The sequence below is a fragment of the Saimiri boliviensis genome, chromosome 10 (assembly GCF_048565385.1).
Source record: "Saimiri boliviensis isolate mSaiBol1 chromosome 10, mSaiBol1.pri, whole genome shotgun sequence".
Taxonomy (NCBI): Eukaryota; Metazoa; Chordata; class Mammalia; order Primates; family Cebidae; genus Saimiri; species Saimiri boliviensis.
Window position 1 is genome coordinate 93,698,425 of NC_133458.1, and position 71,292 is coordinate 93,769,716.

Genomic DNA, 71,292 nt, shown 5'->3' on the forward strand with positions numbered 1-71,292 from the left:
CCAGTCGGGTCCCCCTCCCGCCTCTGCAATAGCCAAGGCGTGCGCCAGGGCTATCCGGGAACCTTGTAAGGCCTCATGCTGGCACCTAACCCCACCCGCGACACACGAACCTCGGCCACCTCCTATGCAGTCTGCGGCCCCGCCTGCCAAATGAGTGACCAGTGCAGGGACAGAGGGCCGGCTGGTGGCCGACCGCCTGCGGGACAAAGGGGAGCGTTCATAAGCCAACGGCAGCCCCCACCCCCCATATTTCCATTTCGCTCAGGCTTTTAGGACAAAATCAGCAAGGCCGCGGAGTGGTGAGGGCACTCAGCCCGGGTGACAGTCTGAGGAGCCACTTGTTTCGCGATCCTGGGCACGAAACTCCTCAAGGACGGCCCTCGAGAGGCAGGGGAGAGGCTGCTCCCGGCGCTTGCCCCAGGGCTTCCCGCCGGGAGGCCGGCAGGCTCCCCACCAGAGTCACTGCCTGGCCCTCAGCGCAACGCAGGCCTCTTTTTTCTTTCTCTTTAGAAAAAGATGGGATTTTAAAACTCGTTTTAGGTCGCTGATTTGAAACAAAACAAAACCAAACTACTGGGCGCTCGTTGCCTGGTGTGGGACACATTAAAAATATATATATATGTGGGATCCAGGGCGCTTTTTCTGGGGCCTGGCAGCGCTGCTCCAGCCCCAGGGCATGGAGAACAGGCGGGTGTGGAGGGATCTGGGAGGATGATGAAACCCCAGGGAGGGAAACGCTCACATAGAGAAGAAAAACAAAACCCACTAGTGATTTGTTCCTGCTCCATATGACTCATCTAAAGAGAATCCCTTTGGGCTACAGTTACTGGGGCTTAGGGTCTGGGGACCTCAGCTCCACCAATGGTGGGGGTAGTTCCCTGAAATCTGCACTCCCAATCTCCCCTGTGAGGGTGTAGCTGCAAAGGAAATGGGAGAGGAAAAGGCTAGTGGGATTCCTGGGTGGCTGCAGCCCCCAAGTAAACCCCATGCTTTGAGTGCCTCTGCATAACAAAGTTTCTGAGGCCTGCCAGACTTGGAGGGGGATGGTTAGTTATGCAGCAGCTAGACATTTGGGAATAGCAAGACCCTGGCAGGAGGTGCAGACCCAAGATTTCAGGCTCTTTTGCCCCTGGTTCTTTCCTACCCCCGTGTCTGCCTTTCTCTCTCCCACCTTTCCAGAGAGTCGGGCCTCCAGGGGCAAGTGGCTTTGATCTGATGCCCTACCTGCATGGACCAAAGAGACGGGGAAGTTTGAGGACGAGTCTTACTCTTGGTTCAGAATTTCAGACACTTCGGAGGTAGCTACAACTTAAAGCCTGAAAAAATAAACTTTAATCACATTCGGTTGTCCCCCAAGCCTATAGCCTTGAAGACCTAAAATATGCGATCTTTTAACCCAGAGGTTGCTGGTTGTCTGAGAGGCTAAGCAGAGTTTCTCAAGTAAGAGGGGACAGGGACAGGCCATTGTTTCTGTAGACTTCCAGGTTCAGTTCAAAATCAGGGCTCACGGAAGACGGGATGTGTCTGACTGCTCTCTTGAATATAATCTCTCTCTCTCTCTCTCTCTCTCGCTCGCTCGCTCGCTCGCTCGCTCCCATAGAACCTTGCCCTCATGGTAATCCAATATTTGATTCTCCCTATGGAAAGTGAATCTGATCAGGGCCTTCTTTATTCTCCTTCTCTTTTGTTCTGCAGCTTATTATAAAGAGCCTATAGGAACACAGAGAGACCCATGAGGAGTCTCTTGCCACTAGGAATGAGTCTGCCTGGGACCCAGAGACCAGAAATGGTAAGTGGTTTTTCTTCAAAGGCTGCTTGGGTCCTGGGGCTGGGATTGCCTGTGCATTGAGATGGCCTCCCTTGCAGCTGCACCCAATCAGGGAAAGAGGTGGAAAGAGTTTTGGAAGGACTCTAGAAGATGGTTAGCAGGGCCACCTGGAAGACCTAGATTTCTCAACTCGACATCTCCTGGAGAAGGGATTCTCTGCTTGGAGTGATCGGTGCCAATTCCAGTTTCCAGATTTTGTTTGCCTGCCTAGGAAAATTGGAGCCTCATTTAAATCTTTTCCTAGAAGTCATATGCTCATTCTTTGGCTTTCTGTTTTCTATTAGCCAGAGACTCATGTAAGATAATCTGGGTTTCTCCCTGTGACCTCTGAAACATGTAATTTGGGGGAGATACTGTATTTAAAATGCCAGTCCCAGTAATGAGCCCAGCTTAGCAGTGTGAGCTCCCACCCTCCCCTTAATGAACAGAGCTGTTGAGAAATAATTTCACTTTGATCTAGTTTGTGACCTAAGTTTTTGGCTTAAAGAAGACTGGGCAGCTAATTGGATTCTTCAGTTGCCTTTAATCTCCACCTCAACACTTGGAACCTGACCAAGCTGAATTAAAACAAGTCTGATAAACAAGATGTAGCTGGCTCCCAGGTTAACAACAACAAGAAAATCCCCACCACCACTGTGGGGTTTAATGATCACAGCGTGGTTGGCACCTCACAAAAAACATGAGGCTGTAGGCCCGCAGAACCTGCAGCACGGAAGTCTTCAGAATCCTTTCCTCTCCCTCCCAGCCCCCTGGATGTAGCTTAATTAGAAAGAGAAGGAGGGGTAGAGGAAGATGGGGAAGAAAAACTTACAGTTGGTGAAAGAGTCAGGGTTGGGGGTTCATCTCAAAGGGAGGCAGGACGTTGAGGAGACTTTGTCCCTGGGAGAGGAAGCAGGCTGAGCCTTTGAGGGCTGGACAGTAAAGATTTGCAATTTGAATTTCCAACTGCGTTTCAAGAATGAGGGGGTGCAGGAGGGAAATAGGATATGAGGGGCAGGGTTATGCAGCCTGCTGGGCTGGGAATCATGGATTATATTTAATCTTTTCAGATGCCAGGGTTTTGTGATCTAGAAGCAAAGCAGAAGGAGGAAGGAGTCTGCTAGACCTCCCCATTCTTAGTTTGGGGCCTGAGAAGGGATTCTCTTCTACTCCCCTCCGGATGCTCTGCTGCCTGCCTACGTGGCTGGAGGAGTTCTGAGGGAATGCTTCCTCTAAGGCAGCAGGAGTTTTCTCTAGGCCAGGATTTCTCAAACCTCCACAATATTGATGTTCTGGGCTGGATGATTAATTCCTTGCCGTGAAGGCTGTCCTGTGTGTTGTAAAATGTTTACCAGTATCTTTGGCCTCTACTTATAGATGCCAGTAGTGCCTACTCCAGGTGTGACAATCAGAAAAGTCTCCAGAAATTGCCAAATATCCCCTGGGGGTCAAAAATTGCCCCAACTTAAGAACCACCAGTATAGACCTCTGTGAGGCAGGCATTTCTGGGAAAAAAGGGTAGAGCTTTGATTGAAATGATTTTTTTTTTTTTGAGACGGAGTTTCGCTCTTGTTAACCAGGCTGGAGTGCAATGGCGCGATCTCGGCTCACCGCAACCTCCACCTCCTGGGTTCAGGCAATTCTCCTGCCTCAGCCTCCTGAGTAGCTTGGATTACAGGCATATGCCACCATGCCCAGCTACTTTTTTGTATTTTTAGTAGAGACGGGGTTTCACCATGTTGACCAGGATGGTCTCGATCTCTTGACCTTGTGATCCACCAGCCTCGGCCTCCCAAAGTGCTGGGATTACAGGCTTGAGCCACCGCGCCCGGCTGAAATGATTTTCGTATAGTTTCACAGGGCTACGGGAGCAGGGTGGGGAACTCTCGCTCCTTCTTTGAACCTCTCCTGCAGGGCAGATCATTAATTCCTTCTCAGGGCTGTCTTGATCTCCTTAATGAAGGTTGTAGCACCTTCAAGCAAGGACGTAATTTTCATGTCATATAATCCAAATCTTTAGACACACTAAATCCAGAATAGATGTGTGTGTGTGTGTGTGTGTCTGTGTAGTGGGGAGTGGTGAGTGGGTACGTGTGTATATGGGTCTGCCTGGCTAAGATAAATGCCAGGGAAAAGAGATCCAGCCATCACCACTTCCTGCAGCTTTGAAAGCTCTTTCCTTGGTATTCTTGGCCTTGAAGTGGGAAATGGCTGGGTTTTTGTAAAATGGTTGTTGAGGTTATTAGGGAATAGAAAGCTTATTACACATATTGTGGTGAAAAATAGTGGCTAGGATGCTGTTAGGCAGATTCTTTTTTTGTTTTTTCATTTTTTTGAGACAAAGTCTCACTCTGTTGCCCAGGCTGGAGTGTAGTGGTGCCATCTTGGCTCACTGCAACCTCTGCCTCCTGGGTGCCAGTGATTCTCCTGCCTCTGTCTCTTGAGTAGCTGGGACTACAGGCGGGTGCCACCACACCTGGCTAATTTTTGGTGTTTTTAGTAGAGATGGGGTTTCTCCGTGTTAGCTAGGATGGTCTGGATCTCCTGACTTCGTGATCTGCTCACCTTGGCCTCCCAAAGTGCTGGGATTACAGGCCTGAGCCACCGGCGCCGGGCCTGTGAAGCAGATTCTTATGCAGTAGGTGGTCTTACAGCTGCTACCCATCTCTTCCCTCTAGCTCTGACTCTCAGCAACCTCTGCTCACATAGGCTTTCTGGAAATTGTTAAGATCCTGGAAAGTAGGAGTTTGACGTAATTTATTGAACACTTGGTAATACTGTTATAATGCCGATCGAAAATATTTTAAAAATAAGGATTTTATCACAATCCAGGCATCTCAACCAGATCCATCCATTCTTTCTTCTTTCTTTTTCTTTCTTTTTTCTCTCCCTCTTTCCTTCCCTCCCTCCCTTTCTTTCATCCTTTCATTTTTTTTCCAGAATGTGTTCACACAGAACACAAATGAAGAATGGTAAAGAGGAAGAGAAAGTGATTAATTGACAAGGACAGTTCTATCAAGTTTGAATTACAATAATAGCAATGACAATAAGGTTAAGTTATATGACCCTTATATATATTTTTCACCTCTAGAGTGGGTTACAGCCATTTAGGGCTAGGCACATTTAGCTGTCAGCATCTCCAGATGAATTGAGGTTTAGGTATTTGACTAAAATCACTGGTTGAGTGCATGCAGTGTTCATCACTTTACAAATATTAACTCATTTAATCTGTTGAACACCTTTAGGAACTATTATAATCATCTTCATCTCACAGATGGCGAAACAAAGGCCTGGAAAGGTTCAGTAGCTTGCCCAAGGGCATCCAGCTACGAAGGGACAACACTAGGATTTGGAACGGTGTTGGATTTAGGGTCCATATTTTCAATGATTAATTTCTGCTGCCACTTATTAATGTGCTGGGTAGGGACAGTGGCCCAGGGGGACAGCTATTGGGGAGGTGGCATCTCTAAGGATGTAGCCACTGCTTTAGAAGCCTTGCTCTCAGCTTTGGGGTCAGATTCCTTTTCCACAGTGTGTCTATTAATATAAGCTTTTCTGATCATTGAAAATAAGTTATGGGAAATGTAACATATATCCACAGTATTTACTACCCTGGGAATATGGGAGACATAATGAAGGAGGGAAGGTTGTAATTGTAGAAAAACCTCAGTTCTAGGAACAGAAATCAGTGGCAGCCAGAGGCGTTCTCCCCAGGTTTCCGGCCCTGCTGGTGGCCCCTCTACCAGGCTCCACACAGGCAGGAACCCCTCGAAGAGGAAAGGGGCCTGTTACAGGAGTCATCAACCTGTCACCACGGCTAGGGTGAATATGGCCTCTGAGTTGGGGGGAAGGGGGGAGGTTTACTCTTTAGCACCACCAGCTGCAGGATGAGGAGGAGCTGTGGAGGGTGGGGTGGGGAGGGGAGGGTGGAGGAGGAGCTGGCCTTCTCTATCCACAGCCCACAGCCTCCTCGGAGCAGACATTGAGCCAGGAACATGCAGTGCTGTGGTGCTAGGCCCTGGCCCCACTTGGCACTAAGATGAGCATGGTGGTCCTTACCCTCAGGCAGCCTTCACATCTTTGAGTGTGCATGCATGTGTGGGTTTACTTGTGAGGGAAACATGGAGGGTGACGCAGCTACATAAATGCTTGCATCAAAGGCTGAGATAAGAACCTAGGGATGGAGCAGAAAGAACCAGGTGCCAAGAGGTGTGGGGTGTCTGGGTCTGGTTGAGGGTGGGCAGCAAGGAGGCAGCGATAATGGCCTGGGCAGGGGGAGCGAGGGACCATCGTAGGCGGAGACGCAAGGAAGAAGCTGGGAACACGCTCTGGCTATTGGACTAGAGGGCAAGGGAGGGCAAAGGAGGACTGGCTGGCACCTACCAGGTGCTCTGCTTTGCAGGGATAATTTCATCGAACCCTCACAATAGCCCCATGTGGTGGGTACTGGTGTTATGCTAATTTTACAGATGAGGAAACAGGCAGAGAGGGTCAGTGACTTGGGCAAGGCCATGGCTGGGTGGCATAGGGCCCCTGTGAGCTGCTCTGAACCTGTCCATAGGAGGAAGCCCAGCATCTGCAGTGAAGCCCCGGTAAAGGGAACATTTAGTGGGCGGCTTTGATTTTGATTTGTGGCCTTGCTTGCCTTAAGAAGGTTCTCGTAAGAAAAAGCTGCACGAGTCTTTTATTTCTGTATTCACCCCCACCCCTCCGTGCCAGTGCCAGCCCCATCTTAGAAAATATCCGTGAGTAATGAGAAGTCCCCCTCCTCCCCGGGGTGAGTGAGAGGGCATCATTGCTCGAGCAAGGGCCCCCAGGCGCAGAATGCGCGGACCAAGGGACGCACCGCCGGACCGACCTAGCGGGGCGGCGGGGACTGGCCGCGACCGCGAGAAACCGCAGCCCGTCAAAGGAGGCCGGGCCGCGGGGCTGGCGGGGACCCAGCGGGCCTGGCCAAGGTGCAGCGAGTCCTCCTCCCGACCTGGCTGCGTCCTCGGAGATGGAATTCTCTCGCGGTTTCGGGTTTGCAGAGCCCTTCGGCCCGGCCCTCTTGCCCCGGGATGCGGCGGGACCCGCGCAGAGCAAAGCCGTGATCCACCCTCTTCCGCTCAGACTCAGTGGGAGGAACCCGGGGATTTGCGCCCCTAACCAGCAGCAAGACCCTCGCGGTCAGGGAACTTCTCATCTGTGGAGAAAACTTAAGAATGACACCAGCCTGGGTAACAAGAGCGAAACTCTGTCTCAAAAAAAAAAAAAAAAAGAATGACACCACTGATAGGAGCCTACGTGCTTGCCTGCCCAAAGGATAGGAACAAACGAGATCATGTTCTCCATGAACATGCATTTAATGCCCACCTACTATACGACAGGCGCTGTGCCAGACACTTCTCTTTTCATTCTAAAATATTGATTTTGCATCGTGTCCTTTTGGATACACTTTATTGAAATACTGTGTACAGAACTGCAAAAGTCATAAGATCATCTAATACCAACAAATATTTGTTTTCATTCAACACATAAATGATTCTGTAAAACTTACTGGCAGTGTGTGACAGTACTGTTGTCACTAACAGGCCTGTTCTCTACACTACCTGCTGCTGAGCTGGGATGCATTTATCTGAGTGCTTGCTTCTCCTGGCACTGGAGATGAGTTTTCTGCTCCACTCTGTCACTGAACACCCAGGCTACCTCCTGTGATCTCTCTAGAACTCCTCCGTGGAATCAGGGGGCTGGCCTTCACACTAAAGATTCTTCTTCCTGTGATTGATGAGAGTGGCTTGGGTGTATTTCAGAAATAATAGGACACAATTTGAGTGTGGCTTCTTGTATTTATGATTACTAACACAAATGTTAACACACATTCATGACAATATATGTTTGAAGGTGAATTGTCTTTGGCAGACATGCTGGAAGAAATGTGAGGTCTGTGACTTATCATGAAACCCCAAGAAGGTTTCACTACTTTACCAACTGAAAAGTTCTGATAGGTGGCTTTAGAGAAGAGCGTTTCTTCTTGTGTAAATAGAATCTTACTGAACAGTCTTCTAAAATACCACTGGGTAGCAGGTTGGAAAGTCCAGCCTAATTGTTATAATGTGTTGCCATGAATTCCAACGTAAAAATTAACAGTAGGAGGCGTAGATCTCTAAGGAGTTTTCTCCCTACGCATTCATCCCCTGTGAAGACAGATGATTGGGTAAAGGTTCAACCTTCCTTCCTGGGCTCCCTGACCTGGAGCTGCACCAGGGCAGTCCCTAGGGCAACCTCTTCAGAAATCAGAATCCTCATCAGCAGACCTGAGTCCTTCAGTCCTTCAGAAGACCAGCGCCTTCCCAAGAGTTTTTTTTTTGTTGTTGTTGTTTTTGTTTTTTTGAGACAGAGTTTTTTTGCTCTTGTTGGCCAGGCAGGCTGGAGTGCAATTGGTGAGATCTCGGCTCACTGCAACCTCTGCCTCCTGGATTCAAGCAATTCTTCTGCCTCAGCGTCCTGAGTAGCTGGGACTACAGGCATGTGCCACCACGCCAGGCTAATTTTTTATTTTTAGCAGAAATGGGGTTTCTCCATGTTGGTCAGGCTGGTCTCAAACTCCTGACCTCAGGTGATCTGCCTGCCTTGGCCTCCCAAAGTGCTGAGATAACAGGCATGAGCCAGGATCCCCGGCCCCAAGGGGGTTAAATGTTCTCAGAACAAAGGCAGTGTTAGGTAGAGAAAATGATGGAGTAAGAATTCCTTCCGTATGAGTTCCTAATCAGTTTTTGAAGAAATAGTGTGGCAAGTTAATGCCCCATATGCCCGCATCATCCCAAAGTAACAGTCAATTTACTGTTGACAAAGCACTGGCCAATTTCTCCATGTTCAGTGGGGTTGATAAGGAGACCTCCCTGGGTTTTGTGTGTTTGTTTTTGTAATCATGGAAGGGTATTGAATGCAAAGACCCTTTGGTATTTTGAATGGAAGGTGACTCTGTCTTTGGCTCTGGAGTTACACACATCTAGATTGAGTCCCCACTCTGCCACCTATTTGTTTTGTGACCTTGGGCAAGTCTATTTATATATTTCTTTTTTTTTTTTTTCCGAGACGGAGTTTCGCTCTTGTTACCCAGGCTGGAGTGCAATGGCGCGATCTCGGCTCACCGCAACCTCCGCCTCCCGGGTTCAGGCAATTCTCCTGCCTCAGCCTCCTGAGTAGCTGGGATTACAGGCACGCGCCACCATGTCCAGCTAATTTTTTGTATTTTTAGTAGAGACGGGGTTTCACCATGTTGACCAGAATGGTCTCGATCTCTTGACCTTGTGATCCACCCGCCTCGGCCTCCCAAAGTGCTGGGATTACAGGCTTGAGCCACCGCGCCCAGCTATTTATATATTTCTAAACTTTAACTTCCTTAACTTGAAAATGGATGTAACAACATCACCTAGTTAGCCCACAAGGCTGTTGTGCAGTTTAATTTCTATGATGCAAATAAAGCACTTAGCGTAAAGTAACGCAGATGCAACGCTAGTAAGCTTTCATATATATTATCAATATTGTTATATAGACATGGCAGAAAAAAAAATTATTCTGATAAAACTGTATGGAACTACTGGTATTTACTACAGGCACAGATGAACCTCAAAAATATTATGCCAAGTGAAAGAAGCCAGACCCACTGACTACTGTTGTGTGATTATATCTATTGAAAATGTCCAGAAAAGGTAAATTTATGGAGATAGAACATTAGTGGTTGCCTCAAGCTGGAGATGGGAAGGGGAATTTAAAAAAAATAAGAGATCTTATGGGTTGGGAAAATGAAAATATTCTAAAATGGATTTACTGGGATGGTTGCACCACTTGGTAAAGCTACTAAAAATCATTGTTTTGTACACCGGAAGAGGGTAACTGTTACGATGTATATAACATATACATCAATGAAGTTGTTTTAAAAACCCAGAATATCACAGGAGAAGAGGGGGAATAGAATGTAGGTTTCCTATTAGGTGTTCTTTAGACTCTGGTACCTCTCATTCGGTAGGAGAGAGGAGGCAAACAGCAGGGGAGGAGCTGTGGTTAGAATCTCCGTGAAATAAGAGATAGAACTAAGACAATTAGGAGAATGTGGAGGTGGTAGTTTCTTAAAGAGGGAAGAATGGAGATGAATAAGCTTTTGGGGAAGTGTAAAAGAGTGAGTAATAATTGTGGCTTTTATTAAACTCTCAGTGCTTGCCCAGGCACTGTTCTAAAAGTTTTCTTCATAGCATATAAAATGAATAGTGTTATTATCTTCATTTTTGAGATGATGACCTTGAAGCATAAAGAATGTAAATAACTTCGCCATAGTCATACGCTAATATATGACAGGGTCAGGATTTGAACCCAAGTAGCTTGTTCCAAAGCACCTGAATTTTACCCCAATGCTATTAATACATATAAAAAGGAGGAGAGGAATGTCAGGGTTCTGGGCAAAAATCTGGAGCTATGTTGTGTGGGTATGTGAGCCTGAAACATTCTGCGACTTTGCTTTAAAAATGTGATGTTGTTTTATGTATAAATATGAACTACACCAAATATATTGCTGAGGGGTGGATTTGCTCCACCACCTCTTGCTGCTGGATATCCTTTGCGAATATGAATATTTTAAAATGCCAGACAACCCCATTCACTTCTATATTTGAAATGTGGCTATGCTCATTTCCCAGAGTATGAATTGAGCTCACGTTTTTGGGACAACATTTAGACTGATTTAAACAATCCCAGAATCACTTGGACCATGCTCCAAGCTCCATCCCCCCTTCATTCCAGGTCCCTCCATCAGCCTTGTGCCCTTCTCCCCATTCTTGTTCCTCTTTACCTTTCCGATGCTATTTTCTCCATAAAATAGGGAGTCTTCCTGGATTGAATAGAACAATTACGCTTTAAAGATCCACTCTTTCGATTTGCTGCATTGAGGAAAAATATGTGTGCAGCTAGAAGAAAAAATAAGCCGTATCTACATAGAACTTGAAAAGTAATGGATTAAAAATTTCAATGCTACCAAGGCCCAAAAAAATATTGCACCATTTTTAAAATTTAAATTGTGTGAATAGATTAAGTGAAAGTAATATTCTCATTTCTTTCATTATTTTGCTTTAAGGAATTTAAAACTATTTGCATTTATTTTATTATTATTATTATTATTATTATTATTATTATTATTTTTGAGACGGAGTTTCGTTGTTACCCAGGCTGGAGTGCAATGGCGCGATCGGCTCACCGCAACCTCCGCCTCCTGGGCTCAGGCAATTCTGCCTCAGCCTCCTGAGTAGCTGGGATTATAGGCACGCGCCACCATGCCCAGCTAATTTTTTGTATTTTTAGTAGAGACGGGGTTTCACCATGTTGACTAGGATGGTCTCGATCTCTTGACCTCGTGATCGACCCGCCTCGGCCTCCCAAAGTGCTGGGATTACAGGCTTGAGCCACCGCGCCCGGCTATTTGCATTTATAAAACAGCCAATTTGTAAATTTAAGTGAAAGGAATGCAGATTTCTTGGATGCTATACAGGGAGGGAAAGAGGCTGAAGGGAAAATTAACATAGTAATGAAAAGATTAGAAAAAAGTGGTCAAGCCATCACATTCTGGTGGCCTTGGGACGGGGAAGAGGTATAATTTTTAAAAACCTTTAATGTTTTGTGTGGGAGGAAATACAAAACTAATACATGTTCATTTGAAAAGATAATCAGTTTTTGAAGAAATAGTGTGGCAAGTTAATGCCCCATAGGCCCCCATCATTCGGAAGTAACAGTCAAATGTATATTCCTCTATATCTATGTGCATATAAAATATACGTATATTTCCTATATAACTATCCATGAAATTAAGTCGCTAATCATACCTGATTGGTTGCAGGTATTTCCTTACAACTTCTTTATTTTTACAAATGTGGAATCATATTACACAAACTATTCTTTTTTTCAATTTATCCTTTGCCATTTAAAGTAAGTTAGCCTGTGAGCGCACAGATCTCCTCTGAATATAGACTATTCCTTTATATGAATGCTCATCATTTTATTTAACCATCATTGTATTTATACATTGATGACTGTTAGCTGTTTCCACTTTTTCTTATCACTAAAATAATTTCGTAAATATTCTTGAATGCATTCATGCGGGACTATTTACTAGATCATTTTAGTGATAATGAAAAATATGCAAATTTTCAGAAGTGAGATTTCAAGGACAAACCGAATAATAACTGTGAATTCAGAAATGTCAATATTGCCTTCAAAAAGGTTTTGCCCTTTTGCTTTTTTGTTTGTTTTAATGTTTCACCAATGGTTTGAGGGTGACGGTGTCCTTTCACGATGTTTTCCGTCTTCAAAGTACTTTTATACTACGTGAATTATATTGAAATTGGGCTTCTTTAAACTTCATGGAGCTTCGCCTCAGTGGAGGGCAGCCTGGAATAGGTGAGGGGGTCCGGAAAGGACACCAAGCCGGGGAGTACTGGTAAGAGTCGGAGGGGAAGGCCAGGTCGGGGAGAGGATCCTCAGGGGCTGGGGTTTCTGCAGGGCTCCCTGTCACTCAGAGGGGCCGGACACCGCCGCCCGAAGCCGGAGCTTTCCTCAGCAAATAGAGAATCCATTTTTAACCCCAGGCAGGAATGGGCTGGGACACCAGACCACCGCTCCTAGCGGGTCAAATTTCCTCCCCACAGATCCAAAACATTCGCTTTAGGGAGTTCCCTCCGTGGTGCGCAAACCTGGAAAGCCGCGCGCCCTGGGTTTTCTTGGCGGGCGTGGCCGTGCGTGCAGCCCGAGCCGCAGGAGCCGCGTCATCCCGCACTTGCCGGCGCCTGGGAGTTTGCGGCTTGCAGAGCCCGTGGAGGCCACCGCCGAGAGTGCGCGCCTCCGTGCCCTGACGGCTTCTCCTTCCTCGGATCTGAGCCAGAGCCCCTAAACTGCAGGCCGCAGCAGAACCTGTCGCCAGCTTGGAGAGTCCCTCGCGCTCATCTAGCTCCAGGTATGCGGGCGACTCGTGCTGCTCAGAGCCCCGGGTTTGGTGAGACCCACAGCAGGCGCTCAAGCCTGTCGGCCCCCACCTGTATGTAGAAGAGTAGGCCCGGGTACACCATCTCAGAAATGCAGAGGAAGCCGGGGACACTGAAGTCGGGGTGGTTGCAGTGAGGCTGAGGATCTCAGATGGATGAGCCCCAGCCCTGGCCAGTACCTAGGGACCTCCGCGTGGGGGACACTGCCCCCACCCCCAGGTTCCCACCTAGTTGGTCTCTTCCTTGGGTCAGTGGACTGCAGATGACCCCAATTGGCCTAGTAGGCAATTTCTGTCCTAGAGTCATTTTTTGGCCAATATAGAATTTTATAATTCAAATTAGTTGCCAACATGCAGAAACACTTGGAAATGAAATATCTAACAATGATATCAGCTGGAACTAAGATTCTGTGACCCAGTCTTCTCAATTCCCAAATGTGACCATGGCCATTTCTCTCATTTCTGTTACGTTTCTGTTACCAGCCCACTCCTGTAGGCATTGGTGTGTGTCCCCTGTTGGAGTCACAGAATACCATGGTGGGGGCACCCTGAAAAATAGTTCCCTTTAGCTCCCACTGATATTTGATGCTGTGAATTGGTCAGGGTTACCCAGGGTGTGGCAGAGGTTGTATTGACACTTTATTCACTGATGAGAGCCCAGGAGGGCAGAGACTTCTGCAGGACCACCCAGCCAGAGAGCAGCAGGGGCAAGCCTAGAGCCCATGTTTCTGACCACTAGCTCCTTCTCCTGACCACACAGAGTCCTCAGTAAAACACAGCCTATGACCGAAGATGTTGCATATGACTCTTGCTTGTGCTCTGGGTTTTGACCCAACACCTAGTCATTGGTCAGACCAGCTGAGCTTCCACTGCTTCTGTCTGTAGCTATAGAATGGAGGGAGTCCATGAGGGCTGGCTTGTGTCTTGCTGTCAGCTTTCAGGTTCTGAGGTCTTGCCTAAGAAACAAATGCACCAAACTATGAGCAGATATTGCTTATTCTCTTGCATAGTCTAAAAATACACCTGGTCATACTATAGCAATTGTATTTGAACTTACTGATCCAATCCCATTGGAAATCAGTGCATCTAGCTGTCAGGGGAATGTTTCCCAAACCTTCATACTTGCCACCTCCAGGGTAAAGGAAGACTGGAAAAGTAACAGCCATGTCACTTGCCAGCCCTGTCGCAGTTCTAAGTTCTGTCCCTCATTTTTCTTTTTTCTTTTCAGACAGAGTTTTGCTCTGTTGCCCAGGCTGGAGTGCAGTGATGCGATGTTGGCTCACTGCAACCTCTGCCTCCTGGGTTCAAGGGATTCTTCAGCCTCAGCCTCCCCAGTAACTGGGACTACAGGCATGTGCCACCACACCGGCCTAGTTTTTGTTATTTTTAGTAGAGAGGGGTTTCACCATATTGGCCAGGCTGGTCTCAAACTCCTGACCTCATGATCCACCTACCTTGGCCTCCCAAAGGGCTGGGATTACAGGCGTAAGCCACCACAACAGGACTGTCCCCTACTTTTCACTTGGGAGCCAGAAAGAAGTGGCTAGGCTAGCAGAAGACCCCTAGGAGTGGAAACTACCTATCTTAAAACCAGTACAGGGAAATCCAGTGGAGGGAAATGAATGGCTGGAGATAATAACCAGTGTGGGGAAAAGAAGTACTTCTGAAATGGCTTCTTATTTTACTTGGGAGCATTCCCCACCCAAGACTAAAGCATGCATAGCAGGCCAAGACTTTGATGTTACTCCTTAAGGAAATGAAAGTTTGAGGCATTTATGTTAACACATGGAATATCTATCTGTGACTGCATTAGCTCTTCAGACGTATCTTCTTACCTCCCTAAGAGTAAGTGAACAGCTTGCAAAAGCTACAGTTTCTGTGGGAGAAACTCAATTTGGATTTGAAATCAAGAAGGCTTAACAACACCCACTCTATATGAAATTACCACCCCATTTTAATAAGGTCCAAGATGTTTAATAGCTCACTTAAGGTCTTACAGCAAATTGGGAGCAGAAATAGAAGAGTTAACTGTTTTTCTCATTTGGTTTCCTGAGAAAGGCTTGTTCATCTTCATTCTATCTCTAGAAAAACGTTTTATTTGCCCTCTTTACAATCCCTCTTTAATAACTCACTGAGAAGTTATCACTGTGCAGGTAAAATAATTTCTTTTTAAAGTGGCATATTGTATACATACAAATAATTGGGTTTGCCTGCCTGGAAAAAGGTTCAGCTGCCTGCCTGGAAAAAGGTTTACTGTAGCCTATGGTTCTATGAAGATGTATAATTTGTCAGTGAAAAATATCATATATGAACACACATGCATACCCCTTTATCACAACTCAGAAAGACTTGGGAAACTTACATTTTCTTCTTCTTCTTCTCTCTTTCTCTCTCTCTCATTTGGAAAACATGGCTCCTTCATTTCCCATTCTCTTCTAGACCTTCGGTCCTTGTGACCTGTTCTCTTTACCTTTATGTTTGCAAGGCACAGTACGGCACAGGCATACCATATCCTCATCACCTACAGGCCAAGAACCTACAAGTATCTCAGATACTTGTGCTAGTGAAGAATAGCTCTGACTTCTAGTCTTAGAAAACGAAATAACCAGGCCTTAAACAAGATAAAAGTTTATAGTTTTCCACCCAAAAGCCTGGACAGAAGCTCCAGGGCTGGTGTGATGATGCTTCATGATGTCAGAGATCTGAGCTGCTTCACCTTGTTTCTCTGCCTTATCCAAGCCCAGGATGTCAGTAGACGAGCTCGACAGCAGGATAAAGGAATGATAAAGAAAACCATTGGCCAGATGTGGTGGCTCAGGCCTGTAATCCCAGCACTTTGGGAGACTGACGTGGGTGGATTACTTGAAGTCAGGAGTTTGAGACCAGTCTGGCCAACATGGCAAAACCCCATCTGTACTAAAAATATAAAAAGTAGCTGGATGTTGTGACATGTGCCTGTAGTCCCAGGTACTCAGGAGGCTGAGGCAGGAGAATCACTTGAACTGGGGAGGCAGAGGTTGCAGTGGGCCAAGATTGTGCCATTGCACTCCAGCCTGGGTGACAGAGTGAGACTTTGCCTCAAAAGAAAAAAAGAAAGAAAGAAAGAAAGAAAGAAGGAAAGAAAGAAAAAACATGCAAAGAGCTTGTACATTTCTGTCTTTTAAGGAGTGTGCCAGAAGGCTGCTATGGGACATTTCTGCAGACATTCCATTGGGCTATAGAACTTATATTTGGCTCTAAATATAAGCGGCCATCTGCTGGTATATTTGTTCCAGGTATGGGATTGTTGCCTTACTGATCTTCCTTTCAGTACATGAACTCACTGAAATTCCTCAGGGTCACATTCAGGGAGGTAATATGCCACAATAGTAATAGCTAACATTTACTGAAGATTACTGAGTGCTAGATATTCTTGGAAGTGCTCTGTATGTACGAATTCATTTTATCCTCATATGGCCCCATTTTACGGATGGGACCAAATTAGAACCCAAGCAGTCTAATTTAAGTGTGCACACTTAACCATTATTCAAAATTGCCACAATAATTAGGATGGCAACAACTGCACCCTGTTATTATTTATGGGTCATCTTCTGCTTTTAGTCTACTACAAAAGGAACATGCCCTTATCACATCAGGCATGCCTTGATTTTCTTCTCACTATTCCAAATCCCAGTGAATGTCTTTTGCAAAAAGGACACAAGATTTTGGATGCCATTTACTATAGCACCGCAGATAGCAGCCTGATAATTCCTTATTTCAATTTCACACTTACGATCTCCACATCTGATGCTTTCCAACAAATGCATGAATGCATCCTAGTTTTGCTATGCAGTTATTTCTTTCTGGGCATATGTTAGCCACCACATAGGGAGTGGGGGGACAAACATATGATGTGGTTCCCTGAGCACCACGCACCTCACTTCTCATTCACAGCTGCTTCTCACTCAGAAGAGTGGAATGTTGAGAAAGAGAATCACAGACATAGTAGAGTGAGGTAAGGGGACCATCAAGGTGAGAGAGAAGCAGTAACTCGCATTTATGGAGTACCCTCTATAGGCCAGACACCGTGTGAGGCCCTTTCCATCAGAACAGCTCTGAAAGGTAGGCCTTGTATTGTCTTAGATCTGACATACTGCAGCTTTGGTCTGCCCAAGGTCACTCGTCCGGAGCTGGAGTTCAAGCTCAGAACTTCCAAGTCCATGTTCTTGCCATCTCATCAACTATCTCTGAAATGCCAGAAATCTTGGCTGGGCAAGTTTGAGAGCACTGTTCCCCATTGTTTCTGTTCTCCTAGGTTTTACGGACCAGCTTCCGTCTTCCCAAAGGTCCCTGGGATTTTTCTCTCTTCCTGCTGGAATCAAAAATCAGGCCTCACTCCACCACACACCAGCTTTTTGTTGCTCCTCTCCTCCTGGGTCAGAAGATCTCACAATCCATATCCATAGGGAAAGTGGGTTCACAGCTATTGGAAGTAAAATCTGGTGTTTATAAGCATGGGTTTTTCCTTGGCTCTCCCACTTACTGTCTTGTGAGCTCAGGCAAGTTGTTTAAGTTCCTTATGCTTCAGTTTTCTCCTTTGTAAAGTGGGGAGACCCACATCTCCTCTTGAGGGTTGTTATAAGGCTTAGAGCCAGAGCATATGGGCTTTTTCTTTTTTCATTGCCTGTACTGGGAAAAGGTGAGGGTTATGAGTCAAGGACAGTTCTAATAAAAGGAAAATTGGCCAATTTTTGGAGTGAATCTGGCTTTTCAGTTGTTGAAGGGCCATATCTAGGATTAAAATCATCACTTGACTGTTGCCACTTGGAAAAGTGATACCACCTTTCCTCAGGTCCCAAGACTGGGACAGAGTTAAATCCTAAATCTGGGTTCCCTTTTTTTTTTTTTTAATTTTAAAGATACGATCTTGCTCCAGGCTGGAGTGCAGTGGTGCACTTACAGGTCACCGCAACCTCAAACTCCTGGGCTCAGGAGATCCTCCCACCTCAATCTCTTGGGTAGCTAGGACTACAGGTGTGCACCACCATGCCTGGCTAATTGTTTTTAATGTTTTGTAGAAACAGCATCTTGTCGTTTCGTCCAGGCTGGTTTTGAACTCCTGGCCTCAAGCAATCTTACCGCCTTGGCCTCCCAAAATGCTGGGATTATAGGCGTGACTAATTGCGTCTAGTCTCATGCGTATTTTTGAAACAAGGACCTATCTTTCATCTTTGAATTCTCTCTCTCTCTCTCTCTCTCTCTCTCTCTCTCTCTCTGTCTCTCATTCTCTTTCTCTCTGCTCTTGTTGCCCACACTGGAATGTAATGACACAATCTTGACTCACTGCAACTTCCACCTCCTAGGTTCAACCGATTCTCCTGCCTCAGCCTCTGGAGTAGCTGGGATTACAGGCGCCCAACACCACACCCAGCTAATTTTTTCTATTTGTAGTAGAGATGAAGTTTCACCATGTTGGCCACTCTGGTCTCAAACTCCTGACCTCAGGTAATCCACCCACCTCGGCTTCCCGAAGTGCTGGGATTACAGGCGTGAGCCACTGAGCCCAGGCTGAATTATTTCTCAGAGTAGTAAGGTGAACTCCAGAAGTAGGAAAACAAAGCTGATGTACTGCCAATAATGAAAGTCATGAAACAACTTTAAGTTCATTATAATAAAAACATGCATTAACAATACATTGGCTGGGTGTGGTGGCTTACGCCAGTAGTCCCAGCACTTTGGGAAGCTGAGGCGGACGGATCACCTGAGGTCAAGAGTTCGAGATTCAGCCTGGCCAGCATGGTGAAGCCCATCTCTACCAAAAATACAAAAATTAGTTGGGTGTGGTGGCGCATGCATGTAGTCCCAGCTACTTGGGAGGCTGAGGCAGGAGGATCAGTTGAACCCAGGAGGCAGAGGTTGCAGTAAGCCAAGATTGTACCATTGCACTCCAATCTGTCTGGCAGAGCAAGACACAGTCTCAAAAAAAAAAAAAAATTATGTCATATATAATTAAAAGTGTTGGTAGCATTTCACAACCATCTGCCTTTTCTTTGTGCATCTGTCAGTATTTCCAGGCCTTAAGGATAAGGCAGGGACTAAGAATAATTCATTTATTCTATAGTAGAATTCTTTTTTTTTTTTTTTTTTTTTGGAGACAGAATCTTGTTTGTAGCCCAGGCTGGAGTGCAGTGGCATGATCTCGGCTCACTGCAACCTCCAACTTCCGGCTTCAAGCGATTCCCTAGCCTCAGCCTCCCAGGTAGCTGGGACTACAGGCGTGAACCACCACACCCGGTCTCATTCTGTAGAATTCTTTACAAAATTCATACTCTTACCCCATGAAGAGTCTGAGACTGATTCTTGTCATGGCTCTGTGACCTTGGCCAAGTCCTCTGAACTCTCTGAATCTTGGCTTCCTCAACTAGAAACTGAAAAGAACAATTCTGGCCCCTCCAACCTCATTAGGAACCTGGAGAGGAGCTAATAAAACGCTGGATAGAAAAGTCCACCTGAGCAGCCTAAACTAATAGATGGATGCTAAGGATTAATCTGATGATCTATGAATATGTGTCTGAAGTGGAAATGAAAGAAAAATAAGAAACAAAGACAAAGAAGTCGAAGGGATTAACAGTGTTCCCTGATTTGCCATTTATTAGCTGAGTGATCCTGGGGGAGGCTTTAATATCTCTGGGTCTCAGTTTCCTCATCTGTAAAGTGGGGATTATAATAACAGCTGCTTTTTTCCAGTTGACAAGACTATTGCATTAAATGGGTCAGTGGGTATGAAAATGTTACCTGGATAAGCAGAGACCATCTAACTGTTAATTATTGTTCAATAATACTGATAGTAGTGATTCTAGAAGCTCAAGTGTTCTTCCAGGGCTTTAGTTAGTTTAATCACCTTTAGAAATGAAATCTATGTTTTGAGATCACATGGTTGTCACAGGCAGGGATTGAGCCTAATGAGTAGGAGCCTGGCTCCTGGTATCATACTGCTAGAATTCAAATCTCATCTCTGCCACTAATAAGGCTATGTGATCCTGTGGAAGCATTTAACCCTTCTTTGACTTAGTGTCGCCATCCATAGAATGGGGATGATAATTGTGCAGTCTCTTACGTCCTGGACTTGCAAATAGTATCCCAGAGTAAGCTTGGTACTAGAAAAATATGACTGAATGAAAAAGCATCTATATCTACAGCTACATGGCTCAGCTCTTTTTGGCTCCTATTAAAACCATTTTCTTTCTTTCTTTTTTTTTTTTTCTTTTTTCTTTTTGTTTTTTGAGACAGAGACTTGCTCTGACACCCAGGCTAGAGTGCAGTGGCCTGATCTCTGTGCACTGCAACCTCTGTCTGGATTCAAGCAATTCTCCCTGCCTCAACCTCCCGAGTAGCTGGGATTTATAGGCACCCACTACCATGCCTGGTTAATTTTTGTATTTTTAGTAGACACTGGGTTTCACCATATTGGCTAGGCTTGTCTTGAACTCCTGATCCTCCTGCACTGACCTCTCAAAGTGCTGCGATTACAGAAATGAGCCACCGTGCCTGACCTTCATTTCAGAGCCAGCAAGCCAATCACATTTCAAGGCCTCTGATCCCTTTTTTGTGAAAGAAATCTCTGAATAGGATAAGTTTTCCATCCTTCTCCAGCTGCTGCAGTTCCAGAGCAGTTTTTAATCTGCAGCCTTGGAATGAGGATTTCCATGTCCTTAGGCAGTGAATAAACGAGAGGATGAGTGAGAAGCTAAGTTAGATGATGGCATCATTAGGTAATACGTTAATACACAAAGAGATACATAGAGGTGATAAAGTAGAAGGAGCAGGGATGAATAAATATGGGTAACAGATGCATAAATCTGCACTAGGGATTTTTTTTTCTTTTTAAAGATAGACTTCCAAAAAGCCATTCCAGGCTAGGTGCAGTGGCTCATGCCTGTAATCACTGCACTTTGGGATGCCAAGGTGGGAGGATTGCTTGAGCTCAGGAGTTCGAGACTAGTCTGGACAACAAATTGAGACCCCCTCATCTCAAAAATAAAAATATGAAATAAATAAAAATTTAAAAAGCCATTCCAGGAAGAGTGGAGAATCACAGAAACTTACCAAGTGGAATAATGAAATTTGTAGGGCTGCAGTTCTTAAACTTGAGTGTGCATCAGAATCACTTGAAGGCTGTGTTAAAATATTGCTGGGCCCACCCCCAGAATTTCTGATTCAATAGGTCCAGAGTGGGGACTCAGAAGTGCATTTCCAGTCAGTTCCCAGGTGACGTGAGGACCATACTTCAAGGATCACTGTCATAGGGAATCTGAGAAGAGTTGCTGTAAGGCTGTCTTATTACAAATGGTCCTCAGACATAAGTGAGGCCTAAGAAAGAGTCCCTGGAGCTACAGAGATAGGAGTGTCCAGGGGCTCCCCACTGCCTGGACTTCCTGAGCCACAACAAATAGGGCCAACGGGTGTGTTGATGGCATGGCTGAACATACAGGCTGACCAGGCACTGTCATCCATGAGACCCTCCTTATCCAGAACTTGGCTGAAGTGTGTTGGGGGAGTTTGGGGAAAGATGCTCAGCGTTTCCTCTCAAAGGACAGGGCGGGGTGGGGTGGGAGGTCGGAGGAAGGAGCGCCCAGAAGAGCTGCTTGATACTTCCCGCCCCACCCGCGGTTCATCACTGTCTAGAGAAGCCGAGGTTAAGAGGCTGTGTGACCCACCACCCATCCCGCTTAGGGTCCAGCTCAGAGAGCGGACGCAGAGGGCCAGGTGGAACTCCCTACCGAATCAAGATCGGCTGCCCTCCGAGGATGTGGGATTGGGCCGCTGCTCCGGGCAGAGCCGCGGGATCCGAGCCAGCCAGGATGCTGGGACGCGCCGTGACTTCCGCCTCTGGCGATCGGCAGTGGGGGGCGCACCAAGACAGCAGTTCGGGAGCTGTGCTTTGTCACCGCGGCGGCGAGGGGCGGAAGGCTCAGAAAGGGGCGGCGGAGATAGGACGGGGCAGCCGACCAGCTCCCAGGCTGGAAAGGGACGCTCAAGGAGCTCCAGGCAGCACCTGGGGCAAGTGGAGGGACTGTTACCCCGGCCGGGGCCCAGCCAGTGGCGCGCACTTCAGTCCTGAGCCCCCAGCTTCTGGGCTGGCATCCCTCCTCCCGCTGCAGCACGCCCCGACAGCCGGTCCCCCACCGTCTGAAACTCACCTGCACAGACTCAGCGCCAGGCTTCCGGGCTGGGAGCGCGCAGTCCCTCCACGTCGCGGCGCCCTGGGGCCCCTCGCGGTGAGCCACCCGGCCCGCGGGCTCCGTTCCTCGGATACCTAACTCACCTGGCTCCCGCCCATCGCTCATCGCCTAAGGGGACAGAGGCCGCACCCGCCCAACCCACCTGGGAAGGGGGACCCCTGTCTCGGTCTTTCAGTCATACTCAAGGCGTTGTAGTTGTCTGTCTGGCTTTTAGGGAAAGCGGTCCTCGGTCCCGGGACACGGCGTTAACGTCAGAGGAGAATCTGGCCCTTGGAGTCTGGACGACTTTCGTTAAAATCCCGGCTCGGCCTCTTCCTCGCTGTGTGACTCTGAGCAAATTCCTGAACCTCTCCGAGAGTCGGTTTTCCCGCTGCAAGACGGGAGGGGCTGTTCCTCGCCGGGCGCTCCGAAGCTCAGTAGGAGGGGAGTGGGAACTAGCCTGGGTCAGGAGAGGTCTCTAGGCAAGTCAGTCCTCAGAATTCCGCACAGAGAGGGTTTTCCATTTCTCGGGAGCGAGAGGTTGAGCCCGCCCAACCAGTTAGACTCCCTTGCCTGGGGTGGGGGAAGGGGGCGTCGGGGCGGTTCTCCCACCCCACACCTGGGAAACCGACTCTTGCTCCTTATTAGGCGCCACTGAGTCTCCTAGGCCGGGAGGGACCTGGCGAGGAGAGGGGAAGGGGCTCTGGCCTCTCCTCAGCTCGGGAACGGAGAGAGACAGAGGGTCAGAGAGCACAAAGACAGAGACACCCGCATCCGGGAGGAAGCATTTCGGGCCCCTGGAGTTGTAGAAGACAAGTCGACTGGCCCGAAATGATGCCTCCACCCAGATGTGGGGTCCCGCGTTCCCCTGGTTGGGCCGCCCTGACAGTTGTCACAGTGGGCAGGTTCCCTCTTACATTGCAGGGGTGGGAGAGGGGGAGATGGTGCCCCATTGCAGGGGGCCGGGAGTAGGGGGAGCAGGTGGTCAGGTTTGTCTGGCTCTTGGATAGTTCAGTGCTTGGAAAGGATTTGTGCCTGGACAAAATCTACTAAAACCAAACAAAATCTCCTGAAAACCTATTCCGTCCCCCCCCCCACCCCAGCACTCCAATCTCTTCTCAATAATGGAAAGGAAGCAAAGGTATAATACAGTGATAATAACAGGACAGCTCCCTGGGACTCTATTCCAAAAGAAGGTTAGTCCTGCCTTTTATAGGTGAAACCCCAGCGGGGTCATTTTCTCCCCTGATGCAGGTCCAGAGCCTAGGGATTTGGTTGGAGGCACATGCAGAACATAGAGGATGTCCCCAGTCAGGTTGTGGATATGGGCAAGCCTGGACAGACCCTTGGGTTTTGCCCCTTGGACGGATCAATCCTGGGGGTCAGTTTGAAGGAGATGGCTGACATGGAAGGGAAACTATCCTGGTAAAGCTACACTCCCTGTGAAATGGCTCAGGGAATTGTGCTTGGAGTATGGTGGCTCCAAGGGGATGGGGAATCTGGAAACTGAAGGCCAACTTCTCTGCCTCTGTATTTTCCTGGGAAGAGGGCTGGTAGCTATGTGAAGGAGCCATAACTGGCTGGGTGACCTTGGTGAGTCCTGCTCCTTTCCAGAAAGGTTCTCAGAGCCTCAGTGGATTTCAACGGCCAGAGAGGGACTGGGCTTTGTTTCTTAGGGTCTTCAGGATCAGTGGCTGCAGTGATATTCCTGACATTTCTGGCCTCAGACCCTGAGACCCTTCCCACATGCTTAGGCAGAGCAGTTCTCCCACCTCACATTCCCGAGGGTGGCTCCCCCAACTCCCTCTGTGAGTTAATCTGGAAATGAGGTAGAGAAGATTTTGGCCACAAAATATCACACGTTGAATTTTTGGAAGGGAAGTCTCAAAAGGCAATGCCTGGTACCTTCCTAATGCTCAAATTCTGAGTGGCCTTTGAGCCAGAGAGAGGGGTTGAATCCTGACGCCCATTTACACATGAGGTGTCTGTGCTTTGGGTTTCTTAGCTACAGAATAAGGATGATTCATGATGTCTTCCTCAGATCCTGTTGTGAGGCTGGAGAACTAATACATAGGGAACATGTAGAGCAGTGACTGCTCTTATGTGAGAACCCCGGACTTCCAAGGAGGATTTCTCCTTACTGTCCTGGAAAAGCATATGTATGGTGGGGGTAGGGGATAGGGGAAGCAGTATGAAGACTAGTCCAGCTGTGTGGGCCCTGAGCCTTCCAGCCATACAGATGCTTCTGAGGGCAGGGGGACACTCTCTGAGAGGCCCATGGACCCACCTAACCCCTAGCAAAGGCTGAGACTTTGTGGAGGGTTGTCTTATGGAGAGTTAAAGCATTACTGAGGGTTGCCAGGCACAGAGGCTCATGCCTGTAATCCCCGCATTTTGGGAGGTTGAGGTGGGCGGATCATGAGGTCAGGAGATTGAGACCAGCCTGGCCAACATGATAAAACCCCATCTCCACTAAAATAAGAAAAATTAGCCAGGTGTGGTGGCGGACACCGGTAGTCTCAGCTACTCAGGATGCCAAGGCAGAAGAATCGCTTGAACTTGGGAGGTGGAGGCTGCAGTGAGCTGAGACCGTATCACTGCACTCCTGCCTGGTGACAAAGCAAGACTCCATCTCAAAAATAAAAAAAAGAAAAGAAAAGAAAAAGCATTACTGGGTGTTGAGGCATCCCTCAACAGGGTGGGAGGGACATGGCCTTGGAAGGAAGACTGAGCCTGGCTTGACACTCAGCCATGACCTGGCCATCTAAGTCAAGACCACTGGTCATCCTACAACTGTGGGGAAAAGGCACTGTGGACTCTTGAGACCCTTTAAAGGACTGTTAAATTAAATGAGAGTGTTAGATTAAATGAGAAATGGGTATCAATGTGCTTTGTAATGAAAGCAAACTTCAGGAAAATAATGATGAAAAAAGAACCCATAGCATCTCTGCTAGGGTGTGGGAGGGAGATGTCTGGGCCTTTGGGTGCTTGGGTGTTGGAGAATTACTCTTGGACACAAACAAACTGCATTGGGCCCTTCCAGTCAGTGGCTGAGGTGGGACAAGCCTTAAGCTTGGGGAGGTCCTCAGCCTGCCAGTCCCCCACCCTGGGTCTTCCAGCCCCAGGATGGGCCAGTGGTGGGCATGGGGATATGGGCCAGACATCCTTAGCACAGGGACAGGAAGTCACTGGGCTGGCCTTAAGGAGCCCAGGCAGACAGGTGTCCAGGCAGGAGTGCAGCAGGGCCAGCTGCTCTCAGGACCTGAGAAGCATCCAGCTTCCTGTTCCAGGAGGGTGAAGAGGGGGCATTCTTCGAAATCAGAGTTCCAGAGGCCGCAGGTTCCCCTTGTCTGAAGCAGAAACTGTTCCATGGTGCCTGCCACAGTTGCACGGCTGCCACAAACTTTCTCAGCAGATTCCACTGTAGTGCAAGGAGGTGAGGGGAGTGGCCAACCCTGATCTACCTGCAGTGTGTGAGAGCCACTGGACCTTGTTCCCTAGGGGTAGACCCAGCAGCGGCACAGGGTTCCCAGAGGCATCAGCAGCTACCGCCGTAGAAGAGGGAACCAGCTCCAAGAACCACCCACCTCCGGCGGTCCCCACCGCGAGGACCCAGCAGTCCGAGAACTTTGACGGCTGGCTCCCCCACCACGGCCTGGAAGATGACGAGGGCCTAAGACCAATATTCACAACAGCCAGACCACGCTTATTATTTAGAAGGAAGCTTCCTTTGTTCTTACTTTTTAACCAGAGAAGCGAGAACATTTTTTTCCTGCTCCTATTTTCACCGACATCTGAGCCGACAAGCCAGCTCCAGGCCCTAGTTGCCGGACTCCTCGCCCTCTCCCTTCTCGGGGGCCGCTGGGAGGCCCGCTGCAGGCTGGGGAGGGTGATTGGGGCTCCTGGCCATCTCCCCCGAGCGGATCGGGCAGACAGCGGAGGCAGCCCCCACACGCGCCGCTTTCCCAAGCCGGGTTTTCTTGGGAAGAGCTTTTCCAGCTGACTAGCGTGTCTGGGGGCCCAGGCCCGGCTTCCGATTCCTTTTAAAACCACCGGCGCATCTTATCTCCGTCGCCTCCCCGGGGTTCCCACCCACCACCCCGGCCCGCCCCAGGTCAGCCTAGCCCCGCGGAAGCCAAGCTGGGAGCTTTTGAAGTCCGGAGAATTTCAATCCGCGGGGAGCGGGCTGGACCGGAGCCCGTCGCCCCAGCGGGGGAAGGGATGGGGGATCTGCCGGGTGGTAGGTGGGGGATGGGTGTTTCCAGTCGAGGGAAATGTGAAGTCGCCGGGCCTGGAGCGGCCTCCATCTCAGCTGCTGTCACCCCCTCTCCGCTGTTTTTGGGATTGCCCAGGCTTAATGCGGTTGTGCAGGGCTTCATTTGCTCTCCGGATTTACCTTCCTTCTCGAGCCGTGACGCGAATAACCTTCACGATACAGTGATAACGACGTTATTAAACCCTCCCCCTACATTCACCACCCAAAAAAACTAAAATAGAACGCTTATCCGGTCCCCTCTTCTTTTTGTCTTCTTTCCTTTAAAAACCCAACCACTCTTAATGTGACGTTGATGAAAGGATGTTTTTGGAAGAAGTGATTTGTTAAAAGGTTTTTCCCCCTAATGCACCTGGGGAAAGTGGCGGCGGATGGGGGTGGTTTTTAGGCCCCTAAGACTGAAGAAATAGTCTGTTTTAAAGGGTGTGGCAGAAGTCGGGAGAGGGCTGGGGAAGGCACTGGGCTGAGGGATGTGTCCCTGAAGCTTCAGCTCTGGAGCCCAAAGGAGGCAGCCTCCCTCTGAAAAGCCTCCTCAACTCCATCCAGCCCTCTCCCCAGGACGTAAGGGGAAGCTCAGCTTTGTCCCGCGACCCGGGAAGGAGACTAAGTGGTACTCCTTGATCTCTCACTCCTATTCTGCTTTCATCTCACCCAGAGGAAGAGAGGATCAAACAGAGCATTCCCATTGAATGCAGAGCTGGGGGTGGGGTGGGGAGCCTGGAGTTGCTCTGAGGACTCACCCCCAGGAGATGGGAGCCTCAGGCTATGAGAAGGCAAAATGTTCAAGGGGGAAAAAGGGTAAGCGTTGCCACGGCCCAGTGCTGGAGGGCCCTGCAGAGAGTAGGCAACCTTGGCAGCTCTAAGACAGATGCCCAGGGGGCTCACCATTGACAAGAAAGAGAGCAGGCCAGGTGCTCCCTCAGGCTGTGGCTGCTGGTAGGGAGGACAGAGCATGGTAGAATCCCTGGACAGCTCTCCAAGGCAGCAAAAGATTCTAGGATTTGACTCCCCCACTCCCAACCATTCCTTTTACCCCTAAAACATTTCCCCTGGATTTTGGGGCTAGCAGTGCTCAGCACATAGTGGCTTCAGGAGTCCCTGGGCGTGGAGATATCCATGTGGACTCTACCCTCCGGATACCGCTGCCTCTGCCCCCAGGCAAGGTTAATGAGCATCTTCTTAGACTGGGGGATTAGTGGAAAGCCAGAATGGGGAGGGAACTTTTGTCTTTTTTTGGACTTCTTACTTCCTCTACCCTGTCCAAAACCCTACGGATAGGAAGATGGAGGAGAGAAGCAAAGAGGGAGGAGAAAGAGGAGGAGAGAAAAGTGGGAGATAACAGACTAAAAGGTGACAGAAGAAGACTTATCTCTAAAAGCTGGGACTTTGCTAGGGGCATGGAAAGGAGGGCAGTGCCGAGGCTGCCCTTGGCAGCTGGCTGCCTAGAGGAGGAGGTGGAGAAAGCAGGGTTGAGCACAGAAGGTGCCCACCTCCTGCCCTCAGCAATGTGGGGATAGACCCAGCCCACCTACCTGGCCGCAGCACACTTGCTTGGAGCTCAAAAGGGGTCAGTTTGAAGGAGTTCTATTCCAGCTTCTTCCTGGAAGAGGAGCCAAGAGAGGCCTATGGCGGCTCAGAAATATCAAGTTCCAAAACCTCTGCCCCCCACCTCCAGCCCTTCATCAGCTCCCCTAGTTACTTGCTGTTTTAAGGCATTTTTCAGTGACTTCACTCTCTTCTACCTCAAACACCACCCACTTTTGGTGACAAGGACCACTGCCCCTGGGCAGGGACGTGGGAGAGGACCTTATGAATCAAACCTCTATGAACCCCAATCTTTCTGTGCTCCGGGAGGCTCAACCACTACCCAAAATACCGCTGTGAAAGCTACCGCCATCTCCCAGCTAGGGGCCTTCAGCACTGCCACAGCAGGGGCTGCATTTCCTGGCGCCTCTTCATTTGAAAAACATCTTTCCAGGAGAATTCGTTGATTCTGAACGAAAAACTTAAAATATAGGCAAGGGAGAAAAAAAAAAAGACAACTCTTAGAACCTCTCCCCACCCAACATACCTGGAGTGCAGGCAAGGCCCAGACAAATGGGAAAGCGACTTCTTCCATGAACAGCCGTCTCCAGCTGAAGCCAGGCTGTGGAAAACGTAAGGTCATCTAGATGGGAAGGAGGCATTTAATAAAACTCAGCACACGCTCTGACAGCAGCCCAGGTGGGTCTTTAAAGAAAAAAAAAATGTTATTTATTTCTTGCCCCTTGGGGAAGAAAAATAGCAAAGTTTGATTCCCAGGAGTAAGGAGACCGAGAGGGTAGGGAGAGGGAGGAGAAGAGAGGAAAAGATGGCCCAGCCTCAAGCTCTCCAGTCAACTTTGGTCGAGGGGATGCGTTTTTCCGTAGCTTGTAAAAAGACTTTTCAGCCGGTTTGAGGTTAGCTGCCAGGAGCAGACAGTTGTAATAATGCCGACAGAATTGAGGCTTGTAAGCCGGGCTTCACACTTCTAAAATGCAGTTATGGATTCTTTCATCGGTGTTAGATCAAGGCACCAAGTTAAGAAAACAAAAGTCAAAACAACAATAAAAGAAAAAAAATCAAAAGCGTATTTAATTACCAAGTCCCGCTGCCCCTGCGGAACTCGCCGCGCGCGTTAAGCTCTCTTTTCTTTCTGCGGAATTCCATTTGCATCCCCTCTGCCTGGGTGTCTCCCTCTCTCAGTGTGTGTGTCTCTCTGTCTATTTTCACACTCTCCTCCCCATTCGAGCGAGGCCCACACCTGGCGCATCACTGCCGAGCCATTAGCTGCGGGTCTCCTTTCATCTTCGCTGTGGCAGACGTTTCTATTTATCCACTTGCGCTCGCCGAGTGGCGTCACCAGCGGTACTGTAATGACGATTGCAGCAGGAGGATGACAGCTTAGAAAGAAGAGGGCAATGGGGCTTCCTCCCAGAGGCGGTGCGGCGCAGAGGAGCGCTCGCATCACAAGGTGACCCTAGCTCCCCACCGCCACCGCCGCCGTCGCCGTCCACACCGCGCTCCAGCCGCTCCGCGCCCGCCCAGTAGCCCGGCCTCTCTCTCCCTCTTGTAGTCGAGATCCGTCCGGTCGCTGGAGACCCAGGGAGCCGGGGTTAGGAACTCACTTGGGGCTTTCCCCTCCCCCACCGGAGAGCCCCGGCATGGAGAGCCGAAAGGACATGGTTATGTTTCTGGATGGGGGTCAGCTTGGCACTCTGGTTGGCAAGAGGGTCTCCAATTTGTCCGAAGCTGTAGGCAGCCCGCTGCCGGAGCCGCCCGAGAAGATGGTGCCCCGTGGTTGCCTGAGCCCTCGGGCCCTTCCTCCGGCCAACCGGGAGCGCAGCGGGGGAGGCCCCGAGGAGGAGCCGATCGATGGACTAGCAGGCAGCGCGGCTGGGCCGGGCGCCGAGCCCCGGGTAGCCGGGGCGGCCATGCTCGGCCCAGGACCCCCGGCCCCCTCCGCCGACGGCCAGGGGCAACCCAGTAGCTCGGACACCGAGTCGGATTTCTATGAAGAAATCGAGGTGAGCTGCACCCCGGACTGCGCCACCGGGAACGCCGAGTACCAGCACAGCAAAGGTAGCCACCGCGCCCCTCCGCTTCCCCGGGCCTCCCACTGAGCCCACCCTTCACTTTGGCGCAGGCCAGGAGGAAGACACTTCCTTCTCCTAGGGCAGGATGGCTGGGGGGACCCACCTGAGCAACTCTCCCTGCTATTTGCCTTCTAGGGGGTCTCCTACTATGTTCCGGCATTGTCGGGACTGAGGGTGACAGCAGTGCCTTGAGTGCGGGGGGTGGAGGGAGGAATGCAAGTCCTGGGCTTGGGGGATTCAAAGCTCACCCCAAACCCCCTGTATTTCAACTGCTTGGGGAATGCTTCAACTGCTCGGGGAAGACACTTTTCCCAGGCGAGGGCAAGATCAAACGCCAGTCCCGGCAGTTTGTGGCTGGCGGGGTGTAAGAGGTATGGAGGCGCGGAAGCCAGGAGTCCATAAAGAACCGTAAAATCGCGGCCCACTCGGGCAAGCCGGGTGCTGCAGCCCTTCGACCAGTTTGCACGTCGGTCAGAGGTCCAAATTACCTTGTCACTTCCCGGGCTTGGCGGCGCCAGGTCGGAAATGGTCCCAATGGTCTAATTGCCTTTGGTCTCCGGTTGCATTTGAAAAGGCAGAGATCGGGTCCTCCCCCCCTTCCCCTTTCCTTCCTAGTCCCACTTCTCCACCCAAAGGAAAAGGAGCTGCAGGGGGCTGGAGCCCCACCCTTCTCAGAGGTAGGCCCAAAGGGGGGCTGGTTTAGCTGGAGAACCCCTCCCCACCAAAGGCTAATGGGAAGGGGGTGGATAGCCCGGAAGGGAGTTTCCCTCTGTGCCAACAATCACCTCCCCAGAAGGGGGTGGAAAACGGGTGTGTGGGGGGCTCACCAGCGGACACTCCTCCACAGAACTGCAGGGTGGGTGGAAAGAGCCTGGGAGGGAAGAAAGACCACCCCCTGGCCTTGACAGCCAACACCTTGTTGAATTCCTGCACCTAACCCTTACCGTCTTAGCACCCACTTCACCCAGCCTCCTTCCCATAACCTGCCCTCAGGACAACCTGCACTCCACTCACATATACTAAGGTAATGAATAGGATACTCATCATGCGTTCTCACTCCACTTCTGCAGTACACGGAACCTAGTACACATTCCCGCACCTGTTCTGGCGGCCTGGCACACGTAAGAGCAAGGAAATTCTCTGAACGCCCAGCGTCCTACAATGTACTCGAACCCAGAGTTTACAACGCTCTAGCACAAAGGTGCATCTCAACTCATGTGCCTGTCAGAAGTGTACACCCTTATCCACCCCTGCCAACCGGAGTCAGAGAGCTCACCTGTGCCCCAGGGCAGGTGGGAAGGATGGCTGTGAACCCCTGTACCCTGGATGCCTTAGAGGAAGGCCTCCCCAAAGATCTCCACCTACCGAATCAAGGACAGGCCCTTATCTCCCGTCCTGGGTTCCCAAGAGGCCGCAGAGCTCCAGCAGAGACAGTTACTGAGGTGGCTGAGGGGGTGTCCCTTCCCAAATCACCCTCCCACCTTAGGCCTATAGCCCCGCTTCAGTGGCGTTTGTGTGTCTGTGTCTGTACACGCCTGTGCTCTGGACTCGCTGTGCAGGGTCCGGCTCCGAGGCCCTGGTCGGCAGTCCGAACCGAAGGAGCGAGACCCCCAAGAGCAACGGCGGCGGTGGCGGTGGCGGCTCGCAAGGCACCCTGGCGTGCAGCACCAGTGACCAGATGCGTCGTTACCGCACCGCCTTCACCCGTGAGCAGATTGCGCGGCTGGAGAAGGAATTCTACCGGGAGAACTACGTATCCAGGCCGCGGAGATGCGAGCTGGCGGCCGCCCTAAACCTGCCGGAAACCACCATCAAGGTATGTGGGGGGTCTGGGCTGGGGACGCTGGTGTGCACCTATTTAGCGGGAAGTAAATGCCAACTGCCCACTCCCTAAATCGCACGCCTGGAATCTGGGCCTGGGGTCTCCCTATCCGGCGCGGGCGCGTGCAGATTTACCCTCGTGACAGCTCCTAGGCAGGCATTGCTGCCATGTGGTTGACTCTGTCCCTTTCGTGGCTAAATAGACAAGGGGTGGGAATGTGGGGAGGGAATAGAGTGCCTCTGCGGGTGACAAGGAAGTTTCTGGGGACACGCTGTCTGTCTGGAGACGCGCTGTCAGCGCCGGGCGATTGACTCCGTCTTCTCACTGCGCCTCTACACCGGCCTCTGGCACCCCGAGGGTCCTGGCCACCTGGGCAGAGGGAAGGAGGGAGCGGGCTGGAGTCACTCCTTGAGCCTCTCTCGGAGGGATTCCAGCTTCAGGTGGTGGTGGTGGTAGGGTCGATCTCTACCCAGCTGGTGTCCGCTTTGGCTCTTCCTGCCCTGCAAACATTGTCCCCCGAGCAGGACTGAACTTCTGGCCTCTGGGGTCGGGCTTCTGGCCTCTGGGCATCGGGTCGAGTCCAGCTGCCGAACCTGCTCCGCTCCTCTCCCCAGGTGTGGTTCCAGAACCGACGCATGAAGGACAAGAGGCAGCGCCTGGCCATGACGTGGCCGCACCCGGCGGACCCCGCCTTCTACACGTACATGATGAGCCATGCGGCGGCCGCGGGCGGCCTTCCCTACCCCTTCCCGTCGCACTTGCCCCTGCCCTACTATTCGCCGGTGGGCCTGGGCGCCGCGTCCGCCGCCTCGGCCGCGTCGCCCTTCAGCGGCCCGCTGCGGCCCCTCGACACGTTCCGCGTGCTGTCGCAGCCCTACCCGCGGCCCGAACTGCTGTGCGCCTTCCGCCACCCGCCGCTCTACCCCGGGCCCGCGCACGGACTGGGCGCCTCGGCCGGCGGCCCCTGCTCCTGCATTGCCTGTCACAGCGGCCCGGCCAGCGGGCTGGCGCCCCGGGCCGCCGCAGCCTCGGACTTCACCTGTGCCTCCACCTCCCGTTCGGACTCCTTCCTCACCTTCGCGCCCTCGGTGCTCAGCAAGGCCTCCTCCGTCGCGCTGGACCAGAGGGAGGAGGTGCCCCTCACCAGATAAGGGGCCGCCGGCTGGCTGCCTGCCGGCTCCAGGACGCCTGTGGGGTCACCCCCGCCCCCGGGACTCAGCCAGCCTCGCTCCTCGCCCCCAGGACGCCAACGGGGAAAGGAGAAGGCGGAAAAAGACTAGCGGGACCCGGTCGCACGAATCGGGAAGCCTAGGAAGTGGCCGTGGGTGGGCGTTTGGGGAGCAGGAGTGGGGCTGGGGAAGCAGAGGTTGAGAGTCCTTCCTCGGGGCGGCCTCCGGATCCACCGCCCCCACCAGAGTCGAGGCTGTAGCTCCAAAGCTAAACAAAACTTAGCAGCAACAACCAACGTCCAGCTCCTCGTCCCTCACCCTCCAGCTCACACGCCTTCTCACCTGGCCCTCTCTCCCCAGCCAAGGCCCAAGCACTGGAAAGGGAAATTGCTGTCTCTCTGAACAAAATGCTGTGTATGCAGAGCAGGTAGAGATTAATCTTTGCCAGCTTTTCCAAGGCATGGCAAAGGGTTGGTGGATGGCAACATACCAGTCATTTGGAGGAGAGAGTGAGAGATTATTTACTACCAGGGAGGATCCAGCCCCTTGGCATGGAACCTGGAGCCTCAACTACACGGCATCTTCTGGGTCTGGCATCTTCCAACACCTGATCTTCCTCATTCCCAGCTTTATGACACCTCTCAATGTGCAGCTCCATCTCTCCCTGCCCCCACTTTTTTGTTGGCAGGGAGGCTGCAGATGCCCCAGGAGCCCTTGGCAGCTTCTATGAGGCCAAGCCTCTTTTCCCTGGGCCCAGCACACATCCTGATTAGCAAGTGATGTGTGCAAGGAGGGTTTGTGAATGTTGAATGTATAATAATGATGACCACGGAGCCGGCCACTGAACCCAGAGCTGAGTTGTTAACAAGGCGCCCAGGGAAGAGCTTAGAGTGGGAACTTCATCTCCCTCTCTCAGTATCTGGCGGCAAATTAGAGGCAATTTTCATCCTTTGCCTGTTCACCTTCACTTCACCAGGAGTTTTCTGGCCCTACCCTTTGCACTGGGCATTTTACATCTTTCTCATTTTCTTCCCCAGCTACCACTAGTGCCTGACTTTCAGGTACCAGTGGGAGCCTTCTGCCCCTTCTGGGGACCCTGTCTCTGCCCTCCACCAAGGTTTGTTTAGAGCCACTCCCAAATCCTTACTCCTATACTCATTCTTGCAGCCAGTTTTTGAGGAAGAGACCGTGTACTCCCCAATGCAAGCTTCACCCTGACTGAGAGGGAGTGGTTCTTCCTGTAGGGAATAAATTTGGTTTGGTTTGGGGTTTTCCTTTGAAGCCCAAAGAATTTGCTGTTATGATTTGTTAACCATATTGCAATAAAAGCTGGACACAATTCTCACTTTAGCATTTTAGTTTTTGTGGCAGCAAGCAGCATAATGACTCTTAAAATTGCTAGTTCAGCCACCATGGGTTTGAGTAGGGAAGGAACCAAAAGATGGACCCACAGACAGTCTTCTAAGCCTCTTTTTGTCATTGGTAGGCTCCAAACAGCCATTGCATGGAGGTGGAGAAGGCAGGCTCCAAGCTGCCCTGGGGTGCATGTTTCCTTAATTTTGGGTATGTTGGGAGCCCTCGCTGGGTAAAGTGGCAGCAGAGTTCTGCCAGGGACCCACCTATGTGATGATTTCTTCCCCAGTTGTTCCAATTCTTTGAGCAACCGAAAGGGGACCCAGGTTGTGGTCTCTGAGCAACCTGTCTTCCAAAGGGAAGGTGAGAGAGGCAGTGGCAGTGGAGCCTGGGCACTGCAGAGAGCTGAGTTTCCTGGTCAAGCTGGGTCTGCACTTGAGGATGAGGGACAGCAAGGAGGAATTGTCCACAGACTGGAATTCATCTTGAGGGTGGAATTCTGTGGGTTAGGGCAAGGGGACAGGCAGTGCTCAGCAGACACCTTCCAAATCCTATACCGCCAACAGGAGAGCCAAATGTAGATGGGTCTGGAGTTCTGCTCAAGCGGGGAGAGATGGGTGCCTTCTGGGAGTCCAAGAAGCTCTGGATTGCATAGACAGGAGGGGTCCTCTGCCAGTGTCTCTGCCAGCAGATACAGACTCCTTAAATGCCCTCCTTCCTCCTTGGGTGCCACAGCAAATCCTCCTGCACACAGTAGCCAGTGCCCTCCCAAGCAAAGTGTGCCCTGAGGTTTCCAGCAACTCCTCCCCTGCCTCCAGGACCTCCTGAGTGCCAAATCCCGGTAAATTTTGTGGCCGCTCCGCGTCTGGCAGAGATTGCTTGCGACAGGTAAATGGGCTTCGGGTTGTCTTAATGCCAGGCGTATTTTCAGTTAATAGGGAGGGAAAATGAGGTGTCTGCAGCGATATTGGAAAGTACAAGATCGATGATCCGGCTTCGTGTCCAATCAGCAGCCTTTAATTGACTGTATTTTCTGGGTAATTGAGCCTCTCTTCCTCCAAATTGAAGTGGAAGATATAACAATACATCTTGCCAGGAGGAATTACTCATTACTTTATAATGAAATTTCCCTTTTGCCAAGGTTTGCGGTTTGGCGCTAGGCACCGCTTCTCACTCTCCCTCTCCCCCCAGACATTCTTAGCCCACTTGCACCAGGCAACCCCATCTGGCATGACCTCCCCCATTTGGGTGGTGGCAGGGAAGAAGTGAATTGACTCTGAAGAAGGTACTGCCCCTTCACAATCACAACTTCCTTATCTGTAAAACAAGGAGGCTAGACCAGGGCCTGGCATAATACTGTTTTCATTTTTCAACTTTCTGAGTGCCTCTACTTAGCTTTGTCTCGTCTTGGTTCCATTTTGCAGGTGGGAAAACGGAGGCTCCAGGTCTACACAGCTATTAGTGGCCAATGTAGCTTTGAGCTCCTGGCTCCCACTTCCTCTTCTCTCACCCTGTTTTAGGGGACAGATTCTGAGGTAATGCCCAGTGAAGCTTGACACTGGGATCCCAACTCACTCTTTCTGGGAGCGTGGTCCAGCGCCCAGCCCAGATTCGCCCAGCTGGGCAAGGCTGGCCGCCCCGCAGCCCGAGTGTGCGCCAGCCCTCTGGCCATTGCTGGCTTGTTAGCATGTGATTGATTGCCTTATTAAAGCGTGTTCTTGTAAGTGTGACCAAACTGATTGCATTGCATATGTTTGGGATAATGCTCATTTTAAACAACAGGATAAAGAGGATGAGCTCGGCAGAGCCTCGGAGACAAAATGATTCCGGCCAGCAGCTCCCTAACTCTGGCATTAAATTGCTCAGTTACATAGCAAATCACTACTTGGTTTCTGCATCCTTGCTCTTTTTTTTTTTTTCCCTGTCCTACAGTTTGATCCTATTGCCCAGTGTGGCACGCCCCAATAATGGTTTCTTTAGTGTTTATGTCGACTCCACCTTCCTAGTTTCAAACCCTGCACCCGCACTCTCCAGGCATGAAGTTTCTCTCCCTCAATCCCGGGTTGAGGGAGAAAAGATTCAGAACGCATCTCCTTGCCCTAGGCCTTCCAGGGGATGCGGCCGTGGACAGCCATCCCCCAAATGGGGCTCAGGTCCCGACAGTAAGTTGAGTGTCCCCTCTCATTCCTAACCTCAGCCCTTTCACTAAAGTTTAAAAGATTCTTTTGTTCTTCAGGCTTCTCCCGATAGGCTGCTTTCATTATTCCCCAACTGAGGAAACACCAGCCGTCATATGTCCACCGGAGAGTGAGTGTGAGTGTCATGGTGGACAGTTGCCGCCAAAGATGTCCAGACGGATGGCATTCTCAAATTAGGGATCTTAGCATGCTCTCCATACACCATCAACCCAGAATGGTGGAGGAAGGAGTAGGAGTGGGGGCACAAGTAGGAGAGACAGGAGGCTGAGGTCACAAAACTGGCATTTCTCTAATTAGCAACCCCCTCCCCCTCCCCCCCGCCACTATTTGTTATGGTAAGGGTCTCTTTCTGTTCCCCTTCCCTAACAAAGAGATCCGCAGTCAGCCTCCACCTACTCCTTTTGATTTGCAGGAAGACAAACCGCTTGCAGATTGAACTTCCTAAAGAACACCTTTGGGATACGCTGGAATTCAGATTTGTTCAAGATGATGATGGTCATCAGGACAAATCAGAGATGATGCCACTCTTCACGGTGTCATTTGTAAGTGCAGTCACACGGATTCGTTTGCAAAACCCAGCTAAACTGTGTCTGGATAAGTGACTAGATCCAAACGACAAATTTCTTCCATCACTCAGCTCCTCCCAAGCTCTGCGGGGGGTAGGCACAGAAGACTGCTTTCGGGTGAAACTAAGGCTCAGCTCACCATTTGTGCCAGCTTGAGGGACCCTGGAAATGTGACCCTGAGAAAAAGACAAAGCAAAACAAAACCCAATCACAAAAGACATCCTACTGTCTACAAAGCAAATAGAAATACAAAGTCGTTTTCAAAATCACCTTCTCAGCAAACAAATATGTGATATTCTGAGCAGGAGCAGGAGAGAGAGAAAGATTGCCACTTAAAAATAACTTGAAAGCATTAAGTAATTATTTAAAACAAGGCTGTTTAGAAAAATATTTGTATTTATTGCAGCTGCTCAATTGGCCTCGTTAAAGTCGGCAAGCATTTAAATTGTGTTACAATCTCATTTAAATCCCGCTCCGTTCCAGCAGGCTGAAGAGCTTGAATAGACCAATCACTTCATAATGATGATGAATGAGAAATTAATTCAGATACAAGCAAGACAATTTAGGCCTTCATCTGTTTAAATAGCCTTCCAATATTATTCGCCATCGCGGGTCACAGATTGAATCAATTGTCCAATCTTGTGAAAGTCATATCCTTGCATCTTCATCGAGATTATTTATAGCGCAGTGGGCGCTGCTGAAAGGTATACGCTGTTAACAGGGACAATTACTTAAAGGGAAGCGTTTATAAAATGGAAAACAAATGCTAGGGTTGGTAACAAATGGGATCAAAAGCAGTCATTCCAATCTGGCTTCCCGAGGGAAGGGAGCTGGAGCGGCCCTGCAGGATGAGGGGCACTTCTGGCCTCCCCAGGGCCCAGGTGAGGCCGAGCGTCCCCAGCACGGCACGCCAGCCTGTACGGTGGCTGTGGCTGCGATGGCGACCCGAGCCGGGCCTCGTTCTCGCCGGCTTAAGATTCCCGCCTCCCCCGCGCAGGTGGCGGCCGCGAGTGGCCCGGGCTGGGCAAGCCAAGGAACAGCGACCCCCGGTCGCTGACCGCAGGACGTCCCAGTTGGTGCCCAGGTCTCCGTCCCTCCCCGTACAGGGCTCTGGCCCCTGGGCCTGGGTCTGACCCGCAGGGCGCTGGGGCCTTTGTAGCTGAAGTCGGGAGGCCTCGTCGCGCAAGCACAGGTCGCTGGTGGCTTCTGGACTCTGGAGGCTCCTGCTTCCTTCTAAAGCCGACGGCAGGGAAAGACCCCGTTCCACAGCTTCCCCCAGACGCCTGCCCCTTGCCATTTGGGGACCGGAAGCGCGCCCGAGGTAGCTTCATGTTCTTCTGGGCCGGAACCTCTTCCGTGGTCGGCTACTCTGGGTGCCCTTGGGCCCATAAGCAGCGTCTAGTTCCCCCAGAGAAGAACCCTTTCCTTCTCCCATCGAAGCATCCCTTTCCGTATCCTGAAATCACCCCTCCTGGGTGGGGCCCGTTCCCCTCCATCGCCCTCCTCCCGCAGGCGTCGGGGAGCCTCGCAGTCGAGTCCAAGCGACAGGTGCCTCCCCAGGTGTCGCCCCTCAACCTGCTTAGGGAAAGGCCAAAACGAAGCGCGCGGGGAGGTGGGTTTGTTTCTCCCGAAACTGGCGCTCTGGGATACAACCGTGTGCCAAGTCTACGCGGGCTGTTAGTCCGCGTGTCTCAGAAGAGCGGGCCTTCTAGGCGGCGCTCTTTGGAAAAGTAAGTGAGGTGAACTCAGAACAGAAGAGGGAACGAAGGTCTGCTGTGCCGAGCCGGAAAAGGAGAGGGTAGGGAGAGGCTCCCAGCGAGCGCTGAGACCGAGGAGCCCACGCGGCACAGCACGCGCCCTACTCCTGCCCGCGTCGAGGTGCGTGCGTGTTTTTTTTTTTTTTTTTTTTTTTTCCTATTTCTGTGTTGGAAACAAAAGCCCAACTAACGGATTCCTGGCGCTCTGAGGACCCACTCCCGGGAGCGACTTTGATGTATTGCTGTCCAATTAGTGCCTTTAATTGGTGTCCTCAGGGACGCGCAGGCTCAGAGCTGGGACAGAGCCTCCTCTCGCCTCTCCTACACACTGGAAAGGTAAAATTTATAATGCACTGTAACCACCCCGTGGGAGAGCGAGTGAGAGTGGGAGGCAGGGAAGAAGGGGAGAGATGCAGCTCTGCTTGCACAGGACGGAGCCTCCAGCCCTCGGAGGTAGTGAAGTAGGGCCCAGACCACCGGGTTCTACTCAGGTTTCTGTGCAGGAGGGCTCGGGACGGCTCAGTCGCTGAGGATTATGAATTTGCTTGCAGAAAGGCCAAGGGAGCTCTCATTGTCTGTAAAAACCCACCCCATGTGGTCTACCATCTCGTTAATAATGGCTGTTTGTTAACAAGGATGCGGAGGTTAAATAATCCGGGTGGAAGATTAAACACGTCTCATCAAGGCGCTGGAAGCCGCGCAGTGCAGAGACCTGAGCTGGAGCCACCTGGCTCTCTGGAGCCTGGAGGAAGGTGGGAGCACAGCCTGCTAGGAGCCCTGGGGGAGAGGAGGAAGGAAAGTCTAGGCCCCCTCTTTAGGGTGTCCTGCTATGCCAGGACAAGTCTAACTCCTCCGCATGTCAAACAGAAAATCCACATAGAACCAGCGCCAGTGAGGTGTGGTGGTGAAACCCTCGCGGTGGTCGGCTGGAGGGCAGACTTGGAGCATCTGGGGTCTGAACCAAAGGCCCCCTTTTGAGGAGGGGTGGCCACCCCCTGCCTCCCAGGCCTCACATGTCATGCATCTGGGAATCTGTCCCCACATGGGATCAGCATTGGATTGGAAGACAGAAGATGTGACTTCTAGCTAGGCTTCTGCCCCTAAATCGCTGTGAAATTTTTTTTACATCATTCTCCTAGCTTTCTACTGTGTGAGAGACAGGAGATGGTGCTGGATGTAGATGACGTAGAACATTTCTTTCTTTCCTCCAGCTTCCCACCAGAGTTAGGGAACTGAACACCTTATTAGATGCTCTGTCTGCCCCAAACCTTGCAGGGTTCAGTCAAGGAGAATTTTATTTGGCATTTTTTTATTTTTTATTTTTGAGACGCAGTCTCACTCTGTTGCTCACTGCAACTTCTGCCTCCTGGGTTCAAGCAATTCTCCTGCCTCAGCCGCTGAGGTAGCTGGGACTGTATACAGGCGCATATCACCACACCTGGCTAATTTTTGTATTTTTAGTAGAGATGGGATTTCACCATGTTGGCAAGGCTGGTCTCGAACTCCTGACCTTGTGATCCACCTGCCTCAGCCTCCCAAAGTGCTGGCATTACAGGCTTGAGCCACCATGCCCAGCCTGCTATTTAGCAAGTATTTGAGGGCCTACTGTGTGCCAGTCACAGTGCAGTATGTATTTTTTAACTGTGAGAGCGGAATATCAGTTCATATTTCCCTGTTATTCTTACATTTAATGGAAGACAAAAGAGAAGGAACTTCAAAAAGAGAATAGAATAGGATGGTATGTATGTACAGGGTAGAGAAACTGCAGAGGGAAGGGCAAAGGCATAGATAAAAGCTGTAAAGAACTTGTTGAACTGGCAAGGAAGTCAGTGAGAATAAATACTGCAGAAGTAGCTCCTTAACAGAGATATATAGGAGAGTAGAGAGAAGGTCCTCTCCTGAATCCTGGTGATTTGGCAGTGAACAAAAGGGTAAGGGTTGCAGAATCTGACTAGGAGGCCCATATCTTATGCATTGGCCCATATCTTAATGTTGCCAATTTTGGGTTTATATATTGTTTCAGTAGTTGGAATTTCTCTCTCTCTCTCTCTCTCTCTCTCTCTCTCTCTCTTTTGAGATGAGGTCTTGCTCTGTTGCCCAGGCTGAAGTGCAGTGACCCAATTAGGGCTCACTGCAGCCTTGAACTCCCAGGCTCAAGTGATCCTCTCATCTCAGTCTCCTGAGTAGCTAGGCCACAAATACGCACACCATGCCTTGCTAATTTTTTTGTGAGGGGAGGTAGAGATGGGGTCTTGCTGTGTTAACCAGGCTGGTCTCAAACTTCTGGGCTCAATGAATCCTTGCGCCTTGGTTTCCCAAAGTGTTAAGATTACAGGAATGAGCCACTGTGCCTGGCCTAGGAATTTTACTCTTTAGCTAATTTTGAAACATTGCTTTCTGAATCCACCAATCAGGAAGCTCAACTGCTAGGCTGGGACTCTTCAAGCTTCTGGGTGATGGGCATCTAGCCTTAAGGAAGGCAGTGCTGCTTAAATCAGTAAACAATGTCTCAGTTTCTGTGGGTCAGGAATCTGGTGAGCTTAGTTGTGTGTCTCTGGCTCCAAGCTGTTCCACTGGGGCTGTGGTTTTATCTAAAGACTCAAATGGGAAAGGATATGTTCCAGGCTCACTCACGTAGTTTTTCGCAGGATTCACTTCCTTGCTGGTGGGCTATTCGGCTGAAGGCCTCGGTTCCTTGGTGGTGGTTGGACGGAGGCTTCTCTCTGTTCCTTACATATGAGCCTTTCCATAGGGTAGTTTATAAAGTGGCAGCTGTCTTTCCTTAGACTAAGCAATAGAGAGTGGTGGTGGAAGAAAGTGCCCAAGACAGAAGCTACAGACCTAATCTTGAAGTGACATTCCATCACTTTGCCACATTATATTTGTTAGAAGTGAGTCACTAGATTCAGTCCACACTCAAGGAAAGGGGATTACAGAAGGCATCAAATCCAGGAGGCAGGGATCCCTAGGGCCTGTCTTGGAGGCTGCTGCCCACAGACCATCTTTTATTTAATTGCTCTGAGGCTTATATGGCTTTATAGCTATGAAGAGCTTAGGAGAGCACCTGTTTGCTCTGATTATCAGTGTGATCCTTCTGATCCAACGGAGCACTCGTTTCTTCATCTAGACCCTCCTATGTCAACAGTTCTCTTTTCTTTTCCTGCAAAGCTCTGTAAAAGTGTAGGAAGGGCAGGACAGTAACTGCTGCAAGGAAAGAGGCTGAGGAAGCAGAGTAGAAAGGGGATAGGATGGGAGGTCCTGCAAAACTCTGGGGGTGGGTGCCTAGAGACAGAAGGGAAAGTAAGAGACCCATGGACTTTACACTTTTTTTTTTTTTTTGAGATGACAACTTGCTCTGTCACTTAGCACCCTGGTGAGAGCACAGTGGCGTGATCTCCAATCACTGCAACCTTCACCTTCAGAGCTCAAGCCTCCTAAGCCTCCTCCTGCCTCAGCTTCCTAAGCAGCTGGGACTACAGGCATGTGTCACCGCACTCAACTAGTTTATATATATGTTAAAAATATATTTATATTTAATAGATAAATATAACATTAATATGTGTTATATATATTATATAACATGTATTTATGTTTTATATATACATATATGTATGTGTGCATGTGTATATATATATAATGTGTGTGTGTATATAGATATATATATATAATGTGTATGTGTATATATAGAGAGAGACCAGATTTTGCCTTTGCCCAGGCTGGTCTTGAACTCCTCGGCTCAATTAATTCACCGACCTCAGCCTCCCAAAGTGCTGGGACTATAGGTGTGAGCCACCATGCCCAGCCAGCTTTACATTGTTTAGAGTATTTTCACATACATGATTATGTTTATTCTCACCCCAGCTATGTGAAATAAAAATTGTTATTTCTATGTTTGAGATGAAGGGAAAAGCCCGCAAAGGTCACACAGCTCGTAAATGGGGAATCGAGGATTCCAGCCCAGGCTGTCTTATCCTATGCCCTTGATTCTTTCTGTTGCAGTCTGACTTAGCTGCCCAACTTCTTTCCCATGAAGTTATAGCTTCAGCTAGTGTCATGGAAAGCCATATTGCATGAATATAATGCTGTGGGGGTGATGTGTCAGATACTGGGTTAGGGCTTCCACCCCGTCTGACCTAGCAAGTGAAATCAACTTGGCTGAAAGCTGACTCAAAAATGGGAAACCAGGGCCAGACACGATGGCTCATGCCTGTGATCCCAGCACTTTGCAAGGTCGAGGTGAGTGGATTCCTTAAGCTCAGGAGATTGAAACCAGCCTAGGCAACATCATCAGACCTCATTTCTACTGAAAATAAAAATAAAAAAGTAAGTCAAGCATGGAAGCATGTGCCTGTAGTTAAAGCTACTCAGGAAGCTGAGGTGGGAGGATTGGTTGAACCTAGGATGTCAAGGCTGCATTCCATTGTGGGTGACAGAGTGATACCCTGTCTCGAAAAACAATAAGAAAAGAAAAAAAAAAAAAAAAGAAAAAGCTACGGGGTGACCAGGAGGTCAGGCAGTCAAGGCATAGCATCTAAAGGGACTCAGTCCTGACGTCATAGCTTTTGGTACTGGGTTTCTCAGCTAGAAAGGTGGAACCATGGAGCCCAGCAGCAAAAGGCAGAGAAGCTGATGGTTCGTTAGAAGTCTGAGGTGAAGGGAAAAGCTGCGGGACTGGCAGGAGAAGCTGGTGCAAGAGGAGTGAGTAAATCAGACTCCTGGACTTGTTAGGCTGATGGTGTCCAGGTTAGGGCTGCAGTCCTGGAGGGGAAGACTGGAGTGCCAGGCAGCAAACCATGGCTGAGACTTAACTGTTCCTGTCCTGTCACTCTTGTCTTTAGCAAAAGAGCCCCCTTTTTTGGCCTATAGTAAAGGCCTTGTTCCCCAGCTGGCTAACTGTGGCCATGTGGCTAAGTTATGGCCACTGGAATGTAAGTGAAACTGTTGAGTGTGTGTGGCTTATAGAAGCATCTTTTTTGTTGTTGTTGTTTTTGTTTTGTTTGTTCTTGAGACTGGGTTTTACTCTGTAGCCCAGGCTGGAGTACACTGGTGTGATCATAGCTCACTGAAGCCTCACTCTCTCAGGCTCAACCAATCCTCTTGTCTCAGCCTCCTGAGTAGTTGGGACTATAGGTGCACATCACCAAACCTGGTTAATTTTAAAAATTTTTAGTAGAAACAAGGTCTCACTCTGTTGCCCAGGCTGGTCTCCAGCTCCTGGCCTCAAGTGATCCTGCTGCTTTAGCCTCTCAAAGTGCTGGGATTAGAGCATAAGCCACCACTGCCAGCCAGAATAGATGGAACTGAAGAAGCTATCCTGGACCATGAGGAGGGAGCCATGACTGAGCAAAGTAGAACGACAAAATGGAAGCAGCACAGGTCCCTGATGCTGTGGAATCCCCTGGACCCACCTACCCCTGGGCTTCTTCTACATGAGAAAGAACTATCTTAATTGAGCCACTCTTACTTTTTGCTTTCCATCCCATGAGGTAGAACCGAATCCTAACTAGTACAGTATTTAAGACTAAGCAGGCCAAATGTGAGCAGGAGACATTTTTGGATACTGATTGCATAAAAAGACAGGACTTTGGGGGATGTGATCACTGGCACCCAGATTCACATCTGGTTGATAAGATAGGAGGTGTTGCTTATGGTACGGGAGCTTGAAGTTAGACCTGCAGGATGTGGAAGGTAGCATGAGTAGAACCTAGGTTTTGGGGTAAGAGACTGGTTTAAATTCTTGCTTTGTTGTTTACTGGCTGAGTGATCTGGTGAGTTGTTGAATCTCTTGAGCTTCCGCTTGCTTATCCGAGGGGTGGTAGCTGTGATTAAGTGAGATAATAAGCACAAAGCATTTAAATTCCCTTCCGTCTTCTTTGTTCTTTTTCTTACGCTTTACACCTAGTCCTAACTTCCATTTACCCCCTGGACTGAGAGCATGACTTAATTCCAAGTCTCACCTTCTCTGGTATGAAGGGAAGTAGAGGCCACTTATGTAAATTCTGCCTGTCGGAATTTGCCACAAAACGTGGTGGTGGTGATGGACTTAGCCATGGAAGGCTCAATGTTGGCTGCACGTTAGAATCACTTGGGCTGATTCTTGCAACAGACCCTACCCTAAATCAAACAAATTGAAATCTTGGCATGTGCAGTCTGGATGTCAGTTGTTTGCCAAGCTCCCCCAGGAGATCCTGATGTACAGTGAAAATTGAGAACCGCTGGAGAAGGGAAAGCAGACACATGCTCTAGCACCTGGTGGGTACTCAGTAATGCAATGAATTGTAATTGACCTGAGATTGAGATTCATAGGGAAAAGATCTGGGTCTCCGTATTTTCTTTAAATACACACAGTCCGCTCAGATTATTTATTGACTAACCCAAGTTTTAGTAGTTTAGAGTTATTGCATAATTGGAGGCACTCTGACATCTTAGAGCCAGGAACATTTAAGATTATTTAGACAATCTACTTCACTTTATTGGTCTTTCAGTTTTCTGTGGGTAAAATGGACCTTTTGTGGCTACTGTGGATTTAGAGAAGACCCAGGACGTTACACAGGAAATATGCAATTTCTGTTCATCCTACTTTGATAGCGAGAAGAGGCTGGGTGCCCTACATGCCCTTCATATTGCACTTGGGCTGTGATAATGTGTCCAGATCCAAAAAGCCAAAGCTGCTTTTTTTTTTTTTTTTTTTGAGACTGGGTTCCCCGGGTTACAGTGCAGTGGCATGATCATGGCTCACTGCAGCACTGGCATCCTGGGCTCAAGTTATCCTACCTCAGCCTCCCAAGTAGCTGGGACTACAGGTGCATGCCACCATGTTCAGTTAATTTTTTTGTTTGTTTGGTAGAGATAGGGCCTTGCTGTGCTCCCCAGGCTGGTTGGTGTTAAACTCCTGGGCTCAGGTGATCCTCCTGCCTCATCCTCCCTAAGTGCTGGCCTCAAAGCTGTATTTCTTAAAGGTCAGTCTAGGAAGTGGATATTTCAGTTGTACATCTCTGGGGTCAGCAATTCAAGTTAGTGAAATGCAAATATTGAGAAACACAGGGCAATCAGGCATACTTTCACCTAGATGTTACCCCTCTAAACTATCAGGAGGGAACTGGCAAAGGAGGAGGTGCAAGCTCAGGTTGCAGACTCCAGAAGATAAATTTGCATGTTGACTTAAGTGTGCCTTAGGGGAAAAAACATTTAGAGAACCCCACCAGTTTTTGTTATCTAGATGGCCAGAACTGGCCAGGTGCCTTTGGGAGTTCGGATTAAGATCAGAGATAGTCTTTGGGGATAATGGTGACTGTAGAAGAAATATATATAAAAATAGTCCTGTACTTCCAAAGAGAATTTCTAAAATTCCAGGAAAGTGCTCTTAGCCCTGCCTGAATAGGTCTGTTGCTATCATGATATCCCCGAAAAAGAGCCAAATAATTCTACTTCCTGCAGGAAAAAAAAGGTCATTTTATTTTTTGAAGAAATAGATTTAGTTCAATGCATTCATTGTAATTCCTGAACTAACAGAACCCTCTTGATAAGGATGGCTTCTCCCTGATGCCATAGCCAGAGGCTTGTATTCGTTGAGAAGTTTGTATTCGATGAAAGGAGATAGAGGGAAGAGAAGAAAGAAAGGGAGAATAGAGTTTAACAACAAATCTTGACAAATCACTCAAGTTGTAAAGCCAACAATTGGAAACAGGAAACATTGCTTGGGTCATGGAGACCCACACTTGGATTTGAGCTCATGCTGTTAGGTATACAAGGTCCAAATCACTTGGCGGTGACCTACAGGAAAGCCACTGATCATACTCCTACACTGGAGACTGTATCCCAGATCTGATACTCTTTTAATAAATAAGTTAGGCCAGGCACGATGGCTCATGCCTATAACCCCAGCACTTTGGGAGGCGGAGGCGGGTGGGTCATCCGAGGTCAGGAGTTCAAGACCAGCCTGACCAACATGAAGAAACCCCGTCTCTACTAAAAATACAAAATTAGCGACAAGAGCAAAACTCCATCTCAAAAATAAATAAAAAGATAAGTTAAAAATAAACACGTACATTAGTTAATTAGAATTATTATTTTGATCTGGTAAATTTTACTCTTATCATTTTATGTCACATTTTAGCAAGATGTGACAAGGGGTACTCAACTAATTTTACTGTACTTTCCCAATCAGGCATGGATACGGGCATGTGGGTAAACACAAGGGGGAATGCAGACGTGTAGATGGCCTCACCTGACTATCTGAGGGTGGACATTTAATGGAATACTCTGTGCTTGTATGTTGCAAGATGGCCTCTCTTTGGTTGGAGGGGATGAAATGGGAGGTTTACACAGATCTGGCAAGCCACCGAGGGAAGTTCTGGTTTTGTCTGTGGCTTGGGCTGGTTTCCTGGACAATTTGTGAGAAAGCAGGTGTCACCCACAACTCAGACTTTTAATTTCTAAAACTTTACATTCCATATAAACTTCCTACTGTTAACTGGGATTCAAGTTCCCTTTCCACAGCCTTTCTCTCCAAAATTCTACTGAGGAACACTCTTTGAGTTGGTGCCTCCACCTGATTAGATGAGTTTCATAAAATGTTTTTTTCTTTTTTTGACCAGCTCTGTCACCCAGGCTGGAGTGCAGCGGCGTGATCATACCTCACTGTAGCCTCAACTTCCTGGGCTCAAGTGATCTTCCTGCCTCAGCCTCCTGAGTGTGTGGGACTACAGGTGCTTGCCACCGTGCCCAACGTTATAAAACCTTTGAAAGTTTATTAGTAGCTTTTCCAGAGGCTGTTTCAGCTGATGGGTAGTTTAGACTTTGGTTAAGAAGTAATTGTGAATTTAACTGAATACTACATTAACATAGAGTATTTTTGGAAGTGTGATATAGGTTTGTCTAGTGGTGGAATGGTACTTTTATACCAATGATGACTTTGAGATGAATTTCTTTCTTTTTTTTTTGGAGACGCAGTCTTGCTGTCGCCCAGGCTGAAGTGCAGTGGTATGGTTTTGGCTCACTGCAACCTCGGCCTCCCAAGTTCAAGCAATTCTCTTGCTGCAGCCTCCCGAATAGCTGGGATTACAGGTGCCTGAGCTAACTTTTGTATTTTTAGTAGAGATGGGGTTTCACCATGCTGGCCAGGCTGGTCTTGAACTTCTGACCTTATGATCTGCCTGCCTTGGCCTCCCAAAGTTCTGGGATTACAGGCTTGAGCCACTGTGCCTGGCCGAATTTCTGTCTTTAATGATCATCTGTGGACCCCTTAGTTTTTCTCTTTACCTGTAAAGTTAAATCCCAATGACATAAAGAGTTAGTTTGGTCCTTTTCCCATAATGTAATTCTTGGACAAATTGTGCCCAAGAAATTACCTTGACATAGATAGCGTTTGAATGCTTTGTGGAATGCCGCCTGTCGATGGACAATCACATTGGTTAAAGGAAGTTGTCTTGGATATTGCCTAATGTACGTGGCTTAGAACAAGTTCTGTGCCTTACTCATTTCTTCCTTCAAAGTCACTTATTCCAATTTCAAGACAAACCAATACATCCTTGGGAGACGGGGTGTGTGAAATAGGTTCTCTGCCTTCAATTCTGTTTCATTCTTCAGGCCATGTCTCCTTCCCATGACACTGAGTCACGAAATATGAGTCATAGTAAATGGTACAGAGGCCTGAAAATACTGTATAGATGGAGTGAGGATAATTGATTTCCAAAATTGTGTCAGTTACTTAGCACAGTAGGTCAATGTATATATGTTGATTTTCTTTCTTGTTTTTGAGACAGAGTCTCACTCTGTCACTCAGGCTGGAGTGCAATGTTGTGATCTTGGCTCACTGCAGCCTCTGCCTCCTGGGTTCAAGCTATTCCCCTGCCTCAGCCTCCTAAGTAGGTGGGATTAGAGGCGCCTACCACTGCATCTGGCTAATTTTTTATATTTTTAGTAGAGATGGGGTTTCACTATGTTGGCCAGGCTGATCTCGAACTCCTGACCTTGTTATCTGCCCACCTCAGTCTCCCAAAATGCTGGGATTACAGGCATGAGCCACTGTGCCTGGCCTTGATTTCCTGAAAGATGAAAAGTTAAGTTTCTTCAGTCTTGCTTATCTCAAAGGAAAATGGGAAAATGTGTATCTCAGAAGCCAAAAATAAGCCAAAGTAAGATGATAGTCATATAAGAGTGCATAATGGCTTTCAAAGAGTTTGATCTTCAAAAGACATCTCATTTCCAGTTTTTTTTTTTTTTTTTTTTTTTTTTGAGACGGAGTTTTGCTCTTGTTACCCAGGCTGGAGTACAATGGCATGATCTCGGCTCACGGCAACCTCCGCCTCCTGGGTTCAGGCAATTCTCCTACCTCAGCCTCCTGAGTAGCTGGGATTACAGGCACGCACCACCATGCCCAGCTGATTTTTTTGTATTTTTAGTAGAGATGGGGTTTCACCATGTTGACCAGGATGGTCTCGATCTCTTGACCTCGTGATCCACCCGCCTCGGCCTCCCAAAGTGCTGGGATTACAGGCTTGAGCCACTGCACCCGGCAGCAGATTTCTTAAGAGAAGCGCAAAGAGGGCTGGTATGTTGGACAGTGACCTTCCCTGAGAGAAAGCGCAGACACCCCCAGAGGCCTTTTCTTTTTTTTTTTTCTTTTTTTTTTGAGACAGAGTTTTGCTCTTGTTGCCCAGGCTGGAGTGCAATGGTGCGATCTTGACGCAGCCTCGGCCTCTCAGGTTCAAGTGATTCTCTTGTCTCAGCCTCCCGAGTAGCTGGGATTACAGGCATGCATCACCTTGTCTGGCTAATTTTGTATTTTTAATAGAGACGGGTTTCTCCATGTTGCTCAGGCTGGTCTGGAACTCCTGACCTCAGGTGATTCACCTGCCTTGGCCTCCTAAAGTTCTGAGATTACAGGCCTGAGCCATTGTGCTTGGATTTTTTTTTTTTTGGACAGAGTCTCACTCTTGTCTCCCAGGATGGAGTGCAGTGGAATGATCTCAGCTCACTGCAATCTCTGCCTTCCGGTTTCAAGCGATTCTCCTGCCTCTGCCTCTCGAGTAGCTGGGATTACAGGCATGCGCCACCACCCCTGGCTAATTTTTGTATTTTTACTAAAGAGGGGGGTTTCACCATGTTGGCCAGACTGGTCTTGAACTTCTGACCTTCTAATCCTCCTGTTTCAGCCTCCCAAAGTACTGGGATTATAGGCGTGAGCCACCACCCTTGGCCTCCACTATGTTATAAACAGTCATAAAAATACAAAGGGTTGATATAACTTGACTTAATTTTTTGCAGTTGGTGTGGCCATGAAAAGCTTTATTAAAAGGAATTGTTTTTTAATCATACTCTATTAATGGTTTTGGTTATATTTTCTTTCTTCTTTTTTTTTTAGATGGAGTCTTGTTCTCGTTGCCCAGGCCGGAGTGCCGTGGCGCCATCTCAGCTCACTGCAACTTCTACCTCCCAGGTTCAAGCGATTCTCCTGCCTCGGCCTCCTGAGTAGCTGGGATGACAGGTGTGTGCTACCATTCCTGGCTAATTTTTGTACTTTTAGTAGAGACAGGGTTTCACCATGTTGGCCAGGCTGGTCTCGAACTCCTGACTCAGGTGGTCTGCCTGCTTTGGCCTCCCAAAGTGCTAGGATTACAGGTGTGAGCCACCATGCCTGGCCTGGAAATATTTTCTTAGGTAAACTATTTTGATCTAACACATACTGGAAATCTAGCGTTCAGTTCCAGTATTTATGTCAAGCAACATTCTCGATGCTTGGTCTCTGTGCAGTTATATCTCCTACTGTCTCTTCAAAGAAGCTGATCAAATGAACAGTCATCCTGTATGATTTTCAATTCCCATTGAATACAACACTCGTTGATAAACCCAGTTCATTGAGAGTTCCACAGCTTGTGAAACACTGGCTTATGCTATTGCTCTAGAGAATAATTGGAATTCCTCAGCAGGGAGAACAGTAGGAACATTTTTCTAAAAACAGCTCAAAACGAAGTAGGTCCAGCTTCATAGGAAATGGGGTTGCTCACTCTGTAATAAAAGAGGCAACCTGATATAGGGGAACAGGTTTAGACTTTGAAACCAGGCAAACCAGAGTTCAAATCCCCTTTCACCATTTATTGGCTGTGTGTGGAAAATTAACCTCCTAAACCTCAAAGTCTTCCTTGAGAAAGAATACTTACCAAGCTCCTGAATAATAACGAATGTAAAGCTGATAGCAATGCCACAAACTTCCTGCCTTCCCCAGGGACTGAGTAATTACCTACACACAGCCTTCTAACAATTCCCTTACCTGGAGATAAGGCAGGAAGCTTTGAAGTGCAGACTTTATCAGCAGGGATTACCTCCCCTGCAGGCGATGTATACATAAACTCTATTTGGAGTGAGAATTGCAAATTGTGTCACTAAAATCCTGTTTGAAACATTTTGAATCTTGGAAATACCAAGGTTATGCAAAGCACAGTGGCTGGCGCCAAGACGGTGAGGTGAGGTGAGTTGTTCAGTAAAAAACAAAACAAAACAAAACACACAGAAAAGCCAAGCTACTGTATAGGCCGGTGCCCAGGGTGCTGAGGGAACAGGCTAGGGCTGTTTTCTGGGAATGAGAGCCCTTCTTCTCCTACCTTTTAAAAAGATTCTCAGATCATTTGCAGAGGGTCAGGCTGGGGATTCTGGCCAAGGGATCACTTCTAATTCAGACCTGTTTCTCACTGTCTCCCAGGGCTATTTCTGGCCTGGAAAGACACTTCTTACCCTGTTCCCTGCACACCCACCTAGATGGGGCTTTACAAACTCGTGAATATTTCTCACAAGAAAAACCTTTTACATGACAACCACCTCCCAGACAAAACTTGCTGAAACAATATTTACACTTATACACTCTGATGGTATCTTCTCCATTCCATTTAATTTCATTTCATTATAAAGCATGCTGGTTGTAACCAGCTGAATTTCTTACTTTTTAAAGGGTGCTGACCCATTGTTTGCAAACCGTTAAACGAGTTCTCCTCAGTTATACTAGAGCTGTAGAAGACTTCACTAGAGAGCAGCCCCGGATTCACTCTCCCTGCCCATAGTGCCTCCATCCTGCCCCATACTGTGTGTACAGACTGTACCTGGACCACAAACTGGCCTGAATTTGGCAGACACTTGAGAGCTTTCTGCAGTTTTGGGAGTCCCAGAGTGTTCCCGACTGAACTTCCAGCTCCCTGCTGAGAGTATAGCTGATTTGGATCATAAATCTGTGGAGATGGAACTGGAATGGACCTTCTTGAGGCTCACATTATTATAGAGGAGGAAACTGAGGCCACGGGTTTCTTTCTCTTTTTATTTTTATTTTGAGACAGAGTTTCACTCTTGTTACCCAGGCTGGAGTGCAGTGGCGCGATCTCTGCTCACCGCAACTTCGGCTCCCAGGTTCAAGCAATTCTCCTGCCTCAGCCTCCTGAGTCGCTGGGACTACAGGCACGCGCCACCATGCCCAGTTAATTTTTGTATTTTAGTAGAGACGGGGTTTCATCATGTTGACCTGGATGGTCTTGATCTCTCGACCTCGTGATCCACCCGCCTCGGCCTCCCAAAGTGCTGGGATTACAAGCGTGAGCCACCGCGCCCGGCAGGCCACAGGTTTCTTATACTCAGTGTAACGAATTGAGATTTATCCAAGTCATGTGTATCAATAATTGATTTCTTTTGATTGCTGAGTAGTATTTCACTGACGAATGTACCGTAGTTTGTTTCTCCATTCACCTATTGAAGCACATTTGGGTTTCTTCTAGTTTCTGACGATTATGAAAAGACCTGCTACAAACATGTAGATATATATACATATATATATATTTTTAGAGGTGGAGTCTCACTCTGTCGCCCAGGCTGGTGTGCGGTGGTGCAATCTTGGCTCAGTGCAACCTCCGCCACCTGGGTTCAAGTGACTCTCCTGCCTCAGCCTCCCGAGTAGCTGGAATTATAGGCACCTGTAATCCCAGCTAATTTTTGTAGTTTTTAGTAGAGATGGGGTTTCACCATGTTGGCCAGGCCGATCTTAAAATCCTGACCTCATGATCCACCCACCTTGGCCTCCCAAAGTGCTGGGATTGTAAGTGTGAGCCACTGCGCCCAGCCACATGTACAAATTTTTGTGTGAACTTAAGTTTTCATCTCTAGTAAATACTTAGGTGTTAGATGGCAAGGCCTATGGTTAGTGTATATTTAACTTTATTAGAAACTGCCAAACTATTTTGAGAATGGCTATATAATTTTTAATTCCTCCCAGCAATGTATGAAAGTTCCAGTTAGATCCACATTCTCACCAGCACTTGATATTTTCAGTTAAAAATAATCTTAATAATATTTTAGCCATTCTAGGGGGTGTGTAGTGGTAATCTCATTATGGTTTTAATTTACATATCACTAATGGCTAATGATGTTAAAAATCTTTTCCTGTGTTTATTTGCCATCAGTATATCCTTTTTGATGATGTGTCTGTTCAAGACGTTTAAAAAATACTTTTAAAATTTTATTATTTAAAAAAAAATTTTTAGAGACAGAGTTTTTCACTCCGTCGTCCAGTCTGGAGTGCAGTGGTACAGTCATAGCTCACTGTAGCCTTAAACTCCTGGGCTCAAGTGATTATCCCAACTCAGCCTCCCAAGTAGCTGGTACTACAGATGTGTGTCACCATGCCTGCAGCTTTTTAAAAAAATTTTTGTAGAGATGGGGGACTTGTTTTGTTGACCAGGCTGGTCTTGAACTCCTGGCCTCAAGTGATCTTATAACCTTGGCTTCCCAAAGCGGTGAGATGCTAAGCATAAGCCACCATGCCTGGGCCACAGTTCTTCATATATTCTGACACAAATTCATTGTTGGATGTTTGTGATTTGCAAATATTTTCTCCCCTAGTCTGTAGGTAGTCTTTTCATTTTATTCTATTTATTTTATTTTATTTTTTGAAATGGAGTCTCACTCTATCACTAGGCTGGAGTGCAGTGGTGTGATCTCAGCTCACTGCAACTTCCACCTCCTGGGTTCAAGCAATTCTCCTGCCTCAGTCTCCTGAATAGCTGGGACTACAGGCCTGAGCCACTACACCCAGCTAATTTTTGTATTTTTAGTAGAGACAGGATTTCACCATGTTGGCCAGGATGGTCTCGATCTCTTGACCTCGTGATCCACCTGCCTCGGCCTCCCATAGTGCTGGGATTACAGGCGTCAGCCACCGAGCTCAGCCTTCTATTTATTTTTTTAATCTATTGACCAACATCTGTCCAATCCATCTTTTTTTGGGGGGGGGGACATAGTGTCGCTCTTGTTACCCAGGCTGGAGTGCAATGGCACGATCTCGGCTCACTGCAACCTCCGCCTCCTGGGTTCAGGCAATTCTCCTGCCTCAGCCTCCTGAGTAGCTGGGACTACAGGCACATGCCACCATTCCCAGCTAATTTTTTGTATTTTTAGTAGAGACGGGGTTTCACCACGTTGACCAGGATGGTCTCGCTCTCTCGACCTCGTGATCCACCCGCCTCGGCCTCCCAAAGTGCTGGGATTACAGGCTTGAGCCACCGCGCCCGACCTCATTTTCTTAATGGTGTATTTTTCAGAGCACATGCTTTAAAATTTGGTGTCCAAATTTTTTATTTTACATCAATTTTTTATTTTATGAATATACTTTTGGTGTCATGTCTAAGAATTCTTTGCCCTAAACCCAGGTCACAATGGTTTTCTTCTAAAAGTTTTATACTTTCATATTTTATGTTATATGTATTTTGAGGTAAGTTTTAAAATAAGTTGGGAGGTTTAGTTTGCAGTTTTTTGTTTTTGGCATAGGGATGTCCAATTATTCTGACACCAGATGTTGAAAGGACTATCCTTTCTTCATCTGCACCTTTGTTGAAAGCCAGATGGCCATATTTGGGTGGTACTATTCTGAGACTGTCTATTCTGTATCACTGATACATTGTCTATTTCTAATACCACACTGTCTCAATTACTGTAGCTTATAGTAAGTCTTAAATTGGATGATATGTTTCCTCTAACTTTTTTTCATAATTTCTTTGGTTATTCTAGTTCCTTTCCTTTTCAATTTAATTCTAGAATCAGCTTGTCTATTATTTTAAAAAGTATTTCTGGAATTTATTGGAAATGCATTAAATCTTTTAATTTATTTATTTATATTATTTTTATTATTTCTTAGAAAGAATCTCTCTCTGTTGCCCAGGCTGGAGTGTAGTGGTGTGATCTTGGCTCGCTGCAACCTCCACCTCCCAGGTTCAAACAATTCTCCTGCCTCAGCCTCCCAAGTAGCTGGGATTACAGGCACATGCTACCATGCCCAGCTAATTTTTGTACTTTTAGTAGAGATGGAGTTCCACCACATTGGCCAGGCTGGTCTCAAACTCCTAACCTCAGGTATCCACCTGCCTCAGCCTCCCAAAGTGCTGGGATTACAGGCGTGAGCCACTGCACCTGGCTAGAAATGCATTAAATCTATAACTTTCTTTGGAAAGAATCAACATCTTTATTATACTGAATTTTCTAATTGATTGGCATGGCATATGTCTTCATTTATCTAGATTTTCTTTGATTTCTGTCATCAGTGTTATATTGTACATAGGATACAGATACTGTACATATTTTGTTAGATTTATGCCATTAAGTATCATTTATACCATATATACATGTGTATGTATTTCATTTTGAAAACTATTCCAAATGTTATTTAAAAATTTCATTTCCAAATGTTTATTACTAGTATATAGAAATAGTGATTTTTGTCTGTTAACTTTGTCTGTAAGCTTGCCAGATTAAATTATGTCTTGAAATTTGTTTTTAACACAAATTCCTTGAGATTTTCTACACAATCACATAAACTAAGAATAGGGACTCTTTTGTATTTTGTTCCCCAATCTGTATGACTTTTATTCCTCTTCTTCATCATATTGCACTGGCTGGGACTTCAATGTGATTTTGAATAGGTGTGGTGAGAGTAGACATTATTGCTTTGTTTCTAGTCTTAGAGGAAAAGCATTTAGTCTTTCCCTATTAAGTGACATATCACTTGTATAGCCACATATAAGTAATATGTAATATGATATTACCTGTAGGTTTTTTGAAGATGCCTTTTATTGTTTGAGAAAGTTTCCTTCTTTTCCAGTTTGCTGAGGTTTATTTTTGTTTTTTATTTTTAGTTTTTTTTTTTTTTTTTTTTTGGAGATAGAGTTTCACTCTTGTTACCCAGGCTGGAGTGCAATGGCTCGATCTTGGCTCACCGCAACCTCCGCCTCCTGGGTTCAGGCAATTCTCCTGCCTCAGCCTCCTGAGTAGCTAGGATTACAGGCACGCGCCTCCATCCCCAGCTAATTTTTTGTATTTTTGGTAGAGACGGGGTTTCACCATGTTGACCAGAATGGTCTCGATCTCTTGACCTGTGATCCACCCGCCTCGGCTTCCCAAAGTGCTGGGATTATAGGCTTGAGCCACCGCGCCCGGCTATTTTTAGTTTTTGAGATGGAATTTCGCTCTTTCACTCAGAATCTTGGCTCACTGCAACCTCCACCCTCCGGTTTCAGGTGGGAGCCACTGTGCTTGGCCCTGCTGAGGGTTTTTACCATGAGTGGATGTTGAATTTTGTCAAATGCTTTTTCTGCATCAATTATTATGTTCCTATGTTTTTTCTTCTTTAGAGTATTAATGTGGTGGATTACATTTTTTAAATTGTAGACTATTAAGTCAACCTTGTATCACTGGGACAAACGGTTGAGTCATGATGTATTATTCTTTTTATATAGTCCTGGATTTGATTTGCTAACAGTTTATTGAGGATTTTTGCGTCTATGTTAAAATACTGGTCTATAATTCTCTCATGCTGCCTTTGTATGGTTTTGTTAGCAAAATGATAAAATAGGTTGAGAAATATTCCTCCTCTGCTAGTTTCTGACAAAGATTATATAGAATTTGTATTTTTTGAAACTTTATTTTCTTTATTTACACTTATTTGTTTATTTATTTATTTGAGATGGAGTCTTGCTCTGTTGCCCAGGCTGGAGTGCAGTGGCGTGATCTCGGCTCACTGCAACCTCTGTCTCCTGGGTTCAGGTGATTCTCCTGCCTCAGCCTCCCAAGTAGCTGGGACTACAGGTACGTGCCACCATGCCTGGCTAATTTTTTATATTTTTAGTAGAGACAGGGTTTCACCATGTTGGTTAGGCTGGTCTTGGACTCCTGACCTCATGATCCACCTGCCTTGGCCTCCCAAAGTGCTGGGATTACAGACATGAGCCACTGTGTCCAGCCTCTTTATTTACTTTTTAGACAGAGTCTCATGCTGTCACCCAGGCTGGAGTGCAGTGGCAAAATGGAGCCTTTACCTCCTGGGCTAGTGATCCTCCCACCTTAGCCTCCCAAAGAGCTGGGCCCACAGATGTATGCCACCATGCCCAGCAAATTTTTAAATTTTTTTTTTTAATAGAGATGAAATTGCTTGCTTTGTTGCCTAGGCTGGTCTCGAACTCCTGGGCTCAAGCAATCTTCTTGCCTTGGCCTCCCAGTGTTGATATTACAGTCATGAGCCTCTGCAACTGGCCTTATTTTTTTCCTTAAATGCTAGGTAGAATTTACCAGTAAATCCATACAGACCTGGAGACTTATTTTATAAAAAGCTTTTCAACTACTGATTCAATTTCTTTAATAATTATTGGGCTATTCAGGATATCTGTTTCATCTTAGGTGAACTTCATTATTTTTGGTTTGAGGAATTCTTCTATTTCATCTAAGTTGTGGAATTTATGTGTTTTGAGTCACTCATTACATTCCTTTATTATCCTTTTAATGTTTGTGGCATCTATAGAAATATCTCCTTTTTAATTATTGATAGTAGTAATTTGTGTTTCCTCTGTTTTTTTCTTTGTCAGTCTTGCTAGAGGCTTATCATTTTTACTGCTTTTCAAAAAAACAGGTTTCGAATTAATTTTTTCTATTATTCTGATTTAAGTTTTACTGATCTGTGTTGTTATTTTTATTATTTTCTCTATTCTTCTTGCATTGAATGTATTTTACTCTTCTTCATTTAGTGTCTTCAGGTAAGTAATTTGATTATTTATTTATTTCTTTTTTGATACTGAGTCTTGCTCTGTTGCCCAGACTGCAGTGTAGTGGTGCAATCTCAGCTCACTGCAACCTGTCTCCCAGGTTCAGGTGATTCTTCTGCCTCAGCCTCCTGGGTAGCTAAGATTACAGGTGTGTGCCACCATGTCTGGCTTATTTTTGTGTTTTTAGTAGAGATGGGGTTTTGCCATGTTGGCTAGGCTGGTTTCAAATTTGTGACCTGAAGTGATCTGCCCACCTCAGCCTCCCAAAGTGCTGGGATTACAGGCATGAGCCACTGTGCCCGGTCTTCCTTCTCTTTCTAATGTAATAATTTAATGCTGTAAGTTTTTTAAAGCACAGCTTTAGTTGCATCCCACACATTTTGATTAGTTATATTTTCACTTTTGTTCATTTTAAACTGTTTTCTAATGTCCCTTGACACTCCTTCTTTGACTCATGGGTTATTTAGAAGTGTGTTGCTTAACTTTCAAAGGCTTGGTGATTTTTCAGTTATTCTATGTTATTATTTTGAGTTAAATTCCATTTTGACTAGAGAACATACTCTGTATGATTTTAATTATTTTAAATTTGCTATGTTTGCTCTATGATCCAAAATACAGGTCAGAGAACCATTTCATGTGCATTTCAAAACAATGTGTATTCTGTGGCTGTTGGGTAGAGTGTTCTATAAATGTCAAATATGTCCAATTGATTCATGATGTTATTTATGTCTTCTTGGTCTTTACTAAATTTCCGTCTACTTGTTTGCTCAGTTATTGAGAGGAATGTTGAAGCCTCCAACTACAATTGTGAATTTGCCTATTTTTCCTGTTAGTTCTGTCAGTTTTTGGTTCATGTATTTTGAAGCTGTGTCATTAAGTACATAATAACAGAATTTAGGATTATTATGTTTTCATAATAGAATTATTATTATATTTTCTAGGTGAATTGGCCCTTTTATTACATTATTATATAATATCTCCTTTATCTCTGGTAATTTTCCTTGCTCTGAAGTCTATTTTTAGTGGCATGTAGCACACTGAAACAGAATGGTCCAAAGTGACAGAATCATTCCACATGTTTGTTCTCCTTCTCCAGGAAATGTAATGGAATCTTTCCATACAATTTTAAAGATCCTTGAGTCATAGGACAGTTTATAAAATGCACCCTCATTTAGAATAAATAATAATGGTGACTTAGACCTTCTCTTTGCCATATGTAGATTATATATATATATATATATACACACATACATATATATATGTGTGTGTGTGTGTGTGTGTGTGTGTGTGTGTATTTTGAGATGGATTTTTGCTTTTGTTGCCCAGTTTGGAGTGCAATGGTATTATATCAGCTCACTGCAACCTCTGCCTCCTGGTTTCAAGCAATTCTGCCTCAACCTCCCAAGTATCTGGGATTACAGGCATGTACCACCATGCCTGGCTAATTTGTATTTTCAGTAGAGACAAGGTTTCTCCATGTTGGTCAGGCTGGTCTCAAACTCCTGACTTCAGGTAATCCACCCACCTTGGCCTCCCAAAGTGCTGGGATTACAGGTGTGAGTTACTGTGCCCGGCCTTGTAGACTATATCATTAACGTAAAATCCATTCTTTAAACAAACATTTTTTGAAATGTGAGGGGATACTGAGGGAAAAAAAAAAGGATAAAATAGGCTGGGCGCAGTGGCTCACTCCTGTAATTCCAGCACTTTGGGAGGGCAAGGTGGGTCGATCACTTGAGGTCAGGAGTTGGAGACCAGCCTGGCCAACATGGTGAAATCCCATCTCTACTAAAAATACAAACAATTAGCTGAGTATAGTGACAGGCACCTGTAATCCCAGCTACTCAGGAGGCTGAGGCAGGAGAATTGCTTGAACCTGGGAGGTGGAGGTTGCTGTGAGCCAAGATGGCACCACTGCACTTCAGCCTGGGCAGCAGAGTGAGACTCTACCTCAAACAAAACCAAACAAAAAACTCAGCTCTTTTACTAAGTAGGTGCTTGGCCCTCACTTGTAAAATGGTTCCTCATTTGTAAAAATGGAGAAAATGTAATGCCTTACTCTTTAATTCTCAAGCAGAAATGTTCTAACTTTCACTTTGTTAGAAAATTTAGGAACAATAATTTTGAGTGAGTAAACAGATATGCTACTAACTAGAATGTGAAATTTGCATGATTTTAGAGCAAACAGCTGGGCTCGGTGGCTCATGCCTGTAATCCCAGCACTTTGGGAGGCTGAGGTGGATGGATCACTTCAGGTCAGGAGTTTGAGACCAGCCTGGCCATTATGGTGAAATCTCATCTCTAGCAAAAATACTAAAATTAGCCTGGCATAGTGGCAGGTGCCTGTAGTCTCAGCTATTCGGGAGGCTGAGGCAGGAGAATCTCTTGAACCCTGGCAGTGGAGGTTATAGTGAGCTGAGATCACACCACTGCACTTCAGCAAGACTCTGTTAAAAACAAACAAACAAAAAGCACACAGGAACTTCAAAGAAATTTCATGGCTTCAGTGTTTTGAGCTGCTTCCTCTTTGTGGATCAAGTTTAGCCTCCACCAGTGGGAACATTTAATAAGGAACGTTCAGAATAACCATGCCTTCTATTATTATCTAGAAGGATTGCGGTTAGGACCAAATGACTAATAAGATACCCTAAGAATCATTAGCAAAGGAACTTTGTTATAAAACTCTGGGCAAATGGTACCTACATTCATTTCAGTTGTCATTTCATCCAAATTTTGTCTGTCTGTTCTCTACCCTAGCAGCTGATTTATAGACTGACCTTTTACCTAAGCTAGTCCGCAGCTACGTTGGCACTGTCTCAAGGCAGTGAACTCTATAAGTAAATGCATGTTCTGATTTGCTTTGCTCTCAAACGCCAACGTGACCTTCTCCTTGTCTTTCTGACTAGTTATGACTCATAGGCTAGCTGGACACCAGGCTCTTGGGATCCCAAGCTGGGCAGGGTGCTGTGTTTTTAATTTGCTCATCCAGACTTTCCCAGTGCTGACTGGTTCAGACTGGGGTCAGTAACAGGGAGACCAGGCTCCATTGCTATGGTTACTCTCTCCATGGATACAAATTATCAGGGAGCTTCCATCCTCATAGACCTGGCTCTCACCTTTTCCAGAAGTCTTTTGCTGAGTAAAAACAAGTGGTGAACTCTTCACTCACATTCTGAAAACTTCTCTTGAATTTCACCCTATGTGTATCAACAAAATCACCTACCTGTCTTTAAATAGCAAAGAGGAATTTTTACCTTTAAATATAATTGTTCAAATTTAGGTTATAAACTGAATTATTCTGTGCTGTGTGAATATTCATGTACTTGAACTTTTTATTTTTATTATTTTGAGACAGAGTCTCGCTTCATTTCCTGGACTGGAGTGCAATGGTGCGATCTTAGCTCACTGCAACCTCCGTCTTCCGAGTTCAAGCAATTCTCCTGTCTCAGTCTCCCGAGTAGCTGGGATTACAGGCGTGTGCCACCATGTCCAGCTAATTTTTTGTATTTTTAGTAGAGACAAGTTTTCACCATGTTGGCCGAGCTGATCCCAAACTCCTGACCTCAGACGATCCACCCAAAGTGCTGGAATTACAGGTGTGAACCATCACACCGGGTCTCATGTACTTGAATTTTTTTTTTTTTTTTTTTTTTTTTGAGATGGAGTTTCGCTCTTGTTACCCAGGCTGGAGTGCAATGACGCGATCTCGGCTCACCGCAACCTCCACCTCCTGGCTTCAGGCAATTCTCCTGCCTCAGCCTCCTGAGTTGCTGGGATTACAGGCACGTGCCACCATGCCCAGCTAATTTTTTGTATTTTTAGTAGAGACGGGGTTTCACCATGTTGACCAGGATGGTCTCGATCTCTCGACCTCGTGATCCACCCACCTCGGCCTCCCAAAGTGCTGGGATTACAGGCTTGAGCCACCGCGCCCGGCATGTACTTGAATTTTTAACCATAAAAGTTATATAAGCTCATCAAGGGAAACAGTGAACAAACTGGAAAAAGGTATGTAAAACCCCAGAATTAATGTCTGGGGCTGGATGCAGTGGCTCACACCTGTAATTCCAGCATTTCGGGAGGCCAAGGGGGGTGGATCACTTGAGCTCAGGAGTTCAAGACCAGCCTGGGCAATATGTCACAATCCTGTCTCTACTAAAAATACAAAAATTAGCCAGATGTGGTGGTATGTGCCTTTAGTCCCAGCTACTTGGGAGGCTGAGATGGGAGGACTGCTTGAGCCAGGGAGGTGGAGGTTGCAGTGAGCTGAGATTGTGCCACTGCCCTCTCTAGCCTGGGTAATAGAGCAAGGTTGTCTCAAAAAAAAAAAATTTTTTTTTGGCATGCTTTCTCCTAGATTTAGACATTTTTTGTATCTAATGACCTTTAAAAAGTTTGTCTTTTGTCATGTGCACATTATATTTTAAACTGAGGTTAATTATGGGTGGGTTTTGGGGAGTACCCAAACACCCTGAAATCATATGTGAAATTGCATATATGGGCATATGTATTTTTTTCTGGGGAGAGGGGCATAATTTCTATCAGACACTCAAAAGAATCTGTGGCTACAAACATTTTTTAAAATCACAGTAACTTTGGATCATATTTTTTCTACTACTCTAGGAAAGCACTTTCCCAGGAGGTTTAGGGCATGCCAATATATTACTGCAAGCATGCCTGGACTCAGCATTTTAGTTTTTCTGTCTGCGACCCTTATAAAGGGTTAGGTCAGAGTGTCTTCTATAGCATGTAGGCAGTTGGGGCTTTTGGACAACCATGCAGTATTTTAATTTCCATGATTCTGTTAGATGTATGTGGTGGGAGGAGCCAGAGGGGTCATTGGTCAAGTGACTACATGTGGTGCATGTAGACAGTCAGCATTCCACATCCCACAGTGAAAGTTCTGATCTGTGCTGGGACTAGAGTTCATCCTCAATATCATACCTGCTGCATGTTTGGAAGTATCCTGTCATCTATCTCTCCATATAATCTTGCTGTTGTAGAATCAATATGTAGTTATTGAATGCTTTTGATGGAAGATAGGTGTAACGATCACTTCTCTTTGGCAAACTAGGAAAGTGTTGCTTAGAAAAATCTCTGCGGTTTTCTACAGCTCCCAATAACAGAAAAGAAGAAACTTGAAAGTAGAACCCAGATTCTGTGATTCCAATCCTGCAAGCTTGTCCCTAAATCGTAGCTTACCATAGTAGCCACCTTGGTTTTTATTTTGAGTAGCAGTTTCCATTTGGAAAGATGTTTGAATGGTCAGTTGATTTCTATAGGCACTTGGTGGTGTCCAATGATAGCAAATAAATGAGATAGTGGATTTAGTTTGATCATTACTTCCTCACTTATGAGAGCAAGAAGCGGGTGCATAAGTGAAAAGAAAGAAGGAAGTTTCTTTACTTGTCTGTATTTGTGATAACATAAAAATATTCCTAGAGGCTGGGTGCAGTGGTTCACGCCTGTAATCCCAGCACTTTGAGAGGCCGAGGTGGGTGGATCACAAGGTCAGGAGTTCAAGACTAGCCTGGCCAACATGGTGAAACCCTGTCTCTACTAAAGATACAAAAATTAGCTGGGCATGGTGGCAGGCACCTGTAATCTCAGTTACTTGGGAGACTGAGGCAGGAGAATCTCTTGAACCTGGGAGGTGGAGGTTGCCGTGAGCGGAGATTGTGCCACTGCATTCTAGCCTGGACGACAGAGCAAGAATTTGTCTTGAAAAAAAAAAAAATACTCCTAGAAAACTAACTAGATGAGAGAACCTAATTTTCTAAAGATTTATCTCTATTCTGAATGTTATGCTTAATATGTCATTATAGGACACTTCCATTTCAGTGCTGAGAACATTTTCTTCTAGTATTAATGAATTTACCTCTTATTCCCGAAGATAAGTATACCATTGGAGAGGGACATGAGCAAGATTTGTGGATGCTAATGAACTTGCAAAAGAGAAATGAGGCAAATATTTTATAATAGAAAAATACTAAGACATCAGATTCTTGAATATGCAGGTAACATTGCTGTATTAACAGATGTTTACCCTTTAAATAAAAATTTGCTTATAACAGACCCAGTGAGATTTAAAAACTAGCCTTATTATTCAAAGATTTGATTTACATCAATATAATTGATGAAACTGTTCAGTCATAGGTTTTCAAAATGCTCTGCTTTACAAGTAGCACGTGAAATTGATTTTCTCATTTTTATATATTACAGATTAAATGTTTCTTAAACGCTTTGCAGGATATTGAAGATTTCAGAAGACAGGGGTGGTACATGTACCCTGCAGTCAGGCTTCCTAACGGGGCCATACATTTTCTGGGAGAAACAGTGAGTCATTAGTTGCAGGAGGTGAAAAAGGTATCCAAGAATACCAAAGCGAAAATGCTTGAAGGTTTAAAATTAAATGCAAATTGTTTAATCAAGATGTCATGTGCTAATAGAGTTTTGTAACCAGCATTTGATGTTTCATACTCTTTTAAATTTTTAATGCATGAAGTGCAGTTACACACACACACACACACACACATACACATATATACACACATATTATACTATTAAAAATTAGCTGATATTTTAAATTAAAAAGGTTATGTTCATGGGAAAAATTAAAACTATACAAAAGACAGAAGTAGATAAGAAGAAAAACAAAAGTTTACCTTCTTACTTCTCTATGTTTAATTCTACTACCTAGAGGTAAACAGGGTTAAAATTTCCTGCCTGGAATGTTCACTGTCGTATGCGTATATGTCCTTTAAAAAGCTCTACAAATGTGATTGCAATACTGTTGAACAACTTGCTATTTTCAGTAAATGATGTCTTGAACTTCATCTTTCTACATCTGTACCTATAGATCTCTTTCATTCTTTTTGGTGGTGGTATAATATAATATGCCATTGTAAGAATGTACCAATATCTACTTAACTAATTCCTTACTGGTGGATATTTTGATGGTTTCTACTTTTGTCTTATTTTCTTATTGTAAACCTATGTACAAGGACACATATTACACCATTATTTTTCCAGACATGTGCAGGTATAGTGTTGGATGGTTGGGTAACTTCCTAGGAATGTAATCTCTGGGTAAAAGGACATATGCATTTTTAATTATCTAATTTTTTACTTTTAAGAAAATATGTCTTATAGTAAAAAGATTATATCAAAAGTGAAAAGCAAAAATTCCTTTCTCAGGCTCTGAGCTCCCCTCATGACCATGGTAAGAGTTTCTTAGTCTCCTGTTCTAACATGAATATAATACATATTTTATGTATGCATAAAAAAATACAAGCAGGATGATTGAATGTAGAGTATGCTCACATTATATTTGATAAGTACTGTTCTTCAAACAAAATGCATCAATCATATTCCTATCAAAAATCTGTGTACCTTCCTGCCTCCACCATCCTTGACAGTAGCCTTGGATATGATCACAATTTTTCTTTTCTTTTTTTCTTTTGAGACAGTCTTACTTTGTCACCTGGGCTGGAGTGCAGTGGCACAATCCTGGCTTACTGCAACCTCTGCCTTCCAGGCTCAAGTGATTCTCCTGCCTCAGCCTCCTGAGGAGCTGCAATTGCAGGTGTGCACCACCACACCCAGCTAATTTTTGTATTTTTAGTAGAGAGGGTTTCACCATGTTGGCCAGGCTGGTCTCGAACTCCTGACCTCAAGTGATCCACTCGCCTTGCCCTCCCAAAGTGCTGGGATTACAGGCATGAGCCACTGCACCAGCCTGGCATTTCTTTTATTTCTTTTTTCTTTTTTTTTTTGAGATGGAGTTTTGCTCTGTTGCCCAGGCTGGAGTGAAGTGGCACAATCTTGGCTCACTGCAACCTCTGCCCGCCAGGTTCAAGCGATTCTCCTGCCTCAGCCTCCCGAGTAGCTGGGATTACAGGCGCCTGCCACTATGCCTGGCTAATTTTTCATATTTTTAGTAGAGACAGGGTTTCATCATGTTGGCCAGGCTGGTCTCAAACTCCTGAACTCTGGTGATCCACCCTCCTCAGCCTCCCAAAGTCCTGGGATTACAAGCATGAGCCTGACTGGGCATTTCTTTTTTTACGAGTGATGTAGAATCACACTGGATTGACTTTCTTACTGGCTTCTGTGCTTTCTTGGGATACTCACAATCAGACACAGGTATTTCTACAGTTAATGGAAACAAGATGCCTACTCTGGAGCCAGCTACAATGGGTGGTACCTGTAGTCCTAGATACTTGGAGGGGAGAGGAGGCTGAAGTGGGAGGATCACTTGAGGCTAGGAGTTCAAGGCTGCAGTGAACTATGATCATGCCACTATGCTTCAGCCTGGGTGACGAAGCAAGACCTCATTTCTTTAAAAAAAAAAAAGAAAAGAAAAAAGAAAGAAAGAAAAGCTTACTTTGTACCTTGGTAAGATGTTATGTCCCCCTGACTCCTTTTCCTTCAACTCTGTAAATGAGACCTTTACTTTCCTATCCCTCTTTCTCTGTTTTCTTCCTCTTCTAGAGAGATCTTGGAAGTTTTTATTCTTCCCTTCCCACTCATCCTCTGCTCTCATCTTCAAGGTGAGGCTGAGGTATGTGGTGATTTTTGTTCTAATCTAGACTATAATATCCTCAGACGAGGCCCATGGGCGATATATTTTTTGAGTCCTTCCATAAATGGAAATATCATCCTTTCTCCTCTACAGGTGAATGACGTCTTGGAAGATGATAGCCTTTTTCTGAGATAACCTGTGATGTTATTGCAGAGTCCTGTGTTGTGGAAAAGAAATTTAGTGTTAGCCTGCATCTTTTGTGAGTTATTCATTCTGTTTAAAAGCTGGCGAGCTTTCCTTTTTATCTTTGAAGTACAGGAGTCTTACAGTGATATTCCCAGGGGTGTGCCTTCTGTCACTGAACTTGCCAGTAAGTTGGTATGCCCTTTTAAACTGCAGACTAAGGAATATTTCTTCCATTTGTTTAATCATTACCTTTCTTTCATTGAGTTTTCTCCCTTTAGAATTCCTATTATTCACAAAATAGATATCCTTTATGCCTTTTATCTTTTTCCCTCACAATTTCTATCTCTTTGTATTTTTGTTCTTGAGACATTTCTTCCTTTTGGCCTCTAATTTATACCTCTACAGTGAGCAGCCATCCTTTTCCCCAATTCATCTACTAAATTGTTCAATGAGAAAAGCATACTTTTATTTCCAAAATGTCATTTTATGCTATGATTAAAGACTGTGCTCTCATTAATTTTTAGACAGACGTAAGTAACAGGTCAACTAGGCAGACACTTACTTTTACTAAGACCTAGGAGAGTTCTTTGGTTTTGTCACAGTTAACCATGTAGATGGAATCTTGGCCACCTAACCTCTGATCCACTTTTTCCTCCGTCTACGGGGCTATTCACAAGAAACAATTTTGATGATGTGCAAATAAATCCTACTCTGTAGATCTGAAGGTAAGGCATTTATTTCTGTTGACATTTCTAAAAGTATGTAGGATAATATTTTAGAGTTCATGGATGTATAATGCAGATAGCCATGTGAATTTGTGCTAGGAGGATAACTCTGGAAGGACTGTCATCAGACATTTCTGATTTCCCTCAAATACTCTTTCCTAAATTTCACCAAATTTCATTCTAATATGATTTATAGGCAGTATCTCCAAATTGTCTCGGCCCCTCTTGTAATGACTTAAATCATACCACGTGACAATTAAATGAAAAGGATAAAACTTTATGAGCAATTACTCTCAAAGTCTCTCCACTCAAAACTTATGTGGGTTTTCTGCCAACCTACCGGTAATAATTATGTGTGGAAGTTGTATTAGGCACAATAGTTTTAGAGTGCAGTAAAGATTATGGAATGATACGGAGGGACTGGTTATTCCAGTGGAGAAGAATGAACATGTTATTTTGGGTCCTTCTCCAATTACACATCTGTCTCCTGGATTAGTATTACAACATTCTATTTTTTAGCATCCTGGGTGCTTAAATTATTTTATATCTGTTACTTGATATTCAAGGTATTCCACCAAGGTAGGGAGGAAGATTTAAACAATTTCTCTTGCTGTTTCATAGTTGGAAAATTGAAGCATAAAAAAGGTACATGTAGTGTCTCTTGGACCCGAGAAGGAAAGCAAACCACTTACTTTCAGGGCTATTACATTCTCTCTTTAATTTTGAGGCTCTTTAAGCAAGAGATACAACATGAACTGCCTATATAACTTTCCTATGCCTCTTTCTGTTTCCTTCCTCTTCCAGATGAGGTCTCTGAAGTCTTTTTCTTCCCTTTCTACTCATCCTCTGCTCTCATTTCAGATTAGGCTGAGGTATATAGTGATTTTTGTTTTCATCTAGACTCTGATATCCTCAGATGAGAATATTATAACTCACCACTGGTCCCCTGACCAAATCCTCTGATACTTTAAACTCTTTCTTCTTTTTGATATTTTTATGGCATCTGATACTGGTGAATGTTACCCTTACCTCCTAAAGCCATATCTTCCCCTGGCCTAGGAGATACACTCCTTTGAGCATATCTTATTATCCCTCTGATTATTCTTTTTCTGCTTTTTTCATTGGTTTTTTTTCTCTCCTCTCATCCTTCATCCTCTAAGACCAGTTCCTCCTCTTCTTCTTCTTCTTCTTCTTCTTCTTCTTCTTCTTCTTCTTTTTTTTTTGACAGAGTCTTGCTCTCTTGCCCAGGCTGAAGTGCAGTGGAGTGATTAGGGCTCACTGCAGCTTCAGCCTCCTAGGCTCAAGTAATCCTCCTGTCTCAGCCTCCTGAGCAGCTGGGACTACAGGTATGTGTCACCATGACTGGCTAATTTTTTAACTTTTTGTTGAGATGAGGTCTCACTATGTTGCCCAGGCTGATCTCGAACTCCTGAACTTAAGTGATCCTCCCGCCCAGCCTCCCAAAGTGCTGAGATTACAGGAATGAGCCACTGTGCTCAGCCCCAGTTCTTGATAATATGTTCATTCATTCAGCTAGTATTTACTGAACACTCACAATGTATCAAGTACTGTTCTAAAAGGTGGTCATAAAAGGGTGAACAAGAAGGTGATATTCATTTTCCTATAGTTCACATCCTAGTGGGAAGGCAGACAATAAGAATACAAACATAAAATAAAGACTAGTTGTAATAATTGAAATTAAGCATCATGATAAGTACAACTAAGGAAATAAACAAGATTTAGTGAAAGAGAATAATGAGATTTGAGCTCAGAAATCCTACTTTAAATAGTGTAGACTGTAGGTGAAACGGGCTGTATCAGAAGGAGCTGCTGGGTGAAATATGGGAAGGGAAATTATCCCCCAAAAGGAAACAGGTGCAGAGACTCTGAAGAGGCACTGACAGAGGTCATGATGGGCATGAAATGGTGAGTGAGGAGATGGGCATAAGAAGCACAGTCAGAAGAACAGGACGGAGCTCAGATGACAGTGCAGGGCATGGTAGAGTAAGGAAGAATTTCAGACTTAATCTAAGTAACTGGAGAACCTTTGAATCGTGTTAAGTAAGGGAACAGTAAGGTCAGAGTATATTATTATTATTATTATTATTATTATTATTATTATTATTGAGATGAAGTCTCACTCTGTTGCCAGTCTGGAGTGCAGTGGTGCCATCTTGGCTCATTGCAACCTCTGCCTCCAGGGTTCCAGCGATTCTCCTGCCTCAGCCTCCCGAGTAGCTGGGACTACAGGTACACGCCACCATGCTCAGCTAATTTTTTTGTATTTTTAGTGGAGATGGGGTTTCACCATATTGGACAGGATGATCTCAATCTCTTGACCTCATGATCCACCTGCCTTGGCCTCCCAAAGTGCTGGGATTATAGAGTATATTTTTGAAAGAATGCTTCGACTGCTGTGTAGAGAATGGGCTTTGGGGAGCAAGTGTGGAAGCAAGGAACTAGTTAGGAGGCTCTAGAACAAGCTCCATCAACCTGTAGCCCATGGGCCACATGTGGGCCAGGACAGCTTTGAATACGGACCAACACAAATTTGTAAACTTTCTTAAAACATTATGAGATTATTATTATTATCATTATTATTTTTTGAGAGATAGAGTCTCATTCTATTGCCCAGGCTGGAGTGCAGTGGCGTGATCTCAGCTCACTGCAACCTCTGCCCCAGGTTCAAGTGATTCTCCTGTCTCAGCCTCCTGAGTAGCTGGGATTACAGGTGTCTGCCACCACACCCAGCTAATTTTTGTTTTTGTTTTTGTTTTGAGATGGAGTCTTGCTCTGTTGCCAGGCTGGAGTGGCACAATCTTGACTCACTGCAAGCTTCGCCTCCTGGGTTCAAGAGATTCTTTTGCCTCAGCCTCTTGAGTAGCTGGGACCACAGGTGCGTGCCACCATGCCTGGCTAATTTTTGTATTTTTAGTAGAGACGGGGTTTCACCATGTTGGCCAGGATGATCTCAATCTCTTGACCTTGTGATCCACCCACCTTGGCCTCCCAAAGTGCTGGGGTTACAGGTGTGAGCCACTGCACCTGGCCTAATTTTTGTATTTAAAAAAAAATTTTTTTTTAATTTTTTTATTTGATTATTTTATTTTGCTGTATTGTGGTTTTTAAAAATATTATTTTATATATATATTTTTTATTGCATTTTAGGTTTTGGGGTACATGTGAAGAACATGCAAGATTGTTGCATAGGTACACACATGGCAGTGTGGTTTGCTGCCTTCCTTCCCCTCACCTGTATCTGTCATTTCTCCCCATGCTATCTCTTCCCACCTCCCCACCCCCCCTAATTTTTGTATTTTTAATAGAGGTGGGGGTTTCAGCATGTTGGCCAGGCTGGTCTCGAACTCCTGACCTCAAGTGATCCACCCACCTTGGCCTCTCAAAGTGTTGTGATTACAGGCTTGAACCACCGCACCAGGCTCAATTATGAGATTTTTTTTTTTTTTGCAATTTTTTTCTTTATAATTCATCAGCTATCATTAGTGTTAGTGCATTTTACGTGTGGCCCAAGACAATTCTTCTTCCAATGTGGCCCAGGGAAGCCAAAAGATTGGACACCCCTGCTCTGGAAGATGCTGTTGATTGGCTACCTAAATGTAATCCCCAGTCTCTTTGCTCCTCTCACCATACTGTCTGGAGGCCTAGTTTTTTTTTGTTGTTGTTGTTGTTGTTGTTTGTTTGTTCTTTTTGAGATGAAGTCTCACTCTATTATCCAAGCTGGAGTGCAGCGGTGGCAGTCTCTTCTCACTTTAACCTCTGTCTCCTGGGTTCAAGCAATTCTCCTGTCTCAGCCTCCCGAGTAGCTGGGACTATAGGCATGTGCCACCATGCCTGGCTAGTTTGTTTGTTTGTTTGTTTTTGTATTTTTAGTTGAGACAGGGTTTTGCCATGTTGGTCAGGCTGGTCTTGAACTCCTGACCTCAGATGATTTGCCTGCCTCAGCCTCCCAAAGTGCTGGGATTACAGGTGTGAGCCACCACACCCAGCACTGGAAGTCTAGTTTTTACTTTT

General features: G+C 46.6%; 1 protein-coding gene across 3 annotated transcripts; it reads left to right on the forward strand.

The window, feature by feature from the left end:
• The first annotated feature begins 29,239 nt into the window (after nucleotides 1-29,239).
• Nucleotides 29,240-34,240, forward strand: EVX1 (even-skipped homeobox 1). 3 transcript variants are annotated; one of them, XM_039472926.2, is made up of 4 exons: nucleotides 29,240-29,830; nucleotides 30,868-30,923; nucleotides 31,459-31,715; nucleotides 32,336-34,240. In XM_039472926.2, exons 3-4 carry the CDS (start codon nucleotides 31,578-31,580, stop codon nucleotides 32,870-32,872), a joined length of 675 nt encoding a protein of 224 aa, XP_039328860.1. In that variant the 5' UTR covers nucleotides 29,240-29,830; nucleotides 30,868-30,923; nucleotides 31,459-31,577; the 3' UTR covers nucleotides 32,873-34,240. The 3 variants fall into 3 exon arrangements, with proteins under 3 accessions (XP_039328860.1, XP_003935206.2, XP_039328861.1); XM_003935157.4 differs by lacking the exon at nucleotides 30,868-30,923 and having other exon boundaries at nucleotides 29,240-29,885; XM_039472927.2 differs by lacking the exon at nucleotides 30,868-30,923.
• Nucleotides 34,241-71,292: the final 37,052 nt, after the last annotated feature.

Bases quoted from the DNA above. Each gene is read 5' to 3' on its own strand.
- EVX1 (XM_003935157.4), top strand. From the start codon at position 29,468: ATGGAGAGCCGAAAGGACATGGTTATGTTTCTGGATGGGGGTCAGCTT. The intron at 29,886-31,458 runs GTAGCCACCGCG...CTCGCTGTGCAG, and splicing joins CGAGTACCAGCACAGCAAAG to GGTCCGGCTCCGAGGCCCTG. The intron at 31,716-32,335 runs GTATGTGGGGGG...TCCTCTCCCCAG, and splicing joins TGCCGGAAACCACCATCAAG to GTGTGGTTCCAGAACCGACG.